The 72,089-nt window shown below is 45.8% G+C and overlaps 1 protein-coding gene across 1 annotated transcript; it reads left to right on the forward strand.

Annotated features, from left to right (window-relative positions):
* Positions 1 to 27,752: 27,752 nt before the first annotated feature.
* FOXL3 (forkhead box L3) lies at positions 27,753 to 42,825 on the forward strand. The gene is made up of 3 exons (XM_078664190.1): positions 27,753 to 28,041; positions 30,481 to 30,649; positions 39,647 to 42,825. The coding sequence occupies exons 1-3, from the start codon at positions 27,935 to 27,937 to the stop codon at positions 40,115 to 40,117; spliced, it is 747 nt and encodes a 248-aa protein (XP_078520316.1). The 5' UTR covers positions 27,753 to 27,934; the 3' UTR covers positions 40,118 to 42,825.
* The last annotated feature ends 29,264 nt before the right edge of the window (positions 42,826 to 72,089 follow it).

Raw genomic sequence — 72,089 nt, forward strand, 5'->3', positions numbered from 1 at the left:
AACCCCTCACCCTCACTCACCCTCACCCTCACTCACCCTCAACCCCTCACCCTCACTCACCCTCACCCTCACCCTCACTCACCCTCAACCCCTCACCCTCACTCACCTTCACTCACCCTCACTCACCCTCACCCTCACTCACCCCACCCTCACTCACCCTCACTCACCCTCACCCTCACTCACCCTCACCCACCCTCACCCACCCTCACTCACCCTCACCCACCCTCACTCACCCTCACACTCACCCTCACTCACCCTCACCACTCACCCTCACTCACCCTCACCCTCACTCCTCACCCTCTCACTCACCCTCACCCACACCTCAACCTCACCCACACCTCACCACCTCACCCTCACTCACCCTCACCACCCTCACTCACCCTCACCCTCACCCACACCCCTCACCCACCCTCACCCCCACCCTCACCCTCACTCACCCTCACCCTCACTCACCCTCAACCCACCCTCACCCTCCACCACACCCTCACCCACTCACCCTCACCCATCACTCACCCTCACCCTCACTCACCCTCACCCTCACTCACCCTCACCCTCACTCACCCTCACCCTCACTCACCCTCAACCCCTCACCCTCACCCTCACTCACCCTCACTCACCCTCAACCCCTCACCCTCACTCACCCTCAACCCCTCACCCTCACCCTCACTCACCCTCAACCCCTCACCCTCAACCCCTCACCCTCACTCACCCTCACCCTCACTCACCCTCAACCCCTCACCCTCACTCACCCTCAACCCCTCACCCACCCTCACCCTCACTCACCCTCAACCCCTCACCCTCAACCCCTCACCCTCACTCACCCTCACCCTCACTCACCCTCAACCCCTCACCCTCACTCACCCTCAACCCCTCACCCTCACTCACCCTCCCTCACCCTCACTCACCCTCACTCACCCTCACCCTCACTCACCCTCACTCACCCTCACCCTCACTCACCCTCACCCTCACTCACCCTCACCCTCACTCACCCTCACCCTCACCCTCACTCACCCTCACCCTCACCCTCACTCACCCTCACCCTCACCCTCACTCACCCTCACTCACCCTCACCCTCACTCACCCTCCCTCACCCACCCTCACCCTCACTCACCCTCCCTCACCCACCCTCACCCTCACTCACCCTCACTCACCCTCACTCACCCTCACCCTCACTCACCCTCACTCACCCTCACCCTCACTCACCCTCAACCCCTCACCCTCACCCACCCTCAACCCCTCACCCTCACTCACCCTCAACCCCTCACCCTCACTCACCCTCAACCACTCACCCTCAACCCCTCACTCACCCTCACTCTCACTCACCCTCACTCACCCTCAACCCCTCACCCTCACTCACCCTCACCCTCACTCACCCTCACCCTCACTCACCCTCAACCCCTCACCCTCACCCTCACTCACCCTCAACCCCTCACCCTCACTCACCCTCACCCTCACTCACCCTCAACCCCTCACCCTCACTCACCCTCACCCTCACTCACCCTCAACCCCTCACCCTCACTCACCCTCAACCCCTCACCCTCACCCTCACTCACCCTCACTCACCCTCAACCCCTCACCCTCAACCCCTCACCCTCACTCACCCTCACCCTCACTCACCCTCAACCCCTCACCCTCACTCACCCTCAACCCCTCACTCACCCTCACAACACATATTGTGTTACAATAGGTGTCACATTTGCGAAAGATAAAACTATTGGCATTGTAAATAACAAAGCTATTAATTTCGCTATTTTCAAAACAAGCACATAAATAAAAAATGTGTCCTTTACAATACCAATAGCTCAAACTTTCCTAATGCGAGACCTATTGCATTGCTGTGCTTCTCTCCCCTGCTGCACTCTCCTGCTCTCTAGAGATGTGGCCTAACGACCAGAGCTGCCATCTAAGTGACGTAAATACAAAACATGTTGCATTCCAAATGCTATAGGTGTCACATTCGCGAAAGTTATAACTATTGGCATTGTAAATGACAAAGCCATCAATTTAGCAATTTTAAAAACCAACAAATAAATGAAATATGCCATTTACAAGACCAATAACTACAACTTTTCTAAGGCGAGACCTATTGCATTTCCAATGCTTGTTCCAAGAAGAGTTTGTGACATTCATATTTTATTCTTACATGTAAGACAATAAGGCTAAATGAAAGTGTGTTGAAGAATGTAAGAACAAGTTGGCAGGGGAAGTTGGGCATATCCTTTAACAACAAGGCCTTTTTCATTCTAGATCAAGAGGAGATCACCCTCCTTGCAGTACCCTTTTTAAATTGCTTCCTGGCATCTGGCCTCTCTGAAACTCTGGTAACCTAACTGCAGAGTCTGTGCTGCAAGAATCAGAGCACTTTAAGTGTACTGCTCCAGAGGAACGTGGAAACATGTCTAAATAACAAGCCCACAAATGTATTTCCTCCTGGGCAGAGCCATTGAAATGTCATCCATTGAGGATTTGTGTAATCTGATGGGTAAATGCAAAAGATCTAGCTGCCTCACAATTAGAGATAGCAGTCTTGGACAAACCACGTGGCCTACTTAAAGGCTCAAGAATGGTTATGAGGGCCCTATAAAAACAAGCAGAAATACTCAAATGAGAGCTACTTCTATGAGCATGCCAATTCAACCATCAATCAATCAATCAATCATGGACATTTATATAGCGCACTACTTACCCGGAGGGTCTCAAGGCGCTTGGGGGGGGGGGGTGCTGCTACTGCTCGAACAGCCAGGTCTTGAGCTTCTTCCTGAAGGAAAGGTGGTCTTGGGTCAGGCGCAGGTCGGTCGGGAGGGAGTTCCAGGTCTTGGCGGCCAGGTGGGAGGAGGACCTTCCTCCTGTTGTCGATCTTCGGATGCGGGGTACGGCGGCGAGGGCGTGACTGGCTGATCGGAGGTGGCGTTTGGGAGCGTAGAAGTTGATGCGGTTGTTGAGGTAGCTCGGGCCTTGGTCGTGTAGGGCTTTGTGTGCGTGGGTGAGGAGACGGAAGGTGATTCTCTTGTTGACGGGGAGCCAGTGCAGGTCTCTCAGATGTCCGGAGATGTGGCTGCGTCGGGGGATGTCGAGGATGAGTCTGGCTGAGGCGTTCTGGATCCGCTGGAGTCTCTTCTGGAGCTTGCCGGTGGTTCCGGCGTAGAGGGCGTTGCCGTAGTCCAGTCGGCTGGTGACGAGGGCCTGGGTGACCGTCTTCCTGGTCTCGGTGGGGATCCACCGGAAGATCTTTCGTAGCATGCGCAGGATGTTGAAGCATGACGAGGAGACGGCGTTGACTTGCCTGGTCATGGAGAGGGAGGAGTCCAGGATGAAGCCCAGGTTGCGTGCGTGGTCTGTCGGTGTGGGTGCGGAGCCCAGGGCGGGGGGCCACCAGGAGTCGTCCCAGGCGGAGGGCGAGGAGCCCAGGATGAGGACTTCCGTCTTGTCTGAGTTCAGTTTCAGGCGGCTGGTCGTCATCCATTCGGCTACAGCTTTCATCCCTTCGTGAAGATTGGCTCTGGAAGCGGCGGGGTCGTTGGTCAGTGAGAGGATCAGCTGGGTGTCGTCGGCGTAGGAGATGATGTTCAGGTTGTGTTGGCGTGCGATGGGCGCGAGGGGGCTCATGTAGACGTTGAAGAGGGTGGGGCTCAGCGAGGATCCTTGAGGGACGCCGCAGATGACTTCGGTGGCCTCTGACTTGTACGGTGGTAGACAGACTCTCTGTGTTCTTCCGTCGAGGAAGGAGACGATCCATTCCAGTGCCTTCTCTTGAATTCCGACGTTGCTGAGGCGTTGCACTAGGGTGCGGTGGCAGACCGTGTCGAATGCGGCGGAGAGGTCTAGGAGGATGAGGGCCGCTGTTTCTCCGTTGTCCATCAGGGCTCGGATGTCATCGGTGGCCGCGATGAGGGCGGTCTCGGTGCTGTGGTTGGCTCGGAAGCCAGACTGTGAAGGGTCGAGGGATCCGTTCGTCTCGAGGAAGGCGGCCAGCTGTTTGTTGACGGTCTTCTCGATGACTTTGGCTGGAAACGGGAGGAGCGAGATGGGGCGGTAGTTCTTGAGTTCGGTGGGGTCCGCTGTTGGTTTCTTTAGTAGAGCGCTGAGTTCGGCGTGCTTCCAGCTCTCCGGGAAGGTGGCGGTGTCGAAGGAGGTGTTGATGATGTCCCGCAGGTGGGGTGCGATGACAGTGTCGGCCTTGTTGAAGACGTGGTGAGGGCAGGGGTCGGTCGGAGATCCGGAGTGGATGGAGTTCATCATGCGGACGATGTCATCGGTGCTGATCGGAGTCCAGGCGCGGAGGTTGGTGGTGGGTGGCGTTGCTGCGGTCGTTGTGTGCGATGGTTGACTGCTGAAGCTGTTGTGTATGTCCGCGATCTTGTTGTGGAAGTAGGAGGCGAGGGAGTTGCAGAGGTCTTGCGATGGGGTGATGTCGTTGTTTCCTGCGTTGGGGTTGGAGAGCTCTTTCACGATGTTGAAGAGTTCCTTGCAGTTGTGTGCGTTGTTGTCCAGTCGGTCCTTGAATGCAGTTTTCTTGGTGGCGCGGATCAGTTGGTGGTGCTTCCGGGTGGCCAGCTTGAGGGTGGTCATGTTGTCCGGTGTTGGTTCCCTTCTCCAGGCCTTTTCGAGGGCTCGGCAGTTCTTCTTGGAGCTCTTGAGTTCGTCGGTGAACCATGGGGCTCTCTTGCTGCCGGGTCTGCTGGGCGGGGTCCTCAGCGGGGCGAGTTCGTCCGCGCAGTTGCTGATCCACTTCGTGAGGTTGTCGGCGGCCTGGCTGGGGTTCGCTGAGCTGGCGGGAGGGTGCTGACTCAGGGAAGCGGCGGGCTGGTCGGCTGTAATCTTGTTCCAGCTTCTTCGGGCAACCTGTTGCTGGTGGTGGTGGGTCGTCGTTCTTCTGAAGGTGAAGTGGACGCAGCTGTGGTCCGTCCAGTGGAGTCCTGTGGCGTGGCTGAAGGCGATGTCTTTGCTTGATGAGAAGACGGTGTCGAGTGTGTGTCCGGCGAGGTGGGTGGGGGTGGTCACCAGTTGCTTGAGTCCCAGGTTTGCGAGGTTTTCCAGCACGGTGGTGGTGTTGCGGTCGTCGTTGTTCTCCAGGTGGAAGTTGAGGTCCCCGAGGAGGACGTAGTCGGCTGAGGGGAGGGCGAGCGGGCTGATGAAGTCGGCGATGTCCTCGCTGAATTGTGTGCGTGGTCCCGGGGGTCTGTAGATGAGGGTGCCTCTGAGGGTGGTCTTGGGGTTGACGTGGATCTGGAAGTGCAGGTGTTCAGCGGGTGCGATGGTGTCGTCGGTGTTGGTCGTGATGCGGATGGTGTTCCTGTGGATGATGGCGATGCCTCCTCCTGTGTTGTTGACGCGGTCTCTCCGGATGATCTTGTAGCCGTCCGGGATGGCGATGGCGATGTCGGGTGCTGAGGAGGCGTTCATCCAGGTTTCCGTGAGGAAGGCGACGTCTGGGTCTGTGGTGTCGAGCAGGTTCCAGAGCTCGACGGCGTGTCTGTGGACGGAGCGGGTGTTGAGCAGGATGCACTTCAGGTGGCTGCTGCTGGAGTTCGGCTTGGTGGGTGCTGGTGCAGTGCAGGTCCGGGTGCAGGAGAACTTGCAGGACTGGCAGATGAAGGGTCCGTGGGTGCGTCTCGGGGTGGCTCGGTAGCATCCAGGGGTTCGGCCGGCGTTGAGTGCGTTGAGGGTGGCGTCGTCGTATGTCCGTCGGGTCGTCTTCTGTCGGTGGGGGCCAGGGGTCCTGGCACTGGGCGCGGTCCAGGCGCGGACGGGCGCAGACGGGCTTACCTTTGGCGCACCTTCGGCGCTCAATCGGTGCTCCCGCTGCGCGCGTCCGCTGCGCGGTCGCTGAGGGGGCGTCAAAAGAGGGGAGCAGGGAGGGCGGGTCCGCCGGGAGGCGGGAAGGGGTTAACCAATCGTGTGGCGGGGGGGCGGGGGCCGCAGGCAGGAGGCGCGGGAACGGGTCCGGCAGAGCGGGCGGCCCAGCGGCGGCTGGGGCGCTGCTGGCGGCGTCGGCGAAGGCTCTCGGCAGGTAAGCAGGGCAGCAGTGGCAGGCGTAGAGGAGCAGGGGGCGACCAGGCCAGAGGCGCAGTGGTCTACTGTTTCAGTAACTGTTCCAACCTCCGTACTATTGGCACCAACAAAGCGTTTCACTGGTGATGCAAACCTTTTTTGACACAGGTCCAATTACACTTATTGGTCAGACTAACCACCTTCCCTGATGCAAAATCCTGGCTCACCAGTCCCATCTCTTATCTGGTGGGAGATGCTGCATGGTTGACAGTATCCTCTGTTAATTTGAATGACACCATCTTATATAACTGGAATAATTCTGAAAAAGATTTTGAATAAGTGTTCACGTGAAGAACTATCACTAGATTGGTGGTCACAGAGTTGTTAGAGCTAATGCAAGGGATCAAAGATCTAGTCACTTACCTAACTCAATTTACCAAACTTATTGCAGAGAGCAAATGGTTGAAAGAGAAAAGAGCAGTCATAGCCTATCTGGGCCTTAAGGACGAAGTAAAAGCAGTGTTCGCACAAATGTACCCTCAACCTATGAGTTGTCCTGATATCACTACATTTACCATATGGTTAGAGTATAGACTCGCTGAAAGAAAAGGTGACAGGAAAAGACCAGAGCCACGGTTTCCACTCAAACCCAGGAAAAAAATGTGCATGTCTTGTGATTCAGCAGAGTCAATGGAAACAGGTCAAAGCTGAGGACCACTTGCGATGGTGGAAAAGTTCAACACCACAATGTCTGTACTGCAGCATATAAGGACATTTTGATACATAATGTAATGTTTACCTGTAGAATGTGGCTACTAAAGTGACCAACTTTGCCTCCAATACCAATAAACCCATGGGAAACTAGAATGCTTGTGAGATAGTCAGCAGAGTGTCCGGGGCAAGGTCAAAGAAAATCTTGAATAATCACTTACTAATAACCTGCAAACCTCAGCCCATCATTTAACAATTAATGAAGAAATCAGAAATGACCAACTTATGATTCCAATCATGAGTAATACAGAGGCAGACAGAATTTTCATTGATGCCATAAATTTTAATAAATTAGGATTTCAAACATGCAAAAAGAGAAAAAGAGAAGCATTCCAAGCTTTCGGTGGCACTATGTTTACTTTTGGCCCTATTACATGACAAACTGAACCACTATGTGTGGTATGTATAGACTGTGGTCTGCTTCATGAAGAAGTCTTAAGTATTGATCTCATTGATGTCCCACAATTTGGAATTATATTATGAATGTCATGGCTCACCAGTCATAACCTGAGAATAGATTGGACAGTTTTGTTCCAGAGATTTACCAAAAAGATTGTTTCAGTCAAGAGGAAGACAATAAGATGTCAAAAGGTGCATACTTCATAGCCACCACAGCACAACAAGGCACGGTCCTACCTGAAGAATACCAGAGTTTTCAACATGTATTCAGCGAACAAGGGCTGGAAACCTTACCCCCGCACCATACTTATGACTCTCAAATTGATCTTGTGGCAGTAGCTAAGATACCTTGCAGTAGGATCTACTCCCTATTGGAGAGTATGAACCAACACCATGGGGCTAAATATGTAAGCAATATTTTAATTCAACCCTCAAAAGTTACAGCAGCTTTGACACTCTTCTTTGTCCCTGGTGTCCAAGCTGCATTGCTAACATGCAGTGACTATAGAGCCTTGAACAACATTACCATGAACAATTGGTAACCCTTTCCATTTATATTAGTGTTGATTGAACAATTTGGAATTATATAAAGAATGCCATGGCTCACTACTCATTTTTTTTTTTTTTTTAAATATTTTTATTTTCCCCTTTTTCTTGTTAACTTGCACATTGAATTACAAAACAAAACAAGACATTTTTAAATACATTTTACAGAGTATCACTGGTTTGACGCATTTCAAATCAATAACCAAAGTACATTTATAACACCAAATCATATAACAAAAAAGGGCCTAACCTTTAATCTTCATCAATTACTATGCCATCCTCTCTTTCCATATATTTATTGGTTCCCAAATTTTCAACCCCAATCTCCTTCCCCTCTTCCCCTTCCGAGCATATATAGCTCTCTCAAGATTATAACTAGCTAGCAAATTTGATAGCCATACTTGTAAATCAGGGGGTACCTTGTCCAACCATACTCTTGCAATTATTAATCTCAGTACTGCCATTGCGACAAACATAAATTCTTTAGGATCCAATCCAACTTGATTATCTACTCCAAACAAAATCATCCTAGGCGTTAGATTAACTCTTATACCAAGAGTATTGTTAATAAAATCTTCTATACTTCGGAACAAGGTATATAACTGAGGGCAAGTAGCAAACATATGGATAATGTCGGCAGTTGCTGCATTACACCGTGGGCAAGTAATTCCAGTGGACCCTCCCCACTTAGCTAGCCTCGCTGGAGTGTAATACAGTGAAAATAGCGTCTTATAGTGTTGCGATTGCAAGGGTCCAGAGCGCAGGATGGTACATCCCAAGTTTAAAGAATCTTGAAAGCTTCCTGCATCCTCTCCCAGCTTTCCGACCCACTTAGTGCTAACTTTCTCCAGATCATCCATCTTCCCTTTGGTTAGTATTGCGTAGAAAGATCTAATTGTGCAATCCCCTCCTGCTTTTATCTTTTCCAAGAGTTCATTTTTATTAAACCCCTCCCTGCCACCTTGCTTGTGTAATAAAAAACTCCGTACCTGCAGGTATTTGAAGAAGTCCTTTCTCTCAATCCCATATTTAGCACAAAGATCTATGAACTGGATTACCCCATCCCCATCTATTATATCCCCAATCTGCTCTATCCCTTTCTGTGTCCATCCCAACATTATTGAGTCACCAAAAATTCCCATCGGGAAGGAACAGTTTTTGTAAAGCCTTACATACCTATTATATCTGCCCATTCCCATTCTCTTAAGAAATGTATTCCATATTCTAGTTGCTGCCATCATGGTCTTAAACCTTGTTCTTTTATAATATCCAAATTCTACTCTATTTAACAAATTATTTTCTGCCTCCGCCCCCAGTATAATAGCATACACTTCCGTGGACATGGTCCCAACCCTTGCATCACTTCCTCCACCCCCAATTATTCCCTGCATGTATTGTAATGCAGCAGCCATCTGATACATCCGAAAGTCAGGGGCTCCCCAGCCCCCTCTCTCTCTGGGTAAAGTCATGTACTTATACGCTCTACGGGTCTTTCCATGTGCCCAGATAAATCTGTTCAGTATCTTTTCTATTAAATTAAACCATCTGGCTTCGAAAACTAACGGAATGGTACGAAAAAAATATAAAAATTTAGGTAAGATTAGCATTTTGACAACATTTGTGCATCCCATAAGGGAAAGGTGTAGGTTATTCATTCTTTCAAGTTCTTTTTTAACTTTGCCTATTAGAGGATCCAGATTTAACTCTACTACTCTCTCCACCTTTGCAGTTAGTACTACTCCTAGATATACTGCTGAATCAACCACCCTGCTATCCCCACACGGAGTATATCTATTCTTAATAATCTGGGTCTTTGTTCTATTTAAACTGTACCCTGATAGTTTCCCAAATTTCTGAGCCTCTAACTCTATCTCCTTTATAGCTAGAGTAGGGTTCGGAGTTAAGATTGCCACATCATCTGCGTAGGCTAAGGACTTCACCACATTTTCATTTCTTTTCATTGGAGGTATCCTTACATTCTCCTCCAACCTACGTAGTAAGGGTTCCAGATATAATGCGAACAGTAGGGGAGAGGAAGGGCATCCCTGTCTGGTCCCCCTGGCTATTTTTACTACATCTGAAAGCCCCCCATTCACCCTTATCCTCGCTGCTGGATTCTTATACAGTACCTGGATCGCTTTTATAAAGGATTCACCCAACCCAAACCATCTCATTACACACCAAAGATATTTCCAGTCCACCCTATCAAATGCCTTCTCGGCATCGAGGAAAAGTGCTGCTACAGGATCTCCTAGTATTTCTGCGTGGTCGAATACTGTAATTACCGTTCTTACATGTTGCGTAGTCCCTTTCCCAGGTATAAAGCCATGCTGGATAGGGGTCACTAACTGCTCAATCACTCCTGCAAGTCTCTTTGCTAAAATCTTAGAATATATTTTAATATCCGAGTTCATTAATGTAATTGGCCTGTATGATCCTGGCATTTCTGGTGACTTTCCTTTTTTTAAAATTACTATTATATTAGCCCCCCCCCATGACTCTGGGCTAATGTCTCCTACCTGTGCTTGTTGCATGATTATACACATATCTGCTAATAGTTCGTTTTTGAAAATCTGATAAAATTCTAGCGGAATTTGGTCTGGCCCTGTTGCTTTACCTTTCGGCAAGCTATCAAGAGCTTCCTCCAACTCTCCTAGCAGTATTGGACTGTCCAATATTTCTTTATCCTCTTCTGAAATCGCCGAGGGGGGTATGTTATCCAAATACTCCTCAATCTCCCCCAAGTTTGGTACCTCTTCTGAAGTATATAAATCTGCGTAGAACTTCCTAAATACTTCTCTTACTGCATCAGTCTCCATAACCAGATTTCCCTGTATATCCCGTATTTCTTTTACTCCTGCTTCGGCTGCTCTCTGCCTAGTTCTAGCTGCCAGCACCCGCCCTACCTTCTCACTAAGCTCATATGTCTTTTCCTTGTTGGACAGGAATGTGTCTACCGCCTGTCTAGCCAGGCCTTCCACTGCCTCTGCCTTTAATGCTATTATTCTAAGCAGACAATCCTCCAGAGGACTGTTATTCCTTATTAACCTACTTAGATTCTCCTCCTCCCTTAGTAAATTATGCTCTACCAGCTCTCTCCTTACCCTTTCTCTTTTTTGTCTACCCATCACAAAGCTCAAGGTTTCACCCCTTATTCCTGCCTTAAATGCATCCCAAACTACTCCTATAGCTGCCGTCCCCCTATTAATCTCCCAAAACTCCTTAATCCATTTTGACATGTGCTCCTTATATGCAAGATCCCTTAAGAGTCCCCTCTCAAACGTCCATTGTGCAGGTGACCTCTGTAAGTAATTATTTTCAATGGTAAGTATTACAGGGCTGTGATCTGAGATCACCCGTGGAAGTTTCTCAATCTGTGTCCCAGCTAACAAGCTACTATTTATAAGAAAATAGTCCAGCCTAACCAATATTTTATGTGGGGCCGAAAAAAAGGTACTTCCATCAAGATGTGGATGTAATTTTATCCAAGGGTCAATCAAAGAATTATTCCTAACCATATCCGCCAGCGCCCTGAACACCTTCCTTTTCCTCCCTCTATAAATTGCATCTCTCTGTGTAAACGAGCTCTCCAAATCGTGTATATTGAGATCACCACAACAGATTATAGGTTCAGGCCACTGAGCCAACTCTGCATCAAGAAACTGAAATACCTCAGGATCATCTTCAGTGGATCCATAGATGGTGGCTAATGATATTTTCTGTCCCCGAAAGGAAATTTCCGCTATAGCCCATCTTCCCCATTTATCCTCCTTCTTTTTCCCCACTACCATATCCCTGTGTCTACCCAAGATTGCCACTCCTCTAGTCCTAGTTTCTTGTTTAGAGCTGGCCAATACCCTGAACCCAAGTTGTTCCATTAGATACATCTTACTCGCCTCAATATGGGTTTCCTGCAGACATACCAGATCCAACCGCAGGGTTTTTAAATATGCAGCTACCTTCATTCTCTTATTCAAATCATTTAATCCACACACATTAATTGATGCTATCCTACATACCATTGCATTAACAAGTGTATATACCAGCTAAAACAGGCAGTCTTTGTCAGCCTCAAACCAGTCTGTATATCTCCTCTGTATCCCACCAACGTGACAATGTGCAAAATCATAATCATAATCAACCAGTTGTTATTCTCCCCCCCCACACCCCCCTCCCTTACCGCCCCTGCTCTACTCACCCCTCCCGAACCCCCCCCCCTTCACAGGCAAATAGGTCAGCCGACCTATGTGTGCCCGCCTTGTGTTGTGCAAATCGCTTCCTTCTCTCATCTCTCATCCAACTATTTAATTTTTTTCCCGTGCCACCCACTGATCCCTTTATATCCTATATACTCCCCCGGGCACTCATGCTCCTTTTTGTTTCTTCATTTCCTCTAGAAAGATTCCTGCTTTGATTTCTGAGTTAAACATCCAGGTTTTCCCTCTGACAATAACCTTTAATCTAGCAGGGTAAAGTAAATACGCCTCAGAACCAAGAGCCTGAAATGGTGCAATCAGCTGCCTCATCTTCCACCTCCTCTCTACAGTGAAATGGCAGAAGTCAGGCCTGGCGAAAAAGGTATTATTCTCAAAAGATCTCCTACTCTCTGGCCTTGCTTTGGCTAGGATCTCTTCCCTGAGCAAAAAATTCCCAACATAGACTAAAATAGCCCTTGGCTGATTTTTTTGCCCACCTCTGCCTGCTCCCCCTACTTCTCCCCCCCTCTTTACTGCAAAAGGGAACCTGTGCGCCCTTTGTATTTCTGTTTCCCACTGCCACTGGGACTCTGGAAATGTGCCCCTCAACAGATTTATCACAAACTGCCTGACGTCCTGCCCCTCTGCCCCTTCCTCCACACCCAAAAGGCGGACATTGTTTCTCCTTTGCCGATTCTCAAAATCCTCCATCTTCCAGCGCATATCCTCTGCCATTTTCTCATGTTCAGACTTAAATGTTTGCCAGCTCCCCACGTCGTCCTCAAGCTTCCCTGTCCGCTCCTCCACCTCTGTGACTCTGTCAACCAGCTCGTCATACAGTTTATTGACCTTCCTCAGGCTGTTCTGAATTTTCTTTGATGCCTGCCTTGCTCTGCGGCTTTCTGTTCTTGCTTCGTGTTGCATCTGCCTCAGCGTTGAGAATAAAGTCTGGAAAGGGTCTTGTGGGGGAGGGATATTGCCACTTGTGGTTCTCTCAGCCATATCTTCCTCCTGGTACACTTGAGAGGTTGCTGAGTAATCCCATAGGAGACGTTTCTCTACTTTAGTGTGTTTCCTCTTTTTCATAGTAGACTCTTTACCAGAGCTGCTTATGCCTGACTCCGTGCCTTCACCCTCCTCTGTACTTGATTCTGCTGACGATAATGACTCAGAATCTTCATTTACGGAGAAGAACTCTCCCTCCCCTTCTAGGGATGTACAGACCCCCCCATGGAGCTGTTTAGTTACATTGGTCCCCTCCTCAAGGCTTGGTTCTGTAGAGCTTGCTATGCTTTCTCTGCTCCCCCAGGAACCAGTCACTTTCCGGGACTCATTAATTTCTTTTTCAACCTGCATTAATGCGCCAAGCATGTCTGCTGTAGTGTCTCCCCTGGTGCCTGTATTCTCTTTTTCGACTTTTCCACTGACATTCACCCCTTTACCTCTATCTTCCGCTGGTATTTCGTCCTCAGCGCGAGCTCCTGCAAGCTCACCGTCTGTCTGCGGTGTTACAGCCTTCTGTGCCTCTCTCCGCGCTGCCTCGGCCCGTTGCCTAGCAGCCACCTTCGCGTCTTCCGTGTTCATGTCAGTTGCGTCCTCGAGGACGTTTCCAGCAGCAGCAGCGGGAGTGTCAGCGTCTAGATTGTGAAGATTACTCGAGTTTCCTGCATCCACAGATTCCGTCGCTGGTTCCAAGGGTTTACCCGCTAGCATTTCCGCCACGGTGGGTTGACGCATAATTATGTCCCGAGCCTTTTGCTCGTTTCCCTTTGCCAGTTGTGACATGCTTTTACCTGCCGTACTGGTTACTTTACCGATCAAGTTCTGTTTCCGCATGTCACTCTTCTTACTTTTTCCCGCTGATGGAGGAATTCGTTTTTTGATCGCGCCTGTACTCCTTGCTGGCAGGGGATCCCCTTTCCCACTACCAGCACCCCCTGTCTTCATTGCAATCGGTGTGCCGGGGGATTTCCTTGTTCTATCGTTTACTTTTTCCTTTTCCTTTTCTTTTTCTTGATTGACCATTCGTGTGGGTGGTTTGGGAGCCATATGCCGGCGCGTTTTACCAAAGTGCAAGAGTCCTTCTTTCAGCAGCCTCCAAACCTGCCCAATTCGTAGCAGTTTCTTCTTGAGGGATATCCTTTCAAGCCAGCAATGCCCGGTCTCCATTAGATCCTTTCTTCATGGGTGGCACTAAAATTCTCTTCCATTCATTTTGTGAGAGAAGGAGAGGCGGGTGTGGGATAAGAAGTCACGCATTTGCGGGGGGCAAGATGGCCGCTGAGCTGTTGTGCTGAGAGGTCGCACTCTCCTTCTCTCATGGCTCACTACTCATAATGAAAGAATAGATTAGGCAATTAGAAATGTAACCTTTGTTTCAGAGATTTGCAAAAAGGGTAGTTTCAATCAAGAGGAAGACAATAAGATTCCAACAGAGATCACTTCATAGCAACCACATCAGAACAAGACACATTTCTACCTGAAGAATACCAGAGTTTTCGACATGTATTCAGCGAACCCGAGGCAGACACCTTACCTCCTCACCATATTTATGACTCTCAAATTGACCTTGTGGCAGGAGCTACCATACCTTGTAGTAGGATCTAGACCCTAACTAAGAGTAAGAACCAACACTGTAGGGATTAATATCATGCAATGGTTTCATTCGACCTTTGAAATCTCCAGCTGTTTGCCACTTTTCTTTGTCTCTAGCACCAATGGTGAGTTGCAAACTTGCATTGACTATAAAGTCCTGAACAACAACAGCATGAAAAATTGGTAACCCATTCCCATTGATATTGGTGTTGGTTGATCCAGCAAGATCTACTAGCATCTATACTACTTCAGGCCTACAGAGAGCATACTACCTGGTATGAATTTGTTTTAGGGTGACCTTGTCAGGGTGAACCACAAAAATCAGTCAAATAAACCTAAGCTTATCCCTCTGGTGGCTTGGCACAAAAGCAGTCAGGCTTAACTTGGAGGCAAAGTAAAATGCATAACAATACTAATCTAAACTGATAAACAAAATACCAAATAAATAAGAAAAATCCAATAAGGGGAACCAGACATATGAATGTGTAAAGTTTTAAGTAGAAATAGGCTAAAGAAGCCTATAGTGCAAATGATAGTAAATATTTACAGTAGATCGAGACCTAGGCACAATTTGAGGCTGGTTGCGATGGGGCGCAGGTAGGATACACCAACCAGGTTCATCCTGGTCAAACAGTTTACCCAGTGACTTAATCCTTAAAGTTCCAATCCACCATAGGAATACACTTAAAAAGCCCCCAGGGACTCAGGGGAGGCAATTAGAGACCCACAGGGTATCAGGCAGACACCAACAGCTGGGTCCTGTCCATGTCCAGTTGCCACTGGTCAGCCGAGCATTTGCAGGATAGGCCTCTTGTAGCGTTTTCTATCCCTGTTAGTTGAATAAGACGCCGGCCTCATGATCCTTGGAGTCTACTTCTTTGTCCTGCGTGAAAGTTGAAGCAAGTCCAGCCCTCCATGGCTCCTCTCAGGTCACAGACAGCGGATGCGGCCCACTTCTCTTCTTCTTCAGGTCCAGCAGTGTTCTGAAATGTGTGCCTGAAGGGGCCACATTTATGCTTGCCGCTAGCTAGTGGGTAGGAATGACTCTTGGATACATCCTACACAATGGAGTAAAAGTTCCCGGGACAACACTACCCACTTTTGGCATTTTCAAGATGGTGAATGTATTTTGCCACATGAAACTTGGACTCTAAGGGCTGGGTGTGTGTAGGGAGTGTACTATCGTAATCATAGACAATGCCTTGCCACATCTAACACTAAAATCCAGTTTGAAGCAGCCACTGTATCCACAATAAACCCAGAGACAGAAGCCTTGTAGTACAAAGGCAGGGATCTTCAGCAACTAGACAGGAGATGCAAAAAACTGCCTTTGCATTCTGCTCCCTTTCTTTGAAGTGTGCTTCAAGGGTTATATGTAAAATCCAGAGACAGAAGTCAAGGAGGACAAAACAGGGTACTTCCCCAAACAGAGTGTAGGTGCACAGTAATGGTCTTGTGTTGGAAATTACCCTTTCTTGCAGGGTCACCCGTAACTTTTTGCTTTCCTCCTCCTCTTTTTTTCTGATCTCTTTTTGTTGACTTTAGGACTCTGTGCACTTTTTCACTGCTAACCAGTGCTAAAGTGCTTGTGCTCACTACTAAAAACATGGTAATATTGACTTATTCACAATTAGCTTTGCGGTCTCAAGGGTGCCATTCAGGTCCATTGACGGAGAGGAGTAATCACTAAAGTTCCAGCTGGAACCCTCTCACGCCCCCTTGTCCATGAGGCAAAGTTTTGCTTCTTTATAAATACAACATGACTAGCATGTGTCTTATGTATTGTTAAACGCTTGTTTATTTTGTAGTTTTTTTTTTATTATAACTCACCTCACTTTAGGTCACCTTGGAATGGTACACACAGGGTCGGACCCTGTGACGTCCTGAAGAAGAGATTGGGGAAGCTCGAAACATGTTGACGTCTACTAGGGACCCCTGACTCATCAAAACCAGGCACCCTAGAAACCCACCCCGTTTTTAACATATCAACCAGGAGTCAGAATAAAGTTATTTCGCCCACTAGTTAGATATTTTTAACTCCCTCCACTCCATATACACCGCTGCACCACACATTGTTCCTCACAAACAGTGCTCCTACATATTTCCGCAAGTCGTAGCACGCCTCAACCCGCAGCATGTTGAGATGGCCCCTATGATGAAGCATGTCACCATGGGTAAACTCTGGTAAGTGAGGGGACTCAAGAAAGGACATTTTCCCTTTTTTTTCCAGATTTTCCATCTCAAACTGGGCGAAAACCAATTTTTCTTGCTAGGTTCTTTATCCAAGATTTCGGATTTTGTAGGTCTACTAGTTAAAAAGTAGAACATGTACTTTTAAGTTTTACATGCCCTGGTTATGAATAACTCTTACATTCGTTTTTTGCTACAGCAAGGCCTATCTCTCTCTAAGGTTAATTACCTTATTACATTTTATGTGTGCAATTTTTAATTGGGAAAAGATGGATATTTTGAGTTTGGTCTCTCTGGACTCACAATTTAAATTCACAACTAATGGTAAAGTCGGATTTTAAATTGTAGTTCTGAAAATACCAATTTTCGAAAGTTGTCATTTTCTTACTTAATCCGTATGGTGCTTTCTGCCTGTCTCTGAATACACATCTGGGGAATGTGACAGCTGAGCTTTGTGCATTCCCTCTAGACAGCCACAATGGGATCTTAGGTGTGACTTGATGGCCCTTACTGGGGCATTAACTGGCCTGTTGGGGGGGTGGGATTAAGCACTGCCTCACTCACACTGAAAAGGCTGTGCCCTGTCCACACACAATAGAGCTTAGCGACCCTGAATTGTCATCCTAACCAGCTTATAGCCAGGACAGGGGAGTTAGGGAATATGTGCACTCCAAAGGCATAACTGTGGAAGCTTCTCCCCACTTCAAAGGCACAACTGTGTTTAAAAAAAGGGCTTCAAACTCTACCACTTTAGTACACTTCTGAACCTGTGGATTCTCTACCAAGAAGAAACACAGGTTGCTGCTACAAGGACTGTCACTTTGCTGGACTGCTATTCTGCTGGACTCCTGCTTTGTTGTGCTGACCTGCTGCCTGCTGCCCCCTTGTCTGGGAGTGAGAAGGTCTGGACCTGCATCTCTACAACCCAGAACCAAGAGAGACTCCAAGGGCCAGGTGACTGTTCTCCTGTTTTCTGAAGTATCAGAGACACATTAAACTTCCAGACAACTGACTCCTGCACATGGACTCTGCCATATGTGAGTCTGCCCTGCCAGGTAGCATCACTCCAGTCCTTGACCCTTGAAAGTGGGCATAAGGTGCTCTGTCCTCTGTGGTCCTCATCAGAACTCCTGCAAAGACTTGCAAAGCAACACCTCACAGACTGCGCACTTGGATTTAAGGTACTGTGGTCAGCGGGTTCAAGTGGGTCCCCACAGCCAGCTTATGCTCCACCGCAGTCGGCCTGAACTTGTGACTTTGTCCTAGTCCAGCATGATCAGATAACCACAATTGGAGCTTTGGGCTTTTATGCTCTATTTCCACCCAAATCTTTAAAATTGCATATCTCAGGATCTACTTCTTGGACTTCTTGGTCTTTTTTTGGACATTAAATTAAGCTCTATTTTTGTTTTTTAGATTGAGCCTAGCGGCAGCGCACATGCGCTGCTCGCTCTGCGAGACTAAAGCAATAGAGTACGGGAGAGAAGCTGCAATCACTCTTCGCCCATCATTTTCATTGGCTTGTTTCATTGTCTTTCATAAATGGTTCCTTCGAATTCATTAAAAGGCTTGTTAGTCCCTCCTTAGTTCAGCCTTGTCTTCATTTGTAAACTCCCATGGTTACTGGCCCCTTTACTTCGGTTTTTACACGGGACCTGTTATTTAGTCTGTAAACACTTTTTACTTTATGGAGTTTCTCTTACTGCAGGCCGGACAAAAAACGCCTATGTTTTTTAAGGAGCACAGCCGCCCCCGTAACACGGGTGCCCGCTTTCAATCACTTTAACCCAGCATTATATCAAGTCAAACCCCCAAGTAAAATGGATTTAGAAATGACTAGCGAATTTGATTTGCAGGTAGGACTTAATTGTGTGCTAATGGGCTGAAGCTGACAACAGCACATCTGTGTTACATGTCATCTACACCAAAGAACTGGTGGTTTTCAATAGCCTGTTTTATAAACAACACCACCACCACCACCAACAACACCACCAATACCACCACCAATGCCACCACCACCAATACCACCACCAATACCACCACCAATACCACCATCACCAATATCACCACCACCAATAGGACCACCACCAATACTACAACCAATACCAATACCACCACCACCAATACCACCAATACCACCACCACCACTACCATCACCACCAATACCACCACCACCAATACCACCACCACCAACAATACCACCAATATCACCATCAATACTACCACCACCACCAAAACCACCACCACCAATACCACCACCATCAATACTACCAATACCACCACCAATACCACCACCAATAATACCACCACCAATACCACCACTAACATCACCACCAATACCACCACCACCACTACAACCACCAACACCAATACCACCACCAATACCAATACCACCACCAAAACTAATACCACCACCACCAATATCACCACCAATACCATCACCACCAATACCCCCACCACCATCACCACCACCAATACCACCACCAATACCACCTATACGACCACCACGACCAGCACCAATACTACCGCCAATACCAATACCACCACCACCAATACCACCATCACCAATATCACCACCACCAATACCACCACCACCAATATCACCAATACCACCACCAATACTACCACCACCACCAATACCAATACCACAAATACCACCACGACCAATACTATTAATACCACTACCAATAATACCACCACCATTATATCGAGTCAAACCCCCAAGTAAAATGGATTTAGAAATGATTAGCGAATGTGATTTGCAGGTAGCACATAATTGTGTCCTAATGGGCTGAAGCTGACAACAGCACATCTGTGTTACATGTCATCTACACTAAAGAACTGGTGGTTTTCAAAAGCCTGTTTTATTAACAACACCACCACCACCAACAACAACATCTCCAATACCACCAGCAATACCACCACCACCACCTCCAATACCATCACCATCACCACCAATACCATCACCACCAATACCACCACCACCAATACCACCACCAATACCACCACCAATACCACCACCACCAATATCACCACCACCAATAGGACCACCACCAATACTACAGCCAATACCAATACCACCACCACCAATACCACCACCACCACTACCATCACCACCAATACCACCACCACCAATACCACCACCACCAATACCACCACCACCACCAATATCACCACCAATACTACCAGCACCACCAAAACCACCACCACCAATACCACCACCACCAATACTACCAATACCACCACCAATACCACTACCATTAATACCACCACCAACACCACCACTACGATCACCATCAATATCATCACCACCACTACAACCACCAACACCAATACCACCACCAATACCAATACCACCACCAAAACTAATACCACCACCACCAATACCACCACCAATACCACCACCACCAATACGCCCACACCATCACCACCACTAATACCACCTATACGACCACCACCACCAATACTACCGCCAATACCAATACCACCACCACCAATACCACCATCACCAATATTACCACCACCAATACCACCACCACCACCACCAATATCACCAATACCACCACCAATACTACCACCACCACCAATACCAATACCACAAATACCACCACGACCAATACTACCAATACCACTACCAATAATACCACCACCATTATATCGAGTCAAACCCCCAAGTAAAATGGATTTAGAAATGATTAGCGAATGTGATTTGCAGGTACCACATATTTGTGTGCTAATGGGCTGAAGCTGACAACAGCACATCTGTGTTACATGTCATCTACACCAAAGAACTTATGTTTTTCAAAAGCCAGTTTTATTACCAACACCACCACCACCAACAACAACACCACCAATACCACCATCAATACCACCACCACCACCTCCAATACCATCACCACCACCACCAATACCATCACCACCAATACCACCACCACCAATACCACCGCCAATACCACCACCACCAATACCACCACCAATACCACCACCACCAATATCACCACCACTAATAGGACCACCACCAATACTACAGCCAATACCACCACCAATACCACCACCACAAATACCATCACCACCAATACCACCACCACCAATACCCCCACCAATACCACCACCACCAACACCACCAATATCACCACCAATACTACCACCACCACCAAAACCACCACCACCAATACCACCACCACCAATACTACCAATACCACCACCAATAATACCACCACCACCACCAATACCACCACTACCATCACCACCAATACCACCACCACCACTGCAACCACCAACACTAATACCACCACCAATACCACCATCAAAACTAATACCACCACCACCAATATCACCACCAATACCACCACCACCAATACCCCCACCACCATCACCACCACCAATACCACCACCAATACCACCTATACGACCACCACCACCAGCACCAATACTACTGCCAATACCAATACCACCACCATTCATACCACCATCACCAATATCACCATCACCAATATCACCAATACCACCACCAATACTACCACCACCACCAATACCAATACCACAAATACCACCACAACCAATACTACCAATACCACGACCAATAATACCGCCACCACCAATACCACCACCACCAATACCACCACCACCAATACCAATACCACCGCCACCACTACCACCACCAACACCAATACCACCACCATCAATACCAATACCCCCACCACCACCAATACCACCACCAAAACCAATAGCACCACCACCAATACCACCAATACCACCACCACCAATACCCCCACCACCAATACCATCACCACCACCAATACCACCACCACCACCAAACCACCACCACGAAAACCACCACCACCACCAATACCACCACCACCACCAATACCACTACCAATACCACCAATGCCACCACCAATACTACAACCACCACCAACACAACCAATGCCACCACCACCAATACCACCACCACCAATACCAACATCAACAATACCAGCATTACCACCAATGCCAGAACCACCAATACTACCAATACCAATACCAATGCCACCAATACCAATACCAGCACCACCAATACCACCAATACCAATACCACCAATACCACTACCACCAATACGACCACCTCAGCCCCTCTCGCTCACTAGTAATAGCAGGGGCACTGTATGAGGCCAGAGCTGCAGCCAAGACCATCGCTCCCTCCCTCCCTCTATGCCTGCCATAAGGCCCAGCCCGCCCTGCACCAGGAGGTGAAACCAGGGCCCTACTACAGCTGGTGTGTTTTTTATTAGGCCAAGGATAGCAAAGACATTACGCAATGCCACACTGCACACTCAGATCATGCAGAGGGCAGGAAATAGCCCCCCTCCCACTCTTCCTCTGAGCCGCAACAGTGTAATCACAGAGCAAAATGTGTTGGAACGCTTTGTTAGTGTTTATAGCTCGGATCATATGTAACTCTCACTTCATACTTTGTGTCTGTGTAATTTACAACACTTATACATCTTCTTCAGTGCACTATTTATCACTACTCTGAAGATGTTGCATGCCCGTCTCGTCCTCTGATATAACAATCTAACAAGCGGTCGAGAAGGCCTTTTATTGTAACGCAATAGGTCTCGCATTTGTAAAAGTTTAAGCTATTAGTATTGTAAATGACAATCAATGCCTTTTATTTATGTTTAAAAACCCAAACATTAATAAAAGGTATTGTCATTTACAGTGCCAATACCTCAAACTTACATGAATGCGATATCTATTGCATTGCAAATGCTTGTCTAACCTGATGAGTATTGTTTTTGTGTGGCGTTTTTGCTGTTTTCCTGTTTTAAGTGTTGCACAAATACTTTACACATATTCTCTTGAGTTAAGCCGGACTGCTCTGTGCCAATTTACCAGGGGGTGAGCACAGGTTAATGTAGGGTGTGTATTTGATGATCCCTGACTTGGATTGAGATTCCAGCTTGGACAGGGTACATACCTTTGTCAACCAGAAACCCAATTTCTAACATCTTGGCATTTTGTTGCCTTACTTTCAAGTGTGCTCCGGGTGTTAAGTGTGAATCCAGCAGATCTGTCAAGCAAGAATTGATGCTCAAGCAGGATTTGACACTGCAATGTGAAAAAATGATGCCCACAGACCACTCCCTTCTGTTGAGCTCAAAGGAGTCATCCCTGTAAATTCAGGTAAACCTGACAATCACCGTGACCAGTTGTGCAGCTCCTGGGAGGAATTTCACACCTTTTTCACACCTATTCAAATGCTGATTACTGGCTGGAAGAAGCTGGAGAGCAAATGCAAATTAGCCTGCAGAAACTTCAGGCAGGGAAAAGGTAACTTTCTAATGGATCACTGACTAAATATCGAGGGACAAAATATAGACTACCCAAAATATCGATGCCAAAATATCGACAGACAAAATATCGAATTCCTATCTACAAACAGGTAAGTACCAAAATATCGAATCCAAAATAACGTTTAAAAATATATACTTTGTAAAAATATCGAATTTCTTAAAAATAATGTTAAATTAAAAAAATATTAAAAATAAATAGCTAAAATATACTTAAAAAATACTTAAATTACCTTAAAATTATTAAATAATTAATTTAACTTATAAAAAAAAACATACAATCATATATGTTAAAACATATATACATATTAACATAATATTAATAAAAAATATACAATATTGTTATCGTAGGATAGCAAGAGTGTAAAAATTACTATTCACACTCCTGGAAGTGCAACAGTAGGGAAAACGTTGGATAGTGGAGGGGTAAAAATTACTATTCCCACTCCAAAGAGTGCTACAGAAGGGAAATTGTTGGATAGCGTAGGGGTAAAAATTACTATTCCCACTCCAGAGAGTGCAACAGTAGGGAAAGCGTTGGATAGCGTAGGGGTAAGAATTACTATTCCCATTCCAGAGAGTGCAACAGTAGGGAAAGTGTTGGATAGCGTAGGGGTAAAAATTACTATTCCCACTCCAGAGAGTGCAACAGTAGGGAAAGCGTTGGATAGCGTAGGGGTAAAAATTACTATTCCCACTCCAGAGAGTGCAACAGTAGGGAAAGCGTTGGATAACGTAGGGGTAAAAATTACTATTCCCACTCCAGTGAGTGCAACAGTAGGGAAAGCGGATAGCGTAGGGGTAAAAATTACTATTCCCACTCCAGAGAGTGCAACAGTAGGGAAGGCGTTGGATAGCGTAGGGGTAACAATTACTATTCCCACTCCAGTGAGTGCAACAGTAGGGAAAGCGGATAGCGTAGGGGTAAAAATTACTATTCCCACTCCAGAGAGTGCAACAGTAGGGAAGGCGATGGATAGCGTAGGGGTAAAAATTACTATTCCCACTCCTGGAAGTTCAACAGTAGGGGAAACGTTGGATAGTGTAGGGGTAAAAATTACTATTCCCACTCCAAAGAGTGCTACAGAAGGGAAATTGTTGGATAGCGTAGGGGTAAAAATTACTATTCCCACTCCAGAGAGTGCAACAGTAGGGAAAGCGTTGGATAGCGTAGGGGTAAGAATTACTATTCCCATTCCAGAGAGTGCAACAGTAGGGAAAGTGTTGGATAGCGTAGGGGTAAAAATTACTATTCCCACTCCAGAGAGTGCAACAGTAGGGAAAGCGTTGGATAGCGTAGGGGTAAAAATTACTATTCCCACTCCAGTGAGTGCAACAGTAGGGAAAGCGGATAGCGTAGGGGTAAAAATTACTATTCCCACTCCAGAGAGAGCAACAGTAGGGAAGGCGTTGGATAGCGTAGGGGTAATAATTACTATTCCCACTCCAGTGAGTGCAACAGTAGGGAAAGCGGATAGCGTAGGGGTAAAAATTACTATTCCCACTCCAGAGAGTGCAACAGTAGGGAAGGCGTTGGATAGCGTAGGGGTAAAAATATTACTATTCCCACTCCAGAGAGTGCAACAGTAGGGAAAGCGTTGGATAGCATACCATTTAAGAATTAATTAATTACCAATTAAAAATTAATTGACAATTTATTCAAAATAAATACCAATAAATAAATTAACATATTTAATTAATTATAATTAAATTACTTCCCACTCTATTCCCCTATAAACCCACAACCCGCTACAGAAAAAAAATTATAATCACATAATTATCATTAATAAAAATAAATTATCAATTAAGAATTACTTATTTACCAATAAAAAATAATTAACAAGTTATTCAAAATAAATACCAATAAATTAATTAACATATTTAATTAATTATAATAAAATGACTTCCCACCCTATTCCCCTATAAACCCACAAACCGCTACAGAATTAAATTACGCAAAAATTAAATAACATAAAATTAATTACTTAAAATAAATTACAAAAAAAATACACTTTTCACACATATACTAACATACAAAACACTTTAAAAAATTCGATATTAAAAATTCGATATTTTTAATAACCTATTTTATGTACTTCGATATTTTGACTTTCTATATTTTTTAAATCGATATTACATTACTTACCTTAAAAAACGATATTTTTGATGTCTATATTCTGTCCATTCGATATTTTGTCCATTCTATATTTTGGAGTCGATATTTGTGTTACTCGATATTTTGGACTCGATATTTTGACAATATACCCTTTCTAACAGTTACTTTTCCTTACTATTTGTTACAAATCCAATTTCACCATAGAATTGGATGTTTAACAACTATTAAAAATAGTTTTACGATTTTTCTAGCTAGTCTCTTTCTCGAGATACAGTAATGGTATTTAATATTGCATCCAAGTGGTTCTCCATGCCTTCTACAGTGAAATAGCTTTGAAGTGCTAGTCATTGTAAGTACCGAACGAAGAAAACTTTCTTGCATGATTTGATAAAACCTTTGCAAAATACAGCAAATAAAAATATAGCACTTATAAACGAACCCCAGGTTCCTGTATAAAAAAGCACTCAACATCCGAATTGTAAAACTCTCTTGTAAGTGCACTGTCCCTAAATCCTGTAATGTTGTTCCCTTAAGGGAAAACTGTAGTCCTAGTTGAATTGGCTTTTGAGTCCCAGTTTAGCTGGCCTATGAGCCATTCCCCTTCCGATAGTCGTTTTGTTTTGGTGTTTCCGACAACTATTTGTGTGCCTGACTGCCCCGCAAGAAGAGTTGTTTAACGGCTATTGCGATGAGCCAGGGGTCTGAATCTCAGGCTGAGGAAACGTTAAGCAGTTCCCCTCTGCTAGTTTTTTTGCAGCCCGGTCCATAAACCTAACCAGTGCACAATTTAGGTTGGTATTCCGGGGATCAAAACAGGCCAATACTTCACCTCTACACGATCTGACCTCCTTGTCATTCCAGCCCCTCCATAGAAGAGCCCTTCTATCCTTCAAGGGGTTAGGACACAGACACAGTACGTGCATTAGGTCTTTCCTAGGATGGCCGCAAAGCTGATAAGATTCCAGGGCACGGTCTCTTTTCCATTTGGGAAGATGGCAAATCAATGGGATCACCCCCATTCTCAATTTTAAAAAGCAGAGCTTGGTGCGTGCACTGAAGCTGAAAGTTAAGTCATTGTAAGTACATATTCAACTTTAAATTTTGTCTTTTCGCACTTTTAAATACTTTGCACCCTGCCTTGTGGCCTACCGGGTTTTTTAGGAGTTACTTATAAATATTCAAAAGGAAGACTTTTATCTGTTAAAGGAGTTTATTTTGACAGGTTGAATTGCAGTTTTATACTGAAACAGTTGGGCTACAATTGTACACCTGTAGCTATGTTTGCATTACCACTACTGGATGGCACAATAGTTTCTGAAGTCCATCTGTGGCATTTAACATACCAGGTACCATACCAGTACCATATACTATGGATTTAGAGGTTAGTTAAATATACCAATTAGGAATATTTCAATTCAACCATGTTTAGAGGGGGAAGCACAGGCACTTTACTACCGGTTAGCAGGGGGACAATGCGCAGAGTTCTACAGCCAGCAAAAATAAACGATCCAACAAAAGGTGAAAAATATACCAGGATAATATAGAAAAGGCGGATTTCCCGCATGGACCATAGTTTTTCTTCCTGGGATTGTAACTCTTAGACTGCTGATCACTGCCTTCAACAGTAGTGAGCATTCAACCCAATGAGCCATACTGCTTGAGGAAAGCTTGGCTAGCCAGTTACAATGCAACAGCGTCCAGCCTCAGATGGCCACAGTGGAAGACAATATACACCAGGAACATGAATCAGCAACCATTGGCTGAACCAGGATGTCCTGGCTATTGGACATTGTAACTGGTGTAACTGTCTTTTAGGTACTTCTAGGCTTCATGTTTCTTTAATGGTGGGTTTACTTTCTGCTAAATTTGACTTCGGGGTAATAAACACACCTTGCATCATCCCTGAAGCCTGGCTTATAGTCTGCATAGTGCATTGCAGAAGCCTGGGTCGCCTGAGGGAAGAACCTTTACCATTGTAACAACCCAGGACTACACAGCGCAGGGCCATTGTCTAGACTCTAATTCGTCCCCACATCAAAGCCCACACAAGAAGTTGCAGCGCCTGCAGCTGTTTTCCTCTTTCTTTCCCACTCCACACTGGCCCTCCGTAGCCCGTGCCTTGCGCTCTTTGAACGTACACACTGCCTGCAGTCACGAAAACACCACGGCATTTATGTCTATTATACTGTACTGCAGATTGTATCAGTGCACCTAGTGTCACGGGCTGGTATGTGTGTGCCGGGGATTCCATATGGGAAGAAAAGCCCTCAGCTCAGTAAACTAGACTCAGACGCCTCAAACTTTATTACAAAAAAAATATATATATGATTACCCGAAGTCAGATGCGTGAAGTGCAGTTGCTGCCATCAGGGTATACATACATGCTGCACTAGAATTATATATTCACCCAGCCCTCCTGCCTCCACCCCTCCTCCCCCCCTCGCCGCATCAGACCACCCACAGAGCCGAGGAAACGCTACTGGCTGCGCGCGCCCCGGAGTTCAAAGGTTCACGAGAGAACGAGCCGATTTAATCCGTTATTAGCTGCGCAGCTCATAACCAGATTGGATGGGAACGGAATAACCCCATAGACCGGCTGCCCGGGAGTCAAGATTCTGAAAAAAGTAGCAGGGGGTGCAGGCGAGGGTGGGGTGAAAGGAAAGAGAGAGGCGAGGAGGGAGCCCGGAGAGTTGGGTTTGGAGCAGAGTGTCAAACAGCGGCAGTCCCAGCAGCAGGCGCGGCGGGCAGGGGCTGGCAGGAGGCAGAGGTCTCAGCAGGGCGTCCGGGGTCTCTCCAGGATGTTTGACAACTCGCAGTACCCGTACAACTGCTTCAACTATGATGGGGAGGACTACCCGACGTGCAGCTCTGACGAGGAGAAGAAGTTCACGCGGCCTGCGTACAGGTATGCGTGACACCTGGGTGGGATGTGTGTGCAGGATGCCACCGAGGTGTGAGGGGAGGCGTGCAGGGGTAGTGTAACGTGAAGTGTGAGGTCAAGGAATAGTGTGGCGGGGGAAGAATCAATGTCACTAAAGTGTAAAAAGACTGCGATTACATATGGGTAAAGGTAAAAAGACACTAAGAGTGGGGCAGGTGTGCAAGGAAAGTGCAGCATGTCATTGTAGCAACATTTCACCAAAGTGTGAGGTCTTCACGGTATGCCCGGAAGGGGGAGCGCATATGTCCGTAGAGTTTAAAGTTTATGATTGCATATGGGTAAGGGCAGCATGTCACCGTGATTGGGACGAGTGTGAAAGCAAAGTGTAGCATATCACTACAGCATATCACCAGACTGCGAAGTCTATGATAGTATGTTGGAAAGATATAGCATTTTACCAAAGTGTGAGGTCTTAACAGTATGCACAGAAGGGGGGCATGTGTCACTAAAATGTAAAGACTGTGATTGCATATGGGTAAAGGCAGCGTGAATGGGGCGAATGTGCAAGCAAAGTGTAGCTTGCACTACAGCATTTCACCAAAATGCGAAGTATGTGTAAGTAAGTATGCCGAGAAGATATAGTATTTCACCGAATTGTGGGAGCTTTGCAAGTATGCAGGGGTGAATCCATGTAGGTAAGGGTCAGCATATCACCAAAGAGCGGTCTGGCGTGCAAAGAGAGTGGAACATGTCATCAACATGTAAGGACTTTTATCGGATGCAGGGAAGAGACAGCATTTCACCAACGTGGAAGGGCGTTAAAAGTATGCGGGGACAGAGCATTATGTCACCAAGCTCAAAGGGTTGAGCCAGCATGTCACCAAAAGGCAAAGCCTGTGATTGCATGCAGGTAACGTGCAGTGTGCCACCAAAGAGTAGGGCTGTGGTGGAAGCATGTATAGCATGTCACTGTAGGATTTCACCATGGTGTGAGTTCTGTAATAGTATGCCCTGAAGGTGGAGTATGTCACTAAAGCGTGAAGACTTCTGCAAGCAGGTAAGGTGTCACCGAAGAGCCAACACTATGCTTATATGCACAACACGAGCAGCATGACACCAGCAAAGGGGAGCTATATGTCGGCACATATAGGGAGGAATCAATGTGTCACCAGGGTGTAAGGGTAATGCTAAAATTCTGAGAAGGTGTTACAATGTCACCAAGGTTTGAGGGCTGTTTTTGCATAAAGAGGGTAACACATTTCAATGGTGTGAGGAAAATGCTTGTAATCTAGATTTCAGATCTAGATGTCATTGTAAGGGGCGTCCTTACATTCAGATAAAGGACAGCAAAGTGTGACAGCTATGACTGCATGCACAGGGAAGAGCAGACTTGCACCGACGTGCACAAGGGGGTTTAACCAGGTGGAACGCAGTGCTTCCTTACAGGTAAGACTTTAGAAAATATATTCATGTTGTAAGCGCCGAGGATCCCACATAGAACTTAATATGTACATGTAAGGGCAGCCTGCTTCAATTGTGTAAGGGATGTTTCCATTCTGATAAAGGTCGGCATGTTACCAACTTTTGTCACCAGCAAAGCACAAGAGCGATGTTTTTCACGTTTGTGTAAAGGCTTTGCTTGTGTAGAGGCAATGGTCAGCGTGTCACTTTCAACATGGTGAGGGAGCTGACCTTACTACAGGCAGCTGTAAGCTTCCATCTTCTCTTCGTCTTCACCAGGGCTTTAAATGTGCAGGTGCTGTCCGGTACTGAGCACCTGCACTTCAGCACAGCAGCAATATATTTCATGGGAGAGTACCGGCACTTCTCAGGAGCAGGCGGGTACTCTAAATAGTGAATCCCTGCCCTTGTACATTTCCATTTAAAGCACTGGTCTTCCCATCCTTCATTTACACTATTTGCACTTTCTGGGTAACGTGGATCACAACCAGGCACCCGCCCATTGGCAGCAATTAAGCAAATGCACGAATGTAAAGCTTAAACAAAGTTTTACATTTTTTTTCCTTCTCTTAGTTTATGTTAAGTCACTTTATTGTGGTAGAAACGAAGCACTGTTTGCTCTTGTCCCTGCATAATACTATTGCTACCCGAAGAATGCAAATTGTATACATTAATTGTGATTCTTTAATTTAAGTAAGTCGGAATTGTGTTTTATTTTTTAAAGCGGCTACAGTATCTGCAGGTTTTTTTTAATAAAGGGACGTCGGGTGCATAACGAGTTTGCATTTATTGTTGTATTAGTTTAGAAGGCTGATGCTTGCAAAGGTGCTTGGTGTGTCACTGTGGTACTGTGCACAGGGATTTGAAGCTTCATGTTCCTCGGAGTTGTTTTATTTTTATTAAAGGACAAATGCACTTTTTTGATAGGTAGAAACCATCAGGCCCAAGTTGTGTGTCCGTCTTTCTACCATCTTCTATTTCAATTTCCCTGTCTTTTTTTAGTTACATCGCCTTGATCGCAATGGCCATCCAGCACAGCCCTACCAACAAAGTGACCCTGTCTGCCATCTATGATTTCATAATGAAAACATTCCCCTACTACAGATCAAACCAACGGGCCTGGCAGAACTCCATCAGACACAACCTGTCACTCAACAGCTGTTTTATCAAGGTGAGCATGAGATGGTAACCCACCCTTCCCCACCATTCTCAAATGGCACCTTTTATCTCTTCTTTTCAGTTTTAATACGTATGTTTTTGCTTGACAAAAGCTTGGAGCTAGCTTAATTTAATTCCATTTGGTTCTTAGAACATGCTTTTTATGTAGCAGCGTTTCCATCGCCTATAATGATGACTGCTCCAGCTGGCATTTTAATTTACCCAGCAGAATTTCACATTTCTTTCATTGGTTACTTAGGTGTCTGATTTGCAAACATGTTGTGGGTGTAAACAGCTGGAGTATGGAGCGGACATTAACTTGCAATTCAGTTTCAGACTTTCCCATTGGAATACATGCAGGAAAAGGAAGGACACATTGAAAGGAACGGAGTAGAACATGAGATGCCATATAAAACCTTTGTGAGGTTTCACAAAGTGTGAACTTGATGGGTTTTGGAAATATTTCACAAGTGACTTTACACTCTACAAACACTACAAAAATCTACACAACTAAAATGAGGTGTAGGTGCATTTATAGGATTGTGAATGGAACACTATACTTTCCAATGTTGCCAACAGGAAGTGGATTTTGGAGTTGATTTTTCACGGGAAATATTGGGGCATATTATCAAGGACCGGTGTTACAATTATCGCCGTTTTATCGGCAGGAAACTGCAGATAAAACGGCGACAATGGGCTTGATAATACGCCCTTGTTAATTCCCATAGAAGCCCTTGTTAACATCAGAACATGGGCTTCTATGGGAATTAACAAGGGCGTATTATCAAGCCCATTATCGCCGTTTTATCGGCAGTTTCCTGCCAATAAAACGGCGATAATTTTAACACCGGTCCATGATAATATGCCCCATTGTTTTTACTATGGACAAATGACAAGCAAAAAGAGCACGTATGCACTAATGCACCAAATCCCCGAAAAACGCGGAGGCATATTTACAATGGCATTGCGCCTCCGGTGGCGCAATGCCCTAGTCCATATTAAAGGGCAGAGCTAAGCCACTTTGCATGGCTTAGCTCCACCTGGTAAATATGGCCCTGTACACTGCAGCAAAAGGTCGAAAACAATGGGTGCTTCTGTGGGCGTTCCCATGTTACACCCATTCCTTTTTGACACTTCCCCAGATATACAAAGATCTGTAAATCTGAGGCAGCGCCCAAAACTAGTGCTTTTGAAACCGAGGCGTTAGAATGGTGCAACAAGGAGGAATACTTTTATTTCTCAACATTTTTTGATCTTGCGAACGAGCAAAATGCCATTAATGATTGTTTTAGCACAGGAAGGTGTGCCTTCCTGCACAAACACAAATTCCTGCAACCGTGCCTGTGCTTCCTCTAGGCAGCTTTTTTAGCATAAGAGAAAACACGGGGGTGCGCCATATTCTTGTAAATACAGTGCATCAATGTATTTTTTAAATGACACAGCGCGCCACAGCTAAATTGCTTGCAGCGCCACACCATTTCACTGTAAATGTGCCCCTCAATGTTTTCACCAACAGTCAATCTGTCATAGGGGGTGGTGGGAAAGACTTGACCAGAAAACAAACGGAATTCCACATTTTTCACACTCTCTTACTTAAGCAAATGTGATCTCTGTCTGTGCTTGACTCATTAGATTCAAATGGTTTCTTTCTCTCATGGTAACATTCTGTGGGCTAACGCCTAATCCTGCCCTCACCTTAATCGTGCAAATTAGCAAGGTGGCTCCAGACATCAATCTTTAATACTCAAAAAAATAGACACTGCATCCCATCTGACCACTTGAAGACGGCAGTATGTGCCACAGTGATCTATGGACTCTGGCTCGTCTCTACCTCGGCCAATTTAATTCACCTTACCCCTTGAGTTTGCCAACTTATTTCTCTAGCTATCGTAGCTAAGAGTCAATTTCAACTTGGCAGCCTGACTTACAGAACCAACCACCACAACACTCCTCCATGCATTGTTAAATTACCCTTCTTTTCTTGTGGATTAAGAAACCGTATAAAGATATCTACCCTTCAAATCTTGGTATCCAAATTCAGGATATTTCAGGATATTTCTACCATAGCAATACTACGCTGGGGTAGGTACTAATGCTGTAACCCCCATAACTTGACATAAGCAAGCAACCCACACTTCTCACCTTCAGAAAACCTCTTAAATCCCACCTCTTCATACATTTCTTGAACGAATTCCTCCTGAAGTTAATCTTAAATAATATAGCTCTAAGCTGTCCCTTTCATTGCCAACTCCACCATCACCCTGCTCACCATAATCTACGATTACATGTTTTCCTTTGGAGTGTGTTACTGTGTCTAAGAATGTATTATACACTCTGATATTTCTATTGCCTTTTGTGACTAGAGATATAACATTCCAACGATATACAGCCATTGGGTCCTTAGGAATGTAAAAAGCTTCATCTGTTATTTTCTCCTACAAACAAATATGCCCCCAGAATATCAAAGTAGGAATCTCGAGGGCACCAAACACCATATGCACAACATCGTAAGACACTATTAAGGTGCATAGATGTGGAGTTAAAAATAGCAAATATTTATTTTTCCCATAGGCACTCACCTTTCAATATTTTGTCCCTCAATATTTGGTCTACATTATTATAGTATCGTGATATTGTAAACCTCGATATTCCATAGTATAATCTGCAAGGAAATATCTTTAGGGCACATTGGGTTAATAACTTTTACTATAAGCTTGTCTGGACCTAGTTTATTCTAAAAGACCCCTATTTACAAAGTATTTTACCAATTTAATTAAGTCTACTGGATGCCAGGCAAAAACTATAATGTAGTCATCCATTGATTACACCTATTTCAGAAAATGCTAAATAGGTAAAACGCATGTGATCTACTTGTGTATAGTTTGTTAGCTCATATGGATGCTGAGTTTAGACCAGTTGGCATACCAAGGGAACTGTTTGACCAGTGGTCATAGAAATTCCAACCCTACTAGGTTAATAACTTCACACCCTCAACAACCTGTATATATTCACAAATATTTGCCACAACCTTTTCAACACGTATTTACATAGCTGACGTGCCCCTGGGAAGTTCAGGTTGAAGTTCCAGTAAATGTAGGACAGCGAACACTGTTGAGTGTAATACACAATGACAGGGAATCATTTAGGTAAAACGCTATATATATATATATATATATATATATATATATATATATATTCATCCCAAACGCCTAGAGCTTCTGAGAGGCACCCAACATTCCTCCACCCTCCGGGTTTCTTTCTCAGCGCACTTGTCCCTCTTGCATTTGTCACATTTGCCCGACGTGTTTCAGGGAATTCATCCCATCATCAGGGGCTGCCAACAGGAAACACTCGTTAGGGCATCAGTAGTTGCCTTATTTGACTGCAAACACTCGACTTTACTGAAAAGCAAAAACAAACGTGGGGGCATTTAAAACGGACTACAAACCCCAGAAAGCAAGGTATGACGCTGCATTGAGCCTGCGCCTATCCGGTGGTTTGTTCAATAAAGATCCGTGAAACTACTGATGCCCTAACGAGTGTTTCCTGTTGGCAGCCCCTGATGATGGGATGAATTCCCTGAAACGCGTCGGGCAAATGTGACAAATGCAAGAGGGACAAGTGCGCTGAGAAAGAAACCCGGAGGGTGGAGGAATGTTGGGTGCCTCTCAGAAGCTCCAGGCGTTTGGGATGAATAATTTACACGTCTGCCTGTGCCGTGGGGAGTGCACCATCACCTGCTTGGAAAATGACCTTTCACAGCAACGTGAGGCGGGTGCTTCCAAACTAATTGGAGGCATCGCACATAACTCCTTTTGAACGTACAGCGCATGGACCCAGAAATGCAACCTACTACAGGACAATAATTGCCTTATTTGACTGCAAACACTCGACTTTACTGAAAAGCAAAAACAAACGTGGGGGCATTTAAAACGGACTACAAACCCCAGAAAGCAAGGTATGACGCTGCATTGAGCCTGCGCCTATCCGGTGGTTTGTTCAATAAAGATCCGTGAAACTACTGATGCCCTAACGAGTGTTTCCTGTTGGCAGCCCCTGATGATGGGATGAATTCCCTGAAACGCGTCGGGCAAATGTGACAAATGCAAGAGGGACAAGTGCGCTGAAAGAAACCCGGAGGGTGGAGGAATGTTGGGTGCCTCTCAGAAGCTCCAGGCGTTTGGGATGAATAATTTACACGGCTGCCTGTGCCGTGGGGAGTGCACCATCACCTGCTTGGAAAACGACCTTTCACAGCAACGTGAGGCGGGTGCTTCCAAACTAATTGGAGGCATCGCACATAACTCCTTTTGAACGTACAGCGCATGGACCCAGAAATGCTTTTCAGTAAAGTCGAGTGTTTGCAGTCAAATAAGGCAATTATTGTCCTGTAGTAGGTTGCATTTCTGGGTCCATGCGCTGTACGTTCAAAAGGAGTTATGTGCAATGCCTCCAATTAGTTTGGAAGCATCCGCCTCACGTTGCTGTGAAAGGTCGTTTTCCAAGCAGGTGATGGTGCACTCCCCACGGCACAGGCAGCCGTGTAAATTATTCATCCCAAACGCCTGGAGCTTCTGAGAGGCACCCAACATTCCTCCACCCTCCGGGTTTCTTTCTCAGCGCACTTGTCCCTCTTGCATTTGTCACATTTGCCCGACGCGTTTCAGGGAATTCATCCCATCATCAGGGGCTGCCAACAGGAAACACTTGTTAGGGCATCAGTAGTTTCACGGATGTTTATTGAACAAACCACCGGATAGGCGCAGGCTCAATGCAGCGTCATAACTTGCTTTCTGGGGTTTGTAGTCCGTTTTAAATGCCCCCACGTTTGTTTTTGCTTTTCAGTAAAGTCGAGTGTTTGCAGTCAAATAAGGCAATTATTGTCCTGTAGTAGGTTGCATTTCTGGGTCCATGCGCTGTACGTTCAAAAGGAGTTATGTGCGATGCCTCCAATTAGTTTGGAAGCACCCGCCTCACGTTGCTGTGAAAGGTCGTTTTCCAAGCAGGTGATGGTGCACTCCCCACGGCACAGGCAGCCGTGTAAATTATTCATCCCAAACGCCTGGAGCTTCTGAGAGGCACCCAACATTCCTCCACCCTCCGGGTTTCTTTCTCAGCGCACTTGTCCCTCTTGCATTTGTCACATTTGCCCGACGCGTTTCAGGGAATTCATCCCATCATCAGGGGCTCCCAACAGGAAACACTCGTTAGGGCATCAGTAGTTTCACGGATCTTTATTGAACAAACCACCGGATAGGCGCAGGCTCAATGCAGCGTCATACCTTGCTTTCTGGGGTTTGTAGTCCGTTTTAAATGCCCCCACGTTTGTTTTTGCTTTTCAGTAAAGTCGAGTGTTTGCAGTCAAATAAGGCAATTATTGTTCTGTAGTAGGTTGCATTTCTGGGTCCATGCACTGTACGTTCAAAAGGAGTTATGTGCGATGCCTCCAATTAGTTTGGAAGCACCCGCCTCACGTTGCTGTGAAAGGTCGTTTTCCAAGCAGGTGATGGTGCACTCCCCACGGCACAGGCAGCCGTGTAAATTATTCATCCCAAACGCCTGGAGCTTCTGAGAGGCACCCAACATTCCTCCACCCTCCGGGTTTCTTTCTCAGCGCACTTGTCCCTCTTGCATTTGTCACATTTGCCCGACGCGTTTCAGGGAATTCATCCCATCATCAGGGGCTGCCAACAGGAAACACTCGTTAGGGCATCAGTAGTTTCACGGATCTTTATTGAACAAACCACCGGATAGGCGCAGGCTCAATGCAGCGTCATACCTTGCTTTCTGGGGTTTGTAGTCCGTTTTAAATGCCCCCACATTTGTTTTTGCTTTTCAGTAAAGTCGAGTGTTTGCAGTCAAATAAGGCAATTATTGTCCTGTAGTAGGTTGCATTTCTGGGTCCATGCGCTGTACGTTCAAAAGGAAGAGGGACAAGTGCGCTGAGAAAGAAACCCGGAGGGTGGAGGAATGTTGGGTGCCTCTCAGAAGCTCCAGGCGTTTGGGATGAATATATATATATATATATATATATATATATATATATATATATATATATATATATATATATATATATATATATATATATATATCAAAATGAGTGCAATTTCTACAGTGCATACATATATGACTAAAAAGTGGAGTTTAACAAACTGCAAGAAAGAAAGAAAAAAAATCCCAGAATCTTCCCTAATGCTCTCCAAGGAGCCTTTCCATTTTCAATCATAAGTAATACCTTTAAAATTACCATTTCACTGGAGTACCCCATTGATATCCAAGCCCCTCCAATACTTAAATTGGCCGGATGGCCATGGGTCACAATGCCTGAGCCTTCCATCCTCCTATTAAGTCAGTAAACTGAGTAGCATGAAGTTGAAATGAAATTAAATGAATTTGTACTTGTATAGCGCACTTATTATACCCTGAGGTGTCTTGGCGCTATACGCATACCGCTGTGGAACCCTTCCTGGCTTTTCCCTGTGAAATGTCCACTCCTGGGCACCCCCAAGGTGAAGCCAGGCATCCCAGCGCTGTGGGGGCTGTTGTGGAGATTTAGCAAGCTATTGCCCAGTGTTGCAGAGTGGGACCCATGATTAGAATAGGCACCGAGGCGAGAATTATCAGGTCCGAGGAAATTGAGCCCAAGACCCGCCGAGGCGGGAATTGAACCCTGGTCCCGGGCCAGACCTCTGCATCAGGGTCTGCCGCTTTAACCATTAAGCCACACTTCTCCAAGTTGAACAATAGCAACACTTGTTAATTACATACCTAGCAAGATTTGTTATTAGTATACTGATATGACACATTTACATTACATCACAGCTTTGTGAACAATATCTAAGTCATTCATCACACTCACCAACAAATCATTCCATTCTGTTTGTACCTGGTTTTGTGTGTTCTTACTTGTGTCGTCTGTCTCGCAGTCTTTCTTTATCTCTTTCATACATACACATACACACACACACATACACAAACAAAATGTTATCTGATGACGTGATGCTGATGGAAGTCAGTATTCTTTGGGAACAAAAAAATAACTTTGTAGACCTAAGGTTAAAAAATGCAATGACGATAGTCATTTCCTCAACACGATTCACAACATTTGGATTCGTGGAATTTCAAAGCCTAAATTGTAGTAGTAAATCCACCAGCATGACAGATTTTCCTCGGTCCTATATTTAGAGTTTACAATGGAAAGGCAGAGTTAAGGTGGGTATTGTCCCCAAAAAATGCTACTTAGACTTTTTGGTATTTGCTAACATTTTGTAAGTTATAGCACTGAAGCACTGATTTAACTGCTGCAGAAAATGTGGGAAGGAGCACAGCTCACCCCAATGTTCACAGGTGGGGATAGAGGGCGTAAGGACGCTAACACAAATATTTTTCAGTGAGAATAGAAATCATTTTGAAATATAATTTAAAATGTCTTATCTCTAAATTAGTCTTTAATGAATCCATAAAATACACAAATGTAGTTCTAAAAAAATAGGCAGAAATGTTTCACGTAATAACTCCCACGCACATACGACAGTTCCTTACAGCATAGAAATTAACACAGCTAGCAAAGGAAAGGCTAGTATATACCTCCAACAGGAATACCTTAAAACAGACCAAGGCACGTTTTATTTAGTCATAAGTTTTTCCAATTTTAATAGATCAGACCCCTGACTGTTTTTGTGCGGAATATGGGTATATGTTACAAAAAATGTATCAAAGGTTTGGATTTTCACACATTGTTCTGCAAACTTTTCAAAGTTAAACTTTCTCATAAAAAATAGTACACACGCAGGAACACTTAGTGATGTGTGGAGTATGTGTGCACATTCACAGGTTTAGCTTGTGAATGTGCAGTCTAGGGCTGACAACATTAACTGAAGGGACCTTTGACAACAGAAAACACTGTTATTTTTCCTTTAGAATGCAAAGGAATGTTGGGAAGAAACAGTGTATTAGAGTTTATTTGGACCAGACTTGCCAGAGCTTGCCGGTGCTCTATGCACAATCAGATTTACATCAACCGCCTCCCTCTTGATTGGTAACAAAATGCACTGGAAAGACTTGAAGATTGTAATCCCATGTTCAAAGTTGTACCAGCCAAACAGAATTCACAAAGGTTTGCTCAGGTACACCCAGCCGCGGCCGGTAGTGGGGGTAAAAAAAAAAAGTCAAGCAGCTCGGATATTCACACACCACCTACTGCAAACTGAATTGGTGTCAAACACTTTAAATTGTAAACATTAGGTAGTTGCAAGTTGTACTGCTTACATTTCACTTACTGTCTGTGTTGTCTCTAACTGCCAGTTCTATGCTAGTACTGTTTCTTACTGATGGTTCTACATAGAGAGGGCCGAATTATGATCTTGGCGGATGGGATACTCCTTCACAAACAGGACATCTATCCTGTCTGCCGTATTACAAGTTCCATAGGATATAATGGAACTTGTATTACGGCGAACAGGATATCCATCACTTGACAGACTATCCTGCTTAGCAAGATCGTAATCAAGTCCTGAAAGTTAAATGAAAGTGTAAAGCTACATAAAAATGTATGTATATAGCCTGTCAGCGCAGAACGGGCTTTTCTTTAATCTTCACATATTTTCAAAATTACTTCGGGTGGGGGGGGGTGTCGATTAGGGCAGGCGGGTTGTAACACACTCTTTAAATGTTCTGTGGATGAAGGGGGTGGGTGGGGTGATCATGCAATTCCCTAGAGTGTTTCAGCATCCAATGTTTGCAGGTAAATCAAAGGTCTTGCATGATGTAGATAAGAACTTTCAAATTAAGCAGTCTGGCCATAACCGCCACAAATGTGTGTATAGTTTGCATAATGTTCTGCAAAGTATAGCCTTAAGCTCTTTACCTACAAGATGCTTAATGAAAAAAAAGTAGATTTAAACTCCTTGTTTTGTGTGTTTACACCAATGTGGTTCTAAACTGGAGACAGATGTTGTGCTGCTGCATCTGTATTTCATACACACACTAAACTGCTTTTAAATTAATGCAGGTTCCCAGGACAGAAGGAAATGAGAAGGGAAAAGGAAACTACTGGACCTTTGCACCAGGATGTGAATCGATGCTGGATCTGTTTGAAAATGGGAATTACAGGAGGAGACGAAGAAGGAGAAACATCAAGCGAGGACAGAAAGTACGTACACCTGGTCAAAAAGATGGACTGCCATCTCCTGCATTTACAGTTATGGACTCTTGCTTGCACGATGTGTCCTCTAATGAAAACCAACCTGAACCAGCACATAGACACATGGAGCCAAATGAGTACATTCCAAGAGAGATCTCCAGCACACTGACTCAAAGAAACCCTGGACTTGGAAAAACAGAATCAGAAATTAAATTTAGCATTGATTATATCCTCTCAGCTCCAGACCCAATGCCTTTGGCCAGATCTCCATATGGCATTCCAGACAAGTATAATCTGGTGGACCAACAGCAAATGCATTTCCAATTCTGGACAATATGAAGTTCTCTCTTTGTTACAACTACTGAAGATATAAAGCTTGAAGTATTGGAGTGCATTCTCTCAGCCTTCTTGTGTTATAGCAGGCCACGGAATTGCCCCCACACAGACTTAGTGATGAAATCTAATATATAGCTTTCAAAATTCAAGAACAATCTGCTATTTGGGTCTTCCAATTTCTTCGTTTTCTTTCTCCCCTGCATAGCTATAACAAACATAGAATAAATTGATATATAAAATAATCCTTGCCTATAGTTCAGTTTGCAGATGGTTGTACCCTCCGCTGCGTTCTCGCAAGCTGTTATAAATTACATTAGCAGAATGCAAGTAAAATGGATTGCATTATATTGTTTTCGGATAACTTTTGCGTTAGTTAGTATTCATTCAAAGCCATACCTCAATAAGCGCTGCAAACAATCTGTAGTCTCCTCTGAGCTTCCTTCATGATAAATGACTCAAACAAGGATGGAAGAGTAACACTCAGAAATAAACTAAGAACTAGACAGAAACACGACATATGTAACACTAGACTATTTATTCTCAGTCTCTGGTTCAGTTCATGCACTGAACCTATTGCATATTAGAGACTCATGGGCTTGAAAGGGGTATGTGCACTATACTGTTGAGTGACAAAAGTATTATTATAAGAGAGTTAATTTTACCCGCAAAAAAATATTAGCCCATGGGTTGTTGTCCATAGGTATGAAACAAGACCTATCGGAAGTAGCTTTGAAATAAAGTGTACACTTGTCACCTCGCAATAGCTAAAGCACTGTGGTATATAGGCGCTTTTTGTCTGTGTTGGTTTTTGTCAGCCCTCTCTCAATTTTATTTTCTCTCTTTTTCAGTGTTGCCCTGTCTCTGCTTCTACCACTACGTGTCTCTGTTTTCTCATAAGTCATTGCAATCGAGTTTGCGTGGTAGACAGAGTGTGATCAAAGATCCCATTCCACACAGAAAACACGTGGAATGCACCACCAAGTGAAGTTTCTGCTATCTCTGAAATGATATGGCTCCCTTTATTGTCTTTTTGTGTGTCTTCAAACCCCTAGTTGAGAAAAAATAATACTGTGCAATGCTTTGCTATCAACAAATAGATACCAATGCCGGTAGCCAATCCTCTAAAGTGTCCACTAAACAAACTTTGAAGTGAGTCCTGATGCCACCTTCTAAGGAAGGGGATATTTGTTAAGATACTGTTGGTGTTCAGCATAATTCTTTCTTCCTTTTCAATATGTGCTGTATGTCCATTTTAAATAGGTACCCCCAATAGAAGGTACCCAGCCACTACAGCACCTCAATATAAATCTCTGTTAGTCTAACTTAACTTAAAAATATTTTTAGATAAGTAATATACAGTCTAAATAACAATTAAAAATCTACTTGTCACACTCCACAAGAGAAGTCAGTGATTCAACTATTTTACTTTATTTAAAAAAAATCGATCCAAGCTCTTCTTGTGGTAGAATAACCAACTAGGAATAATTCTTTTTCTTAAATTAACCTTGATTTTGGACATTATTTAAATGAAAGATTAAAGGAAAAATATGATATTCCATGCAATAAAAATGTAATTTAGTGGCATTGCTTCTGTGTCTGCGAACAGTTAGAATCATTTCTCAAAGCCTTGCTCTTTGGGTAATTCGATTTTAGCAGGAAGAGTTTAACCCGAAATGTTGATTTAGAATTATTTATGCAATGTGTTTCAGTGTTAATATTGAGAATTGTATAATGGTAAACACATATCTCCAACAGCAGTTAACAAAATAACATTTAAAAGATATTTTTTTATTTCTTCTCAAGTGGTTTCCTATCAGATCCAAGACTCTAGCTTTATTTTGCCAGTTTATATAAACTGAGATGTTCACCATGATTACATTTAGGCGCATATTATCAAGGGATTTATCTCCGCTTTTTTGGCTTTAAAAGCCAAGAAAACAGAGATAAAATTATCTCCCTATCAGCAACAGGGTGCTAACACGCAATTTCGCATGTTAGCACCCTTTTTCTCTACGCTTCCCCTTGCATCTCTAATGAGATGCAAAGGGGGCGTTCCAGAGAAAAATAATAGGAGAAATGTTGTTAAGCGACATTTCTCCTATTATCAAGGATTTCGCTAACCCTGTTAGTGATAAAAAAAAAGCAGCGCTAACCGCGGTTAGCACTGCTTTTTTTACACCTGGTATTTTCCTGACTTAGCCATGATATCCTATGGAAGGTGGATATCATGGCTAAATTTGTGAGCCCCTATCATCAAGCTAACTCCAAACTTCGAGAGATTATCGTTGGTTTTCCAGCGATAATCTCTCATTTGGCAGTTAGCGTGAGGATTTTTATCACTTCTGAGATAAACCTTGCTAATAGCAAGTTGTCTCTGCGATAATTTCCGGCGATGCTTAGCGTTAATAAATTTGTTGCTAAGCCTCGGTAGCGATAAATATAGCTAATCGTTGGTAATATGCCCCTTAGTTCGTATCAGCTGAAGGGTGACTTGAATTTTTATACAAGAAGGTTTCACATAATTTTAAGTTATATAGCAAGGGTATTAATTTTTAAGAGAATATTATATATTTTTGTATTTTATGTTGGAACAGTTAACATCGTCACTAGCACTTGTAAAAATTGTTAAATGCACGATATACATCATTGTTGTTTGGGGAATACGGCCGTACACTGTCTGCAACATCATTAAAATTAACAGGTTTTCCCTACATCGTGTAGTATGTTTATTCTAGGTGTATTACAACGTATTGCCTTTTGTGATTTGTTTTCCTTTCTACTTTAAAACCGTAACATGCATTTGTTTTTAGTTTCAGTACCACAAGCACAATTCTCGAAAATCTGGAATTTATCAAGGGTGACATTGCTAAAAGTAGTTAAAGACAAAAAACCTGAATAAATGTGTTTAATTTCTCCGTTTTATGTATTTACGTTTGAGGTACAAACCTGGTGCAATCAGACATCAATTTGGACATCAATGTAATATGAGTCAGGGGGTCCGACAACTCCATAAATACATTTTCTTTACTCACATCCTGCTTACATGCATTCAGCGAATGCCAACACTATAATTCTAAGTGGTTTCAACTAAGACAAACCGTCTCTCTGATTTCTGTTGAACAGTTTTAAGAGAACTTTCATCTCACAAGTGGCAAGCCTAAATAAAAAACAGATCTATTCGAGATTATGGTAATTTACTGCGGTGTTTCAGTAACTACTGAAGAAAACAAGATGTTCCCTGTTGAAAAAGATGAACCCCCATCTTGTTATCGAGCCTTTATTCTGAAGTGACAACTCTTGGTTCAGTGCTAAGAAAGTGTGTGTGGTAAGTGATTGATTACTGCATGTTTCATTTATACTTTTTTCTCTTTTTAATGACCACTTTTTTGAAAATATTGGCTTCGGCTGCCCTGGGAATGCACGATCAAAGCATACAAGACGCCAGCAAGACGATAGAAAGGATTTGTGAATGCAAAATATATTTGTCTAGTTGTTCTTCATGGATGTGAGGATGGTGACTGAAACCAAATCCTAAATGTATTATGCTTGTCCTGTAATCAAAAATAGATCCACCTCGGAATATATTTGGAGCAAAGAGATAAAACAAAGTGTGCATCTAGGAGTAATAGTGCAGCCTCATCTTCTGTTTGAGATTGAGGGCCACATGTATGATGTTTGTAGCGTAGGGCGGCAAGTCACCCTGCTTCGCTGCGCTGCACTGCCCTGGGTCACAGGGAAAAGGCAAGAATGTGCCATATTTATCCAATACAGCATATTTTCTGTCCTTTTTCCTTGCCCTGGCCCTGTTTTTGCAGCCTGGCACCAACACATGCCCCCTTGCACCATGGTGCAAGGGGCCTGTGTTGCAGGCAGGATTGTTTTTGTGCAGGAAGGAGCACCTTCCTGCACAAAAACAATCCTGAGAGGCTTTTTCCTCTTTCTATGTGTGCTGCAGACATAGGAAGAGGAAGTAATGAGGAGAAATAACAATATTTCTTCGCATTACGTGTTTCCTGGGAGACGTATTCGTTTGGTGCATTCCCAGGTTAACAAGGGATTGTAAATTAGGAAATGCGTCAGAAACCATGGGAGTTGCTTGGGAACACCCATGGGAACACCCATTGAACACCTACCTTGGGCAGAGTAATACAATGTAGTGATTTGCACTGTGTTGCATTGCTCTAGATTTTTGGAGCCACACAAAGTGGCTTTGTGTGGCTTCAAAAATCTGACTTATGGTTTGCGTTGCTCTTGCACCACGTTGCAAGAGTCATGTAAACCGAATCCTAAAATGGCCCATCATTCTTTTGAGAGAAAACCATATTTAAAGGGCTGGAGGTATGTGTATGATGCATGCGCATGATCTAATGGTCAACATGTAAAGCAGCCTATGCATTGAGTGCCAACAAAAGATTTTGGTCTCAGTTACCAAATTCACATGCGTTGTACATTTTTCTGGCTTTTCAGTGCCCATAAAACCGTGACTGCTATTAAGAGTCGTGTAAGTATGACCTGTCAGTGCTTCTTTCTTCCTGAACAATCGGAAGTAGTGGCATTTTGAAAAGTTTTGACTTCTGGGATTTGGTGTGCTGTATCTGTGCCTGTAAAACCAAATATTGTGGGAAAATATTTTGTACCAGTTAATGGAATTTAACGATTAAGTTTGGGTTGTGCAACAAATAACTGGTAATTGAAGTATTTTTTATTCTCACTGGTGTTCTAACTACTTAAGAAAGCAAAATGTTATGTGTGGTGTGCAGCTGACTGATTTCATTTTTATTTGTTAATATTTGGACATTTGTAGAACACTCATGTGCCTTAAAAGTCAACATGAGAGCTTGTTTTGAGCTAAAAGAAGTAAGGAGAGGGAAGAAGAGAGAAGTGGGGAACACCTACCATGGGAAAGAAGCAACAACAAGAATCGTTTATTTATCTAAAAGCAATATTGTACAAGAGGATATGCAATCATTGCAGGTTGGTACGATGCTCGTTATTGAGGCAAGACGACCACTTTAGGTCTGCCCCTGCACATCAAGCCTCTGGCCACTTTACCAATGAGACTAGGACAGGCGAGAAACGTACAATTGCCTGAGAGTTATGAGAAGACAGCATCTGTGAATCTTCTTGCTAAGCTAGCAGCAGCCAAGATGTGTCGGGTTATGGGAATGAGGCAGAGTTTTTATTCACTCCTAGCCGCTACCCCATGATATCTCTTTCTGATTCTATGGTTATGGTTTACCTTTGAGTACTTACACCTAGATGTAAATTCTTCTTGTGATTTTAATAATCCTGGCCAGAAACTGCAACTCCTCGTTTGTTATGTAAACTTACAAAAGCTGTGATGCTGAACTGATAGCCACGCCACCTGTACGTTGCTTTTTGTGCCTTTCACTATTTCAGTACTAATACCAGTCCTTTCTTTCCAACTGAAGATTACCATTTTCCAAAATCGAACTGCTGATAGTGACTGAACCCCAGAATTTGAATTTGGGGTTCCCTATTAATATTCATCAGTCAGTCTAGGTCCCCAAATATTCATAAACTCGCCCAAAACATATTTGCAATAGTTTTCTACAATTGGAAATGGGCTGCCCCAAGCCGGGCTATGTATTCTGTTCTCCCCTGCAAGCCTTTCGCATTCATGCACCCCTACCCCTCTCACCACGCGAAACAACCACTGTAGCACCACACCTTACATGAATCAGGTACATATTCAAATGATCTTTTTCTGCATTGACAGTGTAGGCCTTCTACTAAACAAGATAATGAGGTTCGATTTGGTGAAGGCTTCAAGGGAACTGTCAGTAGCCACAGAACGTTTTATTTTTTTAGAAAAACCTCTTTAAAAAAATTAGTCTGTTAACAATGATGTAGAGGCTGGAGTAGTGCATCTTGAAGAATTCGAGCAACACTGCAGCCTGGGACTATAACAGTTGTGGAAGGCCCTCACCATTGTTGTTGGCCTACTCTGGTTTGTAGCTTTTAACAACTCTCTTTTTCCTCGGTAGCGGTACACTTAATTCTAGATCAGGGATTTCCAGACAACAAGTTCAGTCTTCTTCCACCATTTTATTTCATAGTGTAAAGTTTGTTCTCAATTATTTTCACATTGTCTAATTCCTCAATTGATAGAGGACTTCCTGAAGGATGCCCATACCTCATCTATATCACTGTCAGGTGCCAGTCTGGCTAGAGCTTAGTTAGAATGGAAGACACCCCTCACAAACACCTTTACCTGCATCTGAACGGAAAGATGAATGGTGATATACATAATCATTACAAAATAGGGACTGAAGTCAAACTGATCTTTTTCAATTGCAGAGGATTTGGGAATGCCAAGGTATTTAGTGTTACTACGCAGCTGTCACTGCCATCTTTCTCAATAAAACGGACAAGAAAACAGATTGAAGCCAGATGTAAATATGGACGCTTTAGTTTGGAGTTGTATTAAAAACTCAACCTATTTGTGAAGTTACACACACTTAAATCTTAAACTTACCCATACTTGAAACACGTTAATAAATAATAGTAGCAATGTATTTTCATATATCAACATATTTTTTTGACAACTAATACTTTATTCAATTCTTGTTAAAAGAAATGTATCCTACATTTTATTTTCGGTGCTGTGAGTTATCATTTTAAAAGAGCAGGAGAGGGCGTTAGGCAGCACATTTTACCTCGTTTTCCAATTTAAGTATCACAACTTCATGCTCTTCAAAAATGTTGTTCTTTCACGTCTGATAAAAAATAACATTTTAGTTGGGTATTAAGTTATTTCAACAAAAAAGATACTAATTAGAGTGCATTTGATAAAAGTGAAGATATTATCAGTGTTACATAAAATTAGTGCGAAACTGGAAAGCACAATTGAAACTGGATTAGCGTAATATTGCATTTATTCCTCTAGCAGCCCTTCCCTTCAAATATGCACAATTCCTTTAACAAAATTAAGTGCTAACATTAAGTCAGCAGCATTTGTGTTAACATTTGTGTTGCAAGGGATATCAATCATGTTTGTGAACGCAAGAGGACATTTTTCAATTTACCTACTGTATTATTTTCTGACTGCGTCAAAAAAGGTTTCCAGCACTTCCAGTGAGTGGCATTTAATATAGAACAACACAGACGGGGTCAAGGCGACGTGTGACCTTATTCAAATGTCGCCGCCATTACGCAGTCATTCCTAATGCAATTATAATTAAATACTCAATGGCGTTCTTGCAAATCCGCGGATCGATCACAAATATGAACATTAAGACCATATTACCCCGGAGCAAATGTCTACCATGCAAGTGTTATGGATCACAAGATTTCCATTAAGTTGGGCGGCACTGCTCTGCTCTAGACAGGGCTGCATTTACCTAAATTGCCTTTTGTTGCAGAAGTCAAACCTTCTAGATTGCTTTTGAATGCAAGTGCGTCTGGGTCTGTAATCCATGTGCTGGGGATAATGTGTTAAACTCTATCATTGGCTGTACACGACACAAAAGAAACCCCAGGTGGGTTGGGGGACAATGGGATGCTTTCTGGGTTGCACCCTTTCAGCCCCCAGGAGCCGCACACGCTTTCCTCCTGGGCACATACATGGTTGTCTGCTGCAGACAAATAACGCTTTCTGGTACTTTACCAAAACGTAAATTACTTTTACTCCATTACTACCTATGAAAGCTCTTTTTTTGCAAATGTATTCACAAACTGCGCTGTTACGAATCACTTGGTGGGAAATTTTACAAAAAACCTGCGCAGCGCAACGCAGACACTCGCGAGGCTGCGCTGCGTTGCGCGACAGGGAGGGAGCAGGAGAGAGCTACATCTTCCGAGATATGGCTCTTTCCTCCTCTTTCCTTTGTGCTGAATTCAGCTGCTGAGCGCCAGGCAGACATCTTAGCGCCATAGCGCTAGGGTGTATGCATGAGTCTAGCTTTGGTCCCTTCCTGTACAAATTACAATGCCTAAACACGATGTAAAGCTTTTCCTACTTTGTATGTGTGATGCACAGTACAGCAAGCATGCAATCTCAGAAAAACATGGAGAAATTAAAGCATTTCTCCTGTTAGCGCCGACTTTGAAGGGGTGGCAACATTTCTCCTGTTAACGCCTCCTTTGAAGGGGTGTTAACTTTTGGCGCAAAACCATGTTTACAAATCTTTGTAAATATGGTTTTGCGTCAAAAGGCATGGATGGTGCCCATGACCCACCAATGTAATCCCCCTCAGTGCTTAGAAAATGCTTTGCGCTACTTTGAGGGTGCTCTCCAGCACAAAACAAGTTTTGCTCTGGAAAGTAAACAGTAAAAAAAACTTTTTAGCGCTGGTTAGCATCACTTCTGTGGCGCTAACCCAGCGCAAAATGTTTGTAAATCTTCCCCACGTGTCTTTTTTTAAAACAACCATTGACAAAGCCAATAGGTTTGACTTTTGACATGGAGAGAGGATCTGTCATCCATGTATACATTGACATTGATGACGCATGCATGCAAATATGCAGATAGACCAACATAACTACAGACATCCATGCACTCACAAACTAACTCACCTGCAGCCACCCACGCACATGAAACACTTACAAAAATGCACCCTTGTGCACAGTATTACAAGCACTCCTGCACACAGACCACCTGTCACACAGTTTCGCCTTACACTGATACACAGGCAGTGATAGGCATGTGAAATGTTATGTTGTTTTTATGCATAGCTCTTTATGCTCATTTAAGGTTCTTTTAAAACGCCAGATGTGACAGAGGGTAATGGAGATGTCAAGAGAGGGAACTATAAAGTAGCCCCGTGACTGGAATGATCTTTCTCAAAATGGAATCATAGTGGATAGCTAACCTTAATCGTCTAGTTGGCAAAGACCAAATATGAGAGGAAAACAGGCTACAAGAAATAAAAGGAGTAAGCTGGTGAAGGTAGAAGACATAAGACAAGCAGTGGCAAACAATGGGAAGAATCAAGACCTGACTGAAGGATACTCCGTTGCAACGACGATGGAGTATCCTTACCACCAAGATAATAGTCCCCCGATAATATTTATATGCAGGCGCATCATAGGTGTATCCATGGCGGAGACTATTCCGTCTTCCCCATGGTTAGATCCCTCCGACAACCTGATGGAGTAAGGGCCGTCGGAGGTTGTCCTCTGTCTGCCCACTTAAAATAGATGAACGGACAGACATAGAGGTAAATTTTCACTTCCTGTCGTCGGCAGGAAAACCCTTTTGGTAGGGGGCAGTGAAAACTGTCTAATGCCCTCCTCGCTATGGGAGATAGCTTCGTTGGTGAGGGGGCATTTTAAAAAAAATTTATTTATCCGCTTTGGGATTTTATTTTTGAAAATAAAAAAATATATAATTTTGATGGATGGCTCCTGTAGGAAATCGGGCTTTTAGTTGTGTGGTCTGCACAAGTTATATGTCCACAATTTCATCTAACTGGGACCCAAGCACTCCATTGTAGCACTTGACTCTTTCAGGGTATGTATGTAATGTAATGTATAACAATACTCTTGAAGTCAAGGCACAGTCTGGCCAACCTCGCAGATCCCTTGCCAGTTCCTCTTGTAAGCAGAACCGTTACTAACAGTTTGTGGTCTGCTTGTAAAAAAAGTTCTGAAATATTCAGCCCCCCACTCTACTTTAGTGCTTCGGGATCAGTGTCGGTGAAATTGCTCTCCCACCCTCGCAGCTCCACCATTAAGTGAGGTGCCCTTGCCCCTGCACTCTTGAGTGTTGGTGATCGAGGCCCTCCTCCACCCGCAGGTTTCCCTGCGCCTCATCCCTGGTGGTCCAGTGGACCTCTGTCTCCTTTCTTTCTTTCTGCTCCTTCACTCGTTTTTCTCCCCTTTCTATCTTTCACCTTTCTGCACCTCTGTTCTTTTGCGCCTTATTTCTGCCCATTTCCCTTTCTCTCCCTCTGCTCCTTCACTCGTTTTCACTCGTTTTTTTCCCCTTTCTATCTTTCACCTTTCTGCACCTTTGCTCTTTTGTGCCTTATTTTTGCCCATTTTCCCTTTCTCTCCCTCTGCTCCTTCTCTCGTTTTCACTCGTTTTTTTTTACCCTTTCTATCTTTCACCTTTCTGCTCTTTTCTGCATCTCTGCTCTTTTGTGCCTTATTTCTGCCTATTCTCCCTTTTTTCTTTATCCCTTCTTTCCTCCCTTTACCTTTCCCCGCCGCTGCTGCCCCCGCGGCCCCTCCCCCACCAGCACGACCGGCCCAATCCAGCTCCCCTCCCCACTCCCGCCTCCCAGCTGTCCAGCCCTCCCCTACCCCTACTTAATGGCGGCCACTGCGGGGACAGGCGAGCAAGACCACTGACTCATTGTCAGTGAAATTGCTCTCCCACCCTCGCAGCTCCACCATTAAGTGAGGTGCCCTTGCCCCTGCACTCTTGAGTGTTGGTGATCGAGGCCCTCCTCCACCCGCAGGTTTCCCTGCGCCTCATCCCTGGTGGTCCAGTGGACCTCTGTCTCCTTTCTTTCTTTCTGCTCCTTCACTCGTTTTTCTCCCCTTTTCTATCTTTCAACTTTCTGCACCTCTGTTCTTTTGCGCCTTATTTCTGCCCATTTCCCTTTCTCTCCCTCTGCTCCTTCACTCGTTTTCACTCGTTTTTTTCCCCTTTCTATCTTTCACCTTTCTGCACCTCTGCTCTTTTGTGCCTTATTTTTGCCCATTTTCCCTTTCTCTCCCTCTGCTCCTTCTCTCGTTTTCACTCGTTTTTTTACCCTTTCTATCTTTCACCTTTCTGCTCTTTTCTGCATCTCTGCTCTTTTGTGCCTTATTTCTGCCTATTCTCCCTTTTTTCTTTATCCCTTCTTTCCTCCCTTTATCTTTCCCCGCCGCTGCTGCCCCCGCGGCCCCTCCCCCCCAGCACGACCGGCCCAATCCAGCTCCCCTCCCCACTCCCGCCTCCCAGCTGTCCAGCCCTCCCCGACCCCTACTTAATGGCGGCCACTGGTGCACCGAAGGCGCATCAAAGGCAAGCACGTCTGCGCCCGTCCGCGACCAGCACCAGGAACCCTGGACCTCCGCCCCGCCAACGCTACGACCCAGCAGCACTCCACGCACTCAACCCAGGCTGCAACAACAACTGCAAGCTAGCATCACCAGCCGACACCCATGGACCCTTCAGCTGTCACCGCTGCCGGCACACCTGCAGCACCGCCAAGAACACCGATCCAGCACAACCCGTCCACAAGAACACAACCGAACTAAAGACCCTGCAATGCATCCTCCTCAACGTCCAATCCCTCCACAAACATGCCACAGAAATCTGGGACCTCCTCGACAGCACAACCCCAGACGTAGCATTCTTCACCGAAACCTGGACCAACACCACCTCGGGACCGGACATCGCCATCGCCATCCCCCAAGGATACAAGATCTCCAAGATCTCCAGGAAGGACCGCCCCATCCACCCAGGAGGAGGAATCGCCATCGTCCACAAATCCAGCCTCCGCCTGAGCACACTCCCTGACGAGTCCACAGAACTGATGGAACACCTTCACTTCAAGATACTGGCCAGCCCCACCGCCGCCCTCCGAGGAACCCTCATCTACCGACCCCCTGGACCCCGCGGACCCTTCGCCAACTCCATCACGGACATTATCTCGCCGCAGGCCATCGCATCCACCAACTACACCCTGCTGGGAGACCTCAACTTCCACCTCGACAATCAACTGGACCCCAACACCACATCCCTCCTGGACAACCTCCACAACAATGGACTCCGCCAGATCGTGACCGAGCCCACGCACTCAGCAGGACACACCCTCGACCCCCTCTTCACTACAGGAAACTCCATCACCTTCAGCCACACCACCGAACTCCCATGGACCGACCATCGTTGCGTCCACTTCACCTTCAGAACACCCACCATCCACAGACACCAGCACCTGCTTCCACAAAGAAACTGGACCAAAATCACCGATGACCAGCTCACCTCCTCACTCAACAACTCCACCCCAACCATCGCGGAAAACGACGACCCCAACACCGCAGACCGAACCCTGCATAGATGGATCTCGGACAGCACCAACAACATAGCCCCCCTCAAGAAAAACAACAATACCCGTGCCAAGAAAGCCAGATGGTTTACCACCGAACTTCGAGAGTCCAGGCGCACATGCCGCCGCCTCGAAAAGGCCTGGAGAAACACCAAATCCACAGAAGCCCACAACAACTTCAGAGCCGCCACCAACGCCCACCATCAACTCATCAGAGAAACAAGAAAAAAAGCGATTGAAGACAGAATCTCCACCCACGCACACAACAGCAAGGAACTCTTCAGCATCATCAAGGAGTTCGCCCAACCCACCAGCGAGTCTACCGACATCCCTCCCTCACAAGACCTCTGCGACAAACTCAGCATCTTTTTCCACCACAAAATCAAGAGCATCTACGACAACTTCGACGAAGACAACCAACACACTGAACCCTCACCAACCACCCCCGACACCCGGAAACCAGCGATTGATGACTGGACAGCCCTCACCACCGAAGACACACTAAAGATAATGAAGTCAATCCACTCAGGGGCCCCCACGGACCCCTGCCCCCACCACATCTTCAACAGAGCCGCCAACACCATCGCACCCATCCTCCGCCAAACCATCAACCGCTCCCTGGCGACCGCCTCATTCCCCGACGACTGGAAACACGCCGAGGTCAACCCCCTCCTAAAGAAACCCTCAGCGGACCCCACCGACCTCAAAAACTACAGACCCATCTCCCTGCTCCCGTTCCCAGCGAAAGTCATCGAGAAAGCCATCAACAGCCAACTCGCCACATTCATTGAAGAACACAACATCCTCGACTCCTCCCAATCCGGCTTCAGAAAAAACCACAGTACGGAAACCGCCCTCCTCGCCGCAACAGACGACATCCGCACCTTACTGGACAAAGGAGAAACAGTAGCCCTCATCCTCCTCGACCTATCAGCGGTGTTCGACACAGTCTCCCACCGCACCCTAATACGCAGACTCTACGATGCAGGAATCCAGGACAAGGCCCTCGACTGGATCTGCTCCTTCCTCTCCAGCAGGACGCAGCGGGTCAGACTCCCCCCTTTCCTCTCGGACCCCACACCTATCACCTGCGGAGTCCCCCAGGGCTCCTCCCTCAGCCCGACGCTCTTCAACGTCTACATGGCTCCACTTGCCCCCATCGTCAGAACCTACGGACTCAACATCGTGTCATATGCAGACGACACCCAGCTCATCCTCTCCCTATCCAACGAGCCCAACACCACCAGACGCAACTTTCGAGAAGGCATGGAAGCCGTCGCCAAATGGATGAAAAACAGCTGCCTACAACTAAACACCAACAAAACAGAAGTACTCATCATGGGCCCAAACCCCGACGCCTGGAGTGACATCTGGTGGCCCACCGCCCTCGGAAACCCGCCAACCCCCACAGACCACGCACGCAACCTGGGAATCATCCTGGACTCCGAGCTCAAAATGGACCGCCAGATCAACTCTGTCTCATCTTCCTGCTTCCACACCCTCCGCCTCCTTCGTAAGACCTTCAAATGGATCCCCCTCGAACACCGAAAGACAGTCACTCACGCCCTGGTCACCAGCAGACTCGACTACGGCAACGCACTCTACGCCGGAATAAACAAAAACCTCATCTGCAAGCTACAGAACATCCAGAACGCCGCCGCAAGACTGGTCCTCAACCTGCCAAAACACTGCCACATCTCCCAGCACCTGCGCACACTCCACTGGCTCCCCGTCGAGGCGAGAATCACCTTTAAGATGCTCACCCACGCACACAAGGCCCTCCACGGCACCGGACCAGCATACCTGAACAGCCGACTCAAATTCCACGCACCCCAAAGGACCCTACGATCAGCCCAGCTTTCCTACGCTGTGGTCCCCCGCACCAGAAAGACCAGATCGGGAGGCCGCTCCTTCTCCTTCCTCGCGGCCAAAGCATGGAACGCCCTTCCGCTCCACCTCAGACAGACAACATCGCTCCCCATCTTCACAAGAAACCTCAAAACCTGGCTCTTCGACAGACCCCCTCCTTGATGGAATGGAACCTGCACCCCCCCAACCTCCCCCCACCCCTAGCGCCTTGAGACCCTTACGGGTGAGTAGTCGCGCTTTAACAAACTCCTGATTGATTGATTGATTGATCTGTAACCGAGCAGTTTCTCTAGGAGGTTTTCCAGGTTCTGGAAGCAAATGCATTTTTTTCTCATGTTTGCCATAGATGTGCGAGAGAACCACCCCATGCCCATGGCACTGACATCAACAGTGAGCACACACTTCAGGGTGGTGTCAAAACTGTATTAGGATTCCAGCACCACAAATTTGTTTTTCTGTGAGATCAAAACACTTTGGGGCAGATTTACAAACCCCTTGCGCCACTTTTGCGTCACTTTTCCTATGTTGAAAGTGACGTAAAAGAGGCGCAAGAGGCTTGTAAATCTGCCCCTTTCTGTTCATCACCCCACGCAAAACTGGCCCCTTTCTTCAACTGTAATCCTAAGCATTCTCTCTTATCTGAAAACCTTTGAACAAATTTGGCATAATTTTCGATGAGACCTAGAAAAGACCTCAAACATCTTTATCAACAGGTGAAGGAGCTAACCTAATAGCATCTAAAAAATTCTCTCTGCGTTTTACTCCATTAGCAGTGACATTTAATATTGTTACCTAAAGATTCTACTTGTTCCACCAAAAACTTGCATTTATCACATCAGATGGATAGGCCTGCCTCTCCTACTCTGTGTAAAGCCAGCCTGAGGACCATGTTGTGTTTTTCAATCGAATCATTAAAGATTAAGATATCATCCTGGTGGTATAAGATGTTGCTCATACCCTGAAACACCTCGTTCATCAATCTTTGAAATACGCAGACTGCCGGACTCAAACCAAACGGCGTCCAAGTGGATTGAAAAGTTCCCTCCGTTGTAATAAAGGCCATCAGTTGCTTGGATTCTTGATGTAATTTGATTTGGTGGTAAGCATTTTTCAAGTCTAGTTTAGAAAAATACTTTCCACCCCACAGCCAGTATCAATTTGTTTATGTTCAGCAATGGGTAAGTGTCTACTTCCACATTCTGGTTAAAAGATATAAGGTCAACACAAAACCTACACTTCCTATGGGACTTCTCTGTGATTGCTCTCGGAGAAATCCATCTGGACGTCGCTACAGGTTCGGTCACTTCATTCAAAAGCATCTCTTCTAACATCTCTTTCACTGCAGCCCAAACAATTAGGGGAATTCTCTGTACCTTGTGCTGAATTGGTATGGCATCAGTTTTTAACACTATTTTGTGAATGTACCCTGTCAAATGGCCTCATCTTTCTCTAGAAACATCCCAGGCTTCATTTAGAATGTCAGACAATGAGATGTCCTCCACTACCATCACCTGATTGGGTGCCCTTGGGATTTTGACCATGTTGAGGTCATATTGATGCATCCTACCCAATATAGGTGGTCCATCCTCCGCTATGTCGGTCTTCCTTTTAATCTCCCTCCTTCCTGATTCCACAGTAGATTCTATGTAGCCCACCAAGTTAATGGTTTCCCCTTGATACCCACCAGCGTTAATATCTTTGGGCAACAGGTTCACGCTTGACCAATGCTTTGTGAACATTTCCTTGGGAATAATCATATATATGGAGCCGAAGTCCACCATAAGCTCTACAGTCTCCCCGTTGATCACTAATTCCACTTTTGGTCGGCATCTCCTCCTCTTCCCGGCCCCTGCATCTCCTACTTTAGGGATTCATCCCCATGTACCTCCACCATACATTCTCCATCCACAGTAGCCACTCTTGGTTTGTTCTTCTATTTACAAACCACTGCAAAGTAGCCTCTTAAGCCCACACTTACTGCAGTCTTCATACTTGCTATACATTTACTATAGTCTTTATTGTGAAAAAAATTGCTCCCACAGCTATAGCATAAATTGGTATGCAGCTTGATTTTTCCAGTACTATTACCCGATAAATATCCCCGTTACATCAAGTTGTGCTTTCACTGTGTTGTAAACTACACTACAGTTGGTGTGTTTCTTCTCAATCTCCTTCAAGCAGTGTTCCGACATCTCTACTACTTTTACGATGTGTATCATATTTAATTAATGGATTCTTTGCAGCAATTAATTGGTCACTGTTAGAAATGGGTTCCTGGTTGACTAAGGTATTCACTGTAGCCTGGCAGAACCCACCACTCTAGTCAGTGTAAGTCAGATACACACCAAGATAACCTGTGCTCACCCTCTCGTAACTTGGCGCAGAGTAGGTAGGCTTCTCTATAGAGGCAATGTGTAAAGCATTTGTGCAAACACCCTCAAACAGTAACACAATGAATACACCACAAAATGAAGAGCCTCCACACAAAATTATATGAAAAATAGATTACTATATTAGGCATAACACCATAAGGTGATCAAAATGACACAAATACAATATATGCTTTTCAAGATATGCATATTCTCAGACTTCTATTTTCACTGAAGAACACAAGATCAAAATGATAGAAATCACCAAAGTGCTTTTTCAGTTATCTCAGTTACACAAAGGAAACAGAATGCTCAAAAACACACTTGATATATCTAGTGCTCGAAATACATTTGCTCCTCTTAGAATCTTTACGGTAATTCCTGCGGAAGACAGCAATCCCTATCAGGGATAGAAAAACGAGATGTATAGATATGGTTTGGGGAAGTAACACACAGTACTCAAAAAGAATCCTCAGTATGAGAGTCTTCTCCTGGAGTCCCGGGGTTGAGCACTAGTAACTTCAGCGGCCTGTGAGAATGCAATGCATCTACGGATACCCCCTGGCCCGTCGATCACAGTACCTTGTTTCTGTCGAGGCGGGTACGTTGCAGGTGAGCTGCCACTGGGGAGAGCCTTGAGGATGGGGGTTCCGATGTCGGGATCTTCCTCCGGTGTGCGGCGGCCACCCGGAGGCAATGCTGGAGGTGGTGCTAGCCATTACCCCAGCAACCCTGGTCCCAACAGGAAGAAATTGAGCAGGCTGATGTTTTACCGGTACTCTGGGCTATGTGTGGCTCTGAATGGCTTCAATAACCTGGTTTGATGCAATGCAGCTCAAACCGCTGTGTTGCGTTACTCTGCCCTGGAAGGCATTCCATGGGTGTTGTGCGGGTGTTCCCACGTAACTCTCCTGGGTTTTGACCCATCCCCAGATTTACAAAACCTTATAATCCTGGGGATGTGCCAACATCTTACACCTTCCCAGGGAGGTGTAACAAGTAGAAATATCTGTATTTCTCCTAGTTTCTTTCTCTTTCTATGTGTGCTGCATTCTGAAGCACATACAGAAAGAGGATGTTGGAAATGGCCCTTTTTGCAGGATTATCCCCAAACCTTTTGCTTCTTGTTCCTATTTTTTCCTGACCTGTGTTTGTTGGCTATAGTGCATATGCTCTCCATGTAAATTGTTATTGTGATTGTTTCTCCCTGATTGGCGAATTTATGAGTAGCCCTGAAAAGATGTCTCAGGTCTGCCAAAACGGTGCCTGTGCGCAGTTTGTTAACTACTATGTCGACTTGCCAGGCCCTAACCTTCTCTTTTCTTACATATAGGGCATCCCTATGGTAGGCCCAAGGTACCCCCCTGGGTAGGGTGCAGTATATGTAAAAGATAGAACATGTACTGGTGTGTGTAACATGTCCTGATAATGAAATACTGTCAATTTCCTTTTTCACTATTGAAAAGCTATCTTGCCCCATAGGACCGAATGGGGAATGCTTTGAAAACATTTTACAAGCATATCTTCCCAAAGGATAAGATAGAAAAGTGGAATTAGGTATCCCTGAACTCAGGATTTAATAAAACATCTTTTAGTAAAAATGGTTTTTAAATTGTGTGTTTGAAAATACCACTTTTAGAAAGTGGTTATTTTCTTGTTGAACAATTCTGTGTGCCTCTGCCTGTTTGTGGTTTGACTGTCTGGCTTTGGAGTGACAGGGCCTGGGGAGGTGCAGTGGCTCCAGGAGTCTGAATGAGTCAGCACTAGGCTGACTAGGCCTGATCTGTATTTGAAGTGGTGGGAGGAGTAGCACCTGTACCCTAATAGGCAGGTGCCTGCCTTCCACAATGCTAGCTCCACCCCCGTGTGGTGTGTCTGGAACCAAGGCGCACACTGATAATGGATGTTGTTGTGCTCTTGCAGAGTGTCCCCCCAGAACTGGTTTGAAATGGGCTCAGAGCCCCTTGCACAAAGAGAACAAATACATTTTGGGGTATAAGTATAAGACCTAAAACCCCTGAACTTTAGATCATTCCTGGAATTCAAGAGTGACCTTTGCCAAGGATAAAAGCTGGAGAGACTGAGGAGAAGTACTATCCTTGCTGTGTATCTGGGGTTGGCCTGCAGTTGCTGTTTCTGCCAAGGAAAGAAAGACTTTGCTGTGTGCTGTGTCCTCTGATTGAACAAGATGTCCAAGGGCCTGAAGTGATCTGGCCTCCTGTTCTCAAGTCTCAGGGACACAAAAACCTCACCCCCAGCTCCCCTGAACTCTGCTGCTGTTAGTTCTGACCTGCACAGAGGTGCCTGTGACAGTTAGTTTTGAGCCTCTGGAGGTTGTTGCTGCTGTTTGGGAGCTTTAAGCAAGAAGAAACTCAAAGAACTACAGAAATCGGCACATCACTTCTTGCAGCTGTCTTTTTCCAACTCATCTCCATGGCACGAGAAGAATTTCCATGCATCGCTGCTGCGGAAACCACTGCAGCGCCTGTCGCCTCTGCAAGAATCGATGCATCGTGGGATCGCAGCTGAAGAGGACCGAGGCCGCACCATTCTACGCCACCGCATCGATCTCTGACGCATCCCAGATTTCCACGCATTGTACCTGTGTGGCACACTTTCCCAACGCATCACCTGCGAACTGTAACCATCACGAAGATTCAATGCATCACTCCCCATACAGACAGGACACAAAGCAACTCGTCCTCTGCGTGTCACAGGACTGTCACATTGCCTTCCCATGGTCTCAGGAGTGTTGTATCCTTTGTTTTCCGACTCTGCGGCTGTTTGGCTTTGGAACTTTGACGCGACTACAGGTACTTTGGTGAAAAGTCATGCATCCATAGTTTTCTATGGTACAAGTTCTTGAAACCTTTTGAAAGTCATGTTTTTAACTGTGCATGTTGGATTTTTGTCGTTTTGGTCTTGTTTAGTTTAGATAAAGACATTTTTATTTTTCTAAACTTGTGTGGTGTCATTATGTGGTGTTTTCACTGTTTTACTTTGAGAGTTGTTACAAATACTTTACACATTACCTTTGGGATAAGCCTGTCTGCTCGTGCAAGCTACCAAGTGGGTGAGCAGGGGTTATCTAAAGTGTGTATCCCATTACCCTGACTAGAAGCAAGTCTCCCTATTTGGACAAAGGTATCTACCTCTGCCAACTACAGACCTCCATTTCTAACATTGGTGGTCAGCGGTGAGGATTTGAACTTGGATTTGTACTTGAACCACAGTGATTGGTGTACATTACAGTTTAGTGCAGACCACTACACCACCACATACTGTGTTTTGTTTTTGGTTCTATTTTTGGGTAACCCTTAAAGTATCCACACATCATGTCTCAGAAGGGTAAACCAGCAAGTGATGTTGCAGAATTGGAGTTTGATATTAAAATGTTAAGTGGTTACAAAGTAGGTAAACTCAAGCAGTTCTGCAGGAGCTTTGGATGTCCCATGAAGAGTAGCTACAGAAAGGAGAAGCTACAGAAGGCTTAAAGGCCTAGTGGGAGGCTAAAGAGGCTGGGGAGACAGGTGATGCAGAGGTGGATGAGGATGCACAAGGGGATGGTTTCAGGTCACAGGATCTGCCTGTGGAAAGAGCAGCCTCAAGGGCTGGCAGCAACCATTACACTGGAAGTTTTCCCCAGAGGAGTTGGAGGAAAACCAAAGGGTTAGACATCATGAGTTAGAAGTCATGAGGCTTGAGATGAAAATATTGAAAATGGAGAACCAAAAAACTGCCATAGAGAGAGAAAAGATGGCAGAGGAGAGCAGGAAGATTTATGCCTTGGAAGAAATGAAATTGACCTTGGCACATGAATTAAGAATAAGCAAGCTTGATGTGGAGCTCGAGAGGCTTGAGGCCATGAGTGTCCTAGTTGAAAAGTAAATGTGTGCAGCTCATGAAGTGAGCTTGGCTGGGTTGGAGGTGAAGTCCAGCTCAGATGGTGGCAGCAAAACTGTAGTGTCTAATGCTGAGGGATAAGTACACACACCCAGAGATGTGGCGCCTGACTTGAAGGAGGCGGTTGACATATACCAAGGGATTCAGGTTTATGAGGTCGCTCCAGTGGTGTGCAGTGTCCCTGAAGTGGATTGGGGAACTGTCACAGGGGATCATATTCCTGGTGGTGGGAAGGACACCCTACTGACTCTAGATGAGAGGTGCAGTGAGAGGTGTTCCCTCTGGGAACGGAGTCCTGATGTGTGAGTGTGGAGACCGCCCAAAAGAGTGTGGGTTGAGTGACAGAGACAGTCAGACACTGTCTTGCCGGTATACACCCGTTACAACGCATTTTTTACTCCGCACTACCACTACAACGCGACCATTACTCCGCATACTATTACAACGCATTGCGCTGGGGGGCGCTCTAGGATAGGGAGTAAGTTTAATTTTCTATCCAACACCTTCCCTAGTGTCCACGGGGACTGGAGTTGGAATAGAAAATTATACTTACCACTATCCAGCACCTCTAAGCGCTATGCGTTGTAACGGTATTCGTTGTAAATACCGCGTTGTAATGGTATGCGGAGTAAAAGTATGCGTTGTAACGTCATACATCCGTCTTGCCAATCTAAAGAGAGTGGTGTGGGGTTCTTGTGTGAGGCACTGGATGGTGAAGCAAATGGTGCCTTGGTTAACAACTGTGGGGGGCTGTGTGATTCAATTGTTGGAGAGCATATTTGAAGTGCCTGATTTCCAGAGCTATGCCAACACCAGGTGGAGTGTGAGTTCTCTGATTCCAGGAAGCTTGCACTGGAGACAGACCCTTTGTTGGATTCCAGAGGGTCTGAATAAGCTGTTGGGAGTGATCCTGAAGGGGGTGGCTCAGGCTTTCCCCAACCACATGAGGTATGTTGTAGCCGAGATATGTCCCAGGGTAGTGGGGGGGGGTTTAGGGTCCCACATCCTGTCTCAGAGGAATAGGAGCGGGCTATGTCCAATGGTGCCCGACACCCAGTCCCAGGACCTGGTTAGTTCCATAAGGGAACACCATGAGGAGGGCTTAGTCATAGGAATCCTAAGTCACACCAAAGCACTCTCAAAGCAGCCATTCATGCTCACCACTAGTTCAAGGATGTTTGATCTCATGACTCCAGCTCTGTTCAATTTGAAATGGCTCACCAATGAGGTAATTAATATGTATAAACAAGCCTGCTTTTCCCATAAAGCACTCCATTCTAGAACACAAAACTATCTTCCCAGAAATTGATCATTTTAGAGGGCAAGTACCATCCAACATTAGAGTACTGACCACTTTTTGAGATTACATCCTTCAGGAAGTGGGAAAGAACAGTAAAGCAATCCTTCTCTGGACATACTTCTTGCGGCTGGTACTCTAAGCCACCGACCATGAAGTGAACCTCTTCTTTTTTTACCTGTTAAACAGATTTGTTACTGTTCCACATTTCAGCGTAAATAGATCATATGTGTTCCAAGTTCTGTCTAGTTTACGATATTCATTTCTAAAATGATTACAGTATTCCTGTGGTAGAAATGGGATTTCTGGTTGGCTAGGGCAAGCGCCCAAGCCAGGCAGAAATCCCCACTCTGGTGAGGGCAAGGGAGTTACACACTGAAGATAGCCTCTGCTCACCCCCTGGGTAGCTTGGCACGATCAGTGCGGCTTATCCCAGAGGCAATGTGTAAAGCGTTCGCACAACACACACACAGTAGTGACACACTAGGCACACCACAAAAGAAACTCCACACATTATCCATAATCACATCAGAGCATAATCACATATGTACACTGTGCCACCTGGCACTAGATATTTTACAGGGGATTATGTACACGACAGGGCCGATCGGGACACTCATAACCATTGGAACACACAAGTAGTGAAGCATACAACCAGTAACTACTGGTAAAACACTGTACTTGGCATAACCGCATTATGCCTTAGCATCCTGACCTCACCATGGACAGCATATTATGCAGAACATAATAATCACATCATGGCCCCTCTTAGGTACAAGCTGCATTAGGCCGCCCTTAAAAATGGGGGCGATCCTCAGGCCATCTGGCCTCAACCTCGGGGGCCCGTCCTGGTGTCTCCACAATGCTCTTGTCCCCAAAATGAGGGCTCACCTCACTGTGCGTGTCCCTCTGACACAGGGCTTCCACTAGCCTCTTAGCTGCAGGTACAGCCGAAACAATGCCCCAAAAACATCCACAAACTAATTGGTGGGCAGGGGGTAACTCACTCTTGTCTCCTCTGAAACCGGAGTGCTCCCACGTTGCAGCTGCCCGCAATCTGGCGGCGCAACTGTGAAAACAGGCACCAACAGTGTGCCTTCCAAGCCCCACTTACCAGGGCTTCTCTTCCTTGTGGCAACCGGGACGCAGCAGGGCTTCAGCAGGGAGGCCGCGAGGCTCCGGTCCCTCCTTTGGCGTTCACCAACGCGGGGTAGGCTCCCGACTGGATTTCAGGCTTGGTGGCGTCTCTCCTTCTGGTGCGGGCCACACCCACAACCAGGCTTTGCTTCTGCCTGGCTTCCTGCCTTCTGTGTCACGGCCCACGTTGCGGTTCCCTCTTGCAGCATGGGCTCCGCCCACAGTCAGGCTTTCACTGCCTGACTTCTGGCCTCCTGCTATCCCCTCTCCTTGGGCTCAGGAAATGAAATCAGAAGTGCTCACCGGGCACTGGAAAGCAAGAGCCTCCTTCTAGGGCTCAAAGGTCAATGAAGAAAAAGCGATCATCATGCGCTTTCTGCAAAGCACCACCTTAAGTCTGGGCAGTGTTCTTCTCGTGCCGAGCGCACTCCCCGGGAAAAAGGGCCTCAGTTTTCTTAATGCAGGGTGAAACTCCAGCATGCACCCGGTGCTGGATCCCCAAGTCCCACAGGGCAGAGCTGGGCCAAGGCAGGCCAGCTCACAGGGCCCTCCAGCAGAAGGGCAATCCCTCATGGCGGTTCCTCCTGGCACCCAGCGGTCATTCAGCAATACAGCTCCCAGCAAGTCATATGTTAGCTCATTAGGCCACCATCACATTACCATATGCCCAAATTCTACAGACATCCTTATCATCACATAGGGCACGTATCTCCTGGGCCGCTGTCATCCAGAGCCAGACATACAATACACATCAGGCAGGCCCAAAGACACAGAGCACACAGAAATGCCCACTCTTAAAAGTGGCATTTCTAAAATACTGATAATAAATCTGCGAACACCATCATACATCATTTATTACCACTACTCCAAACATACCAAACTTGATCATGCTACTCCTCTCATGTCAGGAATTCAGGAATTACCACTGAAACACATAGCAGGGAATCCCAATGCATTCCTATGAGAGGGCAGTCTCACAGTAGTGAGAAACCAAATTGGCTGCTTGTCACTACCAGGACATGCCACACAATTAAGGCACATGTCCTACCTTTTACCTACACCACACCCTGCCCATAGGGCTAGCTAGGGCCTACGTTAGGGGTGACTGATATGTAGTAAAAGGGGAGTCACAGACGTGGCAATCACTTTATGTGCCACGTCATAGCGGCAGTAAACTGAGCGTGCATTCCCTGCAATGGCAGAGGCCTGAGACAGGTTTGAAAGACTACTTTAATGAGTGTCACAAGCAGTGCTTCAAGCCCACTAGTAGCATGCAATTTACTTTCCCTTGTTATCTGAGATACCACTTTACAAGGGACTGATAGCTAAATTAAATACGCCAAACAGGTGTAGACCAATCCTACTATGTTTACCATAGAGAGCACATGCACATTAACACTGGACAGCAGTGATAAAGTGCCCAAAGTCCTAAACCACCAAAACTAGGTCAGTAAAAATACCAGGATGAAGGCAAAAAAAAGTTCAGGGATGACCCTGCAAAAAGGGCCAAGTCCAACATGCCGTAATTATAGATTATATGTCTGCTTGTTTATATATTTTTAATTCATCTACAATTTTATGTGAAGCACAATTAATTTTTACACCTTGTTAATTTTCGGTGGTGTTCAGTTCACCCCATTTTATACCTTAACATACATATTAAAGGCAGTGACCATCCTTGTAAACTAGATTATGTATTGTATTGTACGTATTGTATGATATTTTGATATTCTTCCTTGTTGTATATAGTCTTTATTCATTGATTAATCTTGTAATCTGTAACAAGAAAACTTGATTCTGCACACATCAGTCTGTAATGAAAGTAGTCTGTAATGTACTGGTTCTTTCCTGCTGCCTATGCATCTATAATAAATACATAAAGCAAATACATACATTTTGCCCGGTATAGCTGATTCCAAGGTGCATACTGCTTGAATGTAAATTGGAGTTGGTTGCCTGTTGAACTGGTAATATGGGGTAAAATACTTGTTTTAATCTTGAGCAGTCTGAAAACCCTACATAACTCCAACTTTAGTGGCGCTAGGCCAGGCTGTCAATTGCCAATACTAATAATCAATTAGTGAAAAGGAAAATCATTAATTGACAGGAGTTTTGATTTTATCTATTAAAAAAAATATTTTATAAGGTTGTCATATTGTTGCTCTTAGGGGGGAAGTTTGTCCAGTTTACAATATTACTCTGTCTCTGTAACTTGGATTTCATAAAGCTCAAGAGTGATCCGTTTTATTCACACCTAATTTCGTTCCAGGAGAGGTGTGACACTATCAAACCTGAAGCTTCCCTGCAAGAGTAGTCTTGCTGAGTGCCACACACACCTCATTTGATAGGCGCATGTCGAAGACACCATGCCACTGATCAATGGGCTATCTGACTGTCAAAGCCTTCGGTCTCAGCAAGCCCACATCAAAGGGCATTTGACAATCAAAGACATGCTGGCAAAGGATATTGTACCTTATGTTTTGACAATCATGATTCAATATAAAGCCACGAATTCGGGTGGTCTCTTTGACACATAATGGGTCTAATAGACTGACAGACAGACACTTTACTCACTAGGATGAAAAAGGCAGAGATTCTGAGAAGAGGTGTATTTGACTTTGATCATATAGGGGTCAGGAGAAGTTAGCTTTCAAAGATGCTAGTTGAGGGAGCCAAAGAAATGTCGACAAAGCTAAATCATTCATCTTGCAAAGCTTTGCAAAAAAAGCCCTGTGTAATTGTTTTGATCATAAATCAGTTCTGGGAACCAGGAACTATGTTATATAATTGAGAAGGGAAAGAAAAGAATGTAGAGAATACTCACTTTGTTCATTTAAGGAAATGTCACAATCCTTGGTTGGTTGGAATTATAAAATACTGTTTTCACTGAACTCAAATCAGAGTGCCACATGGACCAATAAGGCATCCTGCCTTGCAAAATGCACATCAGCCACAAGAAGGACACACGAGAGTGTGACTCCTAATTCACCTTGAATCTCTGGTTCTGAACAGCTATTCTCTAGGTCAAGAAAGCTGAACAGGAGATCCGACCTCTGACAGTCTCATCACAGTAAGAGGCTCTAGATTGTCTTCAAAAGATGTTTGCCTGCTGGGAATCCACATTTCTGAGAAGATAAGTGTAGAAGAATCAAGGAACAGAGACAGGTGAATCTTCAGGGAAGAAATGCAGCAAGACAAGTCAATGTCATCTCTGGTCCTGAATGAAAGTGGAGAAAAGCATTTTGCTCACTTGAGTGCACAGTCATGCCTCCAAAGAACATTTCCTGGTATTTTAGAAATACTTGGAACACCAGAATAGAAGTTGAAGAAATGTTGCTACAAGTTCTGAATATTTATTTCATTAGTTACTTTTTAAACATGCACATTTGCTGCAAGTGACTGCAACTACTTTCCCCCAAATATATTTAATTTTAAAACAAAAATAAATGCACAGCTCCAACTTCAGGCTTTCTAATGACTGCAAACATTGTTGTTCCTACACTTTTTATTCCAGAGAGTGGTTTTTCGTAAAAACCAGGCCAATTAATGTTTTGATATTCTGTTCTTCTCCAACATTAGATTTATTTAATTTCTTTGTCATTTTGTGCTTAAAACTGTTTACTTTTCAACTAAATTTGAGAATCAATCTTATTTTGTTTGCTACTACAATGCTGTGGTTGTGTTGTTGTGTATATATACTTTGCAGTGATTTTCAACATCTGGCAGAAATTTCTTTCCTTGGTAAGCCACTCATTGCACCACACGATCATGACCCATTCACTTCATAGAGTATGGTGCCTTACCTGTTGCCTTACTAACTACCAGAAGGACATAACGATAGTTTGGTGTGTACATAGGAGTATATTCACAAGAACGTGTGATAACTACCGCAAGAGTAGCGTAACGCAACTTTCAACATCGCAGCCTATCACAGGAAAGTAACCCTGTGTCAACGTGGAATTCACAACGTGGCAGTAGCATGCGATAGACACCAGATAACGTGGCAAATGTCCGTGTGAAAATCAACGCCACGCCGCTAAAATGCAATACGCGAATGCTAAAAAACATGCGACGAGGCCAAAAGCGTTACAAAAAGTTGCGAAAATCAGCCACAGGCCTGCAAATCCCACGCAGCTGGCGGGACAATGCACCATAAAAAACGCAGATAAAATACACCCAAAACAAGCCAAAGCACGTAGCAATATGGATGCACCCTCACCCAGCGCAGAGGCTCGAACCCCACAACCCCCACAGACCACTAGCAAAGAACAACGGGGTCGGGGAAAGCCAAGGAGAAGAGGGAGAGGAAGACGGGGTGCAGACCGCAGGAAAACAAGACCAGCGTCACGGAGGTGACAGAAGACTACCAGCAACTGACCCACTAGCAGACCACCTGGATTGGAGTCGGAGTGCCGAGGAGGCCTATAGGCGCCGGCATGATGTGACTACCTAAACCAGGCACCAACCCACTGCCAACAGGAAGGCAGCAACTGCGACAGGAGGTAGTAGTCCAGTGCCCCCGGAGGAGTTGGAGGAAACCCAGGCCACAGTCATCAGTGTGGAGACGGTGCAAGGAGTAGGGAGTATGGACACAGCTCGTGAGGACCTGACACAACATCAACAGGGAGTACAATGAGCAGGGATTGGGGTGACGGGGAGATGGTCACAATGGCATACATGCACAAAGATGTGTAGCACACTGCGCACCCACAATCACCCAGGATCATGTCCCAGATCCCCTTGGCACACTGCAGCACACACACATAGCACGAACAGCACACCCACATTGATGACAAAGTGGGACAACACACATTGCTGACACTGCAGAACAGAGGACACAACTGGCGCCGCACATGAACAGAAACATGCCTAATACATCTGACAGAGCCGGAAACTGTGAAATGGAAATGTACGCCGACGACCTCACATCCACTATGTAGTCCAAGTGTACACTGTCCCACAGAGGAATCCAGCGATACCAAAGGGGATGATGGACAGAGGGCTTGAGCAAATTAAACACTCACGCACAGTCAGCTGATCTGGGTTTAATCCATCATCATTCTTTAGCTCACTCCACCACCCTAGGTCAGACATGGCCATATGCAAATCAGTCTGACCCTGTGCCTCATGGGAACAGTTCAGCCCGAACTGCCAAGCCATGTCTTCCCTGGACCGGAAACAAGCATCCTGGTACTGGTTTCGGATTCATAATCCTCATCAGTCAGGCTATCTTGAATCCAGTGGTAGAGTGAGCAAGCGACCCACGTCTGGGCATACCCTGCCAACTCAGGGCGAACAAAGCGATACCAAAGGGGATGATGGACGGAGGGCTTGAGCAAATCAAACACTCATCCCCAGTCAACTGATTAGGGTTTAATCCATCATCATTCTTTAGCTCACTCCACCACCCCACTTCAGACATGGCCATATGGAAATCAGTCTGACCCTGTGTCTTATGGGCACAGTTCAGCCCGAACTGCCAAGCCATGTCTTCCCTGGACCGGAAACAAGCCTCCTGGTTTCAGATTCATAATCCTCATCAGCCAGGCTATCTTGAATCCAGTGGTAGAGTGAGCAAGAGGAATCCAGCACCCCCAAACAGTCACAATGTACATTGCTATACAGTCTGCATGCAAACCAGCACAATGCGCAAGCATACATGACAACACAAAGTCAACATGCACCTCCCCTTCACATTGCAGAGGGGCACACAATACCTGCAGCAGAGCACAGAATACAAGACATCAGTAATTACGGAAAGGACCACCACACCGTCGACACCGATGCCCTACAACAGCCCATTGATATCTCACACAACCCCCCACCAGGACCCGGCCAGCCAAGCCACTCAGGGAAGACCACACAGTAGGAGGCACCGGCAAGCACAGCTGGCTCACAACACTTCACCCACCCACGCAGGGCACCCCAATGCCATGTGTTAGCATGCCAAAAGGAGGTGACCCAACAGGTGTGGGTGGGGCCTGAACCCTTGGAATGCAAACCAGGACACATACGTAGGTGTCTTTCACCCTTCAGGGCCCACCCGCACCCCACTCAGGAGACCCACACTGCCATAGAGACACATGCAGATGCACATTCACAGTACAGAACCACGCCCAGGTACACCCAAATAGCAGTCACACACCCATTTTGGTTCTGCATACGACGGCCCTGGCCACTCCCCTTACGAATTGAGTGGGTGACGACAAAGCTACATGTCCAAGCTCCAACCCACTGCCTGTGATGACATGTCTGCATCCGATGTACACAGCACAATGTAATGTCGTAGGGCCCAGGGCCCCCATGCATACAACAAAACCACAGGGACACACGCAGATTTTATGTTCAACTGACTACCGGCACATGCGCCCGGCCCCTTAATTGGCAGGGCCACATATAAAGTGACGCCTGTGCTGGATGTATGTGGAGTGAGTGTAAGCCTGTCCGCACGGATTGCCTGGTGCTGGCAACTACCTGAACAATTGGACATCAGTGCAACGGAAACAGAAAACACATGCATAACAGAGTCAACTGCTGAGCAACATGGAGTGAGCCGGAGAAAGTCCAGAGGACAGCCAACATACAAACAAAAGTGTCCGTGAGTTGCAGTGCACTGGGGTTGGGACACTTGAGATGAGCGCGCTCATGTGAAGAAAAAGTCTCGGATTGTGTCCCTTCGATATATTCATGATGCAGATGCAGTGGGGTGTGTGAGACCTGTATCATCTTCCCTATCAACGTCTCAGGGCCCTCACACTGTTTGAGGTGACATGGTTGCGCAACCGCTCCACAGCACAAATCACAACCAGCAACGGACAATGGCCTGCGGTGCACTGAGTCACTGGCACCAGGAGTGCTGAGCAGGGTATCAGGCCGATGATGGCATCCACAACAGGTCTGAGCAACTCCGTAAGTCTGTCAGGACCACTGTTTCTACTCTGGCAGATGGCGTTGGAGGTGGGCCTTGCGGTGGTGGCTTGTGCCTCCTGCGGTGATGCAACGTCTGGGCCAGCCTGGGCCCGAAGGCTGCATACAGTACAAGGCCACAGAGAAATGGCGTTGATGACCCCAAGACCTACGCTTCAGGGGCCATCCAATGTCCCCGAAGAAGGGGTCCCGGACCTGACCAGCACAGAGTTAGTGGCCCCGGATGCACAGCGGTCGGCACAGGCACCCAGCCACGGGACGGTGATTTGTGGTGCAGTCAGATGGGCCATGCGACCTGAGCGGCTCGCCATCAGTGTCCGAGGTGGCTGTTGCTGAGGGTTGCGGGGTACAGTGGAAGGTGTCCTCCAGGGCAAGATGCCGAAAGGTTTGATTTTATCTGGAAGCAGCAGATGTAGGATTGGAATGCGACAGCCTTGTTGCCACCGCCAATTCGGTATCAGCTACATCATCCTCTTACTCCTCTCCGTGCGACCACTGGTGTCGACACTGCCATTCATGATTCACGACTAGCTGCTGGATGTGAGACCTACTGGTCCGCAGGGTAGTCCTGGTCCCTCATCCACGTGTCGCCGGCTGGCGTTGAACAGTGTTTGTGGCACGACGTGCCGACGGATGGCGTTGAAGAGGATTTGTTGCACAACGTGCCGCCGGATGGCGTTGAACAGGGTTTGTGGCACCACGTGTCGCAAGTAGCCCATACGGAACTATGCCTCACTGATCGGGGGGTCTGGTGCTGTGGCTGCTGGCCCGGATTTGGGGTCCCTGGCATTTAGGAGCCAGGACACAGTTTCACAAATGGGGCCTGCTGGGCCGCAGAGGACGCCGGTGGAATATGAAAATGAGGAAGGAGTAACGTAGGCCAACATTGGAGGGCCAGCGATGGTCTGAGAGGCTGGCAGGGTCGCAGGCATCGGGCTTGGAGTTTACACAGGCATGTGGTGGGCCCTCCTTGACACACGCCGGTGTCGGATAGTGATCAGTGTGGTCTGGCTGTGCAGGGTCGGGCCTGACGGGTTTGTGGTCCAGCGGGCTGGGGTACGGCAGGTACAAAGGATCGCAGGCAACTCTGCTAATGAGGACGGGGTCAGCCTCATGGTGGGGTGGGAGGCACCGCCCTGGCAGAGAGGTTGGGCTTTCCGGAAGAGGACCACGCCCAGGGCTACGTGCTTTTAATTCACACCCATACGCTGGTCTGGGGTATGCCGGGCCATCCCACGCTGCTCAGGCTTACGGGGGGCATAACAGGCAACATTTACGGGAGGACCCCCCACTGGCTGGGGGGACATGGCTGCTTCCACTGTCCACTACACTCCATACACCAGAGGTGTATGTCGCCATGAATGTGGGTGTGTTCTGCATACTGCTGTCTGTCCAGTACATCCCCGCCACTCTTGGTATTATGCACTTTACCAATCATGGGTCTACTGCATCCTTCACACATGCCTGGTTGCCACCTCTCCCCACACTTGGCTATTGTGTGGCTGAGGTGCCATGCCATTGATTGGTCATGTTCACAGCTTGCCCAGGTTACCGTTGTAAGTTGTTCTATCGTGTCTAGTGGGTGGGCATGTTGTTGTGCATGTTGGTTGTGAATTTGTCATGTGTGCATTGCCAGAGTTGTGGATTGCATGGTTGTGGAGTTGAGATGAGTGGGGTGTTAAGTGGGAACTTGCCAAGGGGCGGGCATTTCCCTTGATGACATCCTGGGAACGCTGGTTGCTGATGGACTGTCGGAGGATGTAGGGATCATGCACACTGGCTATGTATTTGGAGGAGACATTGGTGAAGGTCCCACTATGTTCGGATGTTGCCTGCACATTGATGTATGACGTGTGCTTCCTGTTGCGCTGATTGTGTGCTGTGTCACCAGGGGGCACAGGTGGGACATGTGTGCGGTGAATTGCCCACAACATGTACGTGCTTCCGGCTATGGAGTATGGTACTTACTTGGTCTCCAGCGGTTCCTGCGCATTGTGTTGGAAGTATGGGGACTGGGGTGCAAGGGAGATGGTGATGTCCAGGACAGGTGTGGGGAACTTGGATGTGGCTGGCTGTGAGACTCTGCCGAATCTGGTGGGTGTTGTTTGGGGGGTGCCAGGGGCCAAAAGGTGCAGCACAGCCAGCAGCTTGGTGTGGGGTGGGATGTTGGTTGTCCGCTGTGTTGGTGCCGTAGGCCTGTTTAGCGATGTCCCTTTCAGCCTGGAGTGGACAGTGACATTGTCAGATTTTGGGCCTGTGAGGTAGGTGCGTTTCCTGGGGGGCCGCTGTCTTTGTCTGCGCTGCCTCTGTGGTGGTCAAGGGAGGGGGGGTGCCGTGTGGGTGTTGTGGCCCTCTTGGGTGTCCGGGCTGCAAGTTGAGTGGCTCCGTGGCATCTGTTGCCCTTCCGATAATGCCCTGGGCTGTGCTCCCTTTTGTGGTGCAGGCTGCCATCCAACTTTACACCAGGT

The sequence above is a fragment of the Lissotriton helveticus genome, chromosome 10 (assembly GCF_964261635.1).
Source record: "Lissotriton helveticus chromosome 10, aLisHel1.1, whole genome shotgun sequence".
NCBI lineage: Eukaryota > Metazoa > Chordata > Amphibia > Caudata > Salamandridae > Lissotriton > Lissotriton helveticus.

What these genes read in the sequence shown, in the direction of transcription:
- FOXL3 (XM_078664190.1), top strand. Translation starts at nt 27,935, where the DNA reads ATGTTTGACAACTCGCAGTACCCGTACAACTGCTTCAACTATGATGGG. An exon ending in TTCACGCGGCCTGCGTACAG is followed by an intron (nt 28,042 to 30,480) that starts GTATGCGTGACA and finishes GTCTTTTTTTAG; the next exon opens with TTACATCGCCTTGATCGCAA. An exon ending in TCAACAGCTGTTTTATCAAG is followed by an intron (nt 30,650 to 39,646) that starts GTGAGCATGAGA and finishes AAATTAATGCAG; the next exon opens with GTTCCCAGGACAGAAGGAAA.